The sequence below is a fragment of the Ascaphus truei genome, chromosome 20 (assembly GCF_040206685.1).
Source record: "Ascaphus truei isolate aAscTru1 chromosome 20, aAscTru1.hap1, whole genome shotgun sequence".
Classification (NCBI taxonomy): domain Eukaryota; kingdom Metazoa; phylum Chordata; class Amphibia; order Anura; family Ascaphidae; genus Ascaphus; species Ascaphus truei.
The window spans coordinates 29823613-29895701 of record NC_134502.1 but is presented as its reverse complement, the minus strand read 5'-3'; the positions used below and the strand labels follow the sequence as shown (position 1 = coordinate 29895701).

The following is a 72089-nucleotide window of genomic DNA, read 5'->3' as shown; positions in this document are numbered from 1 at the left end:
TAAGATGCAATATTATATAGTTGTTTCCACTCAAACTCTCGCCCTTCTCTGGCGGCTTCTAGCTGTTTCTCTGTACCGCTCAGTACCTGAGGACCATCTGATGTTCTCATCACACATGTCCATCCTCCACCTGAGGGCCTCCTCTCATCTCTGGGGGCTTGATACAGAGCCGGCTCTTATTAAGCTCTTTTTGCTAGCTCTGACGATTCCAACGTGTAACCCAATAATCACCAGAGTGGCAGCTAACGTATAAGGTACAGGAGGTTTTTGTAGGTTTTGGGATTATTTGACAGATCTTACAGTATCCACACGCTGTATTAAGGCTAGACCCTTTAACCCTTTGGAAAGTTATCGAGGTCTATGTGTGTGCGCCATTAAGGTAGTTGATACGTTACAAGTTTTCCAACCTCTGTGTCCTTTATCGGGTAACTTCTTGGCTGTATTGTAAAGTTATTTAGCTCACACACTGCTGCGTATACAAAAGAAATGTGCTCCAGGTTGTGTACTGTAGCTATGAACTATATGGAAGATACACAGCATTAAAAATCCCATCTCGGTCGCCAGGACAGAAGATAACGTTTCTTACCAATGTCAATGCCAGTCAGTGTCTATGGTGAGATTGTGTGCTGTACGTCTCTCCTGACACATCATCAATATATCCTGAACACATCCAACAATTCTGTATGCCAACCACAACTCCAAACCCTTAGATAATAGGGACATCTGAGTGCTCAAGGAAAGGACTCATTTCTATCATCTATCATACTACAAAGATTACTTCCATTAGGCAATCAGACAGGAGTACACAGGAACCCTTACCATGCACTTTCTGCAGTGGCTGTTACAGAGACTGCAAGGAGTTACAACATGACAAGTACCTAAAAAAAGACACTTCCCCACCGTGCTATCCACCCACCTTCTAATTTGTGCACTTTTAATATCACAACCGGGATACTGTATCCTGCTCCTAGTCCGTCTCCTATTCTTCAGATTGTCCTCCCTCCTTCCCATCCTTAATGCTACTTCCATGTGAATCTAACCCCAACAACTGCCTGACTTCTGCAACTTCCATGTGCAAATCCTAACACTGGTAACACATGCTGTATATGCTTCAAATAGAAGTATCAGGATCTCAGCTACTCAAATCTCCAAGACACTGCCCCTGTCTACATTTCCAATTTAATCCCCAAGTTCTCTCAGCTCATGACCTGTGCGTCTCCTCTTCCCTCTTTACTTTCTTTCGTTCTCACCTCCAAGACTTTTCCACAGCTTCACCCCAACAGTGAAACTCCTTACCTCGCACCAACAGACCCTCTCCCACCATTCTCACTTCCAAACATTCCCTCAAAACCCACCACTTTAACGGGACCTACAGTACCAAGAACCACCCCGATAAGACTACAGATAACACCAGACACATATTATAGAGAGAACCCTCACTCAGCCCTTAATAATTACATATATGTGAGATAGATTGGTGCTTGACTAGAGGATAAATTGTATGAACAGCTAAACCAAAGAAGGAAAACAAGTCATAGTGTTACAGAAAACAACAATAACCTATCCTTGTGTCATTACTCTCCCCTTTATTTTAGATTGTCAGCTTCTTGGATCAGGGATCTCACTACTACCTGTTTCAATTCATTATAAATTCAATGTTATTTACTTTGTATCCCTACCCCCATATTGTACTACGCTGATGTATATGTTAGCACCTGATCTGTTGTTTATCACCTGTCCGCCTAATACAATTACTCAATATTCCCCAAAAACTGGATTACTTCAAATGTATATGATGAATTTAAACAATGGAGTCACTAATGCACAAACAATTACTTACAATGAATCTTTATTGGGTGGTACCACAAACTCAGCTATCATTGTCCCATAAGATATGAACACAACGGTCAGAGGAGAAAGGCCGGGAGAGGAGAACGTCTGTGTCACAGAGGAGAAGGGAATCCTGGGGACGGTGAGAATAACTGTTAGATAACTTGCCACAATAAATATATATGAAAGGAGCCTCACAGGAACGTATGCCATTATAGTTTCTATCTCTACAACCCAAGTGTTTGGGAAAGAAAAGTTCAGAAGAGGTACAATATCATAGTAGTAACGATCAATTATCATGGATCCCCAAAACAGAGCCTGATACCTGTATATGAAAATCACTGCAATCCATGGTGCTAAAAATCCTAAAACCCATGCCCTGATTTCGCTAATGTCCACATATCGGTCATAGGACGTCACTGTAAGAAGAGAGCGCTATTCCCCACTTAGTGTTCTGTAGAGGTAAAACCGTGAGATGTTATCAATAACAGATTTAGAGCCTCCACCTCTCCCTGTGACATGTAGCATGTTAGGGACAATACTTCTGGTATGTATCATGTCAGATGTGGACAGACATTTAAGGAAGAAGTAGATGGGAGAGGTTAGCTGGTGCCCCGATGGCACTAATGCAATGATCAGGAGATGTCCATGTACTCTCACAAAGTGACTCACAAGGGACAGGCAGAAGAGAATGGTCTTCAGGCTGTGACGTCTCTGGGATCCCAGAAGCTGGAGCTCTGTGACTGTAGCCAGGTTCTCCCCATCACAAATCGCCTGATGGTATAAAGGGGATACATCCTTATAGTGCGTAATATACTGTTATTGTTACATCTCACATAGAAACACACAAAGTATATTACTACAGGTAGGTACAATGTAGGGGGGGAGGTGAGGGGGTATTTATCAAAGTCTCCAGGTGGCAAAACAGGTGAAGAAAGTGTCCCAAACAAACAGTCCCTTAGTAAATCCCATTAATTATAGTGATGCTGTTGCTTTGATGCATTTGAATTAGTCATTTGTATTTTTCATATTATATTTATCCAAACATTTGTGGTTACTGTATATTATTCTTTAAGACTAATATAAATATTTGGTTTCAGTGATAATCTAAGTGGGACCGTTCTAATAAGTACAAAGTGCAGAGAAATATATATTGTAATGTATTATACCATAAAGTGTATTACAGATCTATACATGTTCATCAAAGACGTTAAACTTTAGAAATGCAGATTTTAATAAACTGAGGTCTAATCCACAAGGAATACATTGGGATGATGTTTTTGCAGGGAAAAGTGTAGATGGGCAATATTTAAAACATTGTTAGAAAAGCACTCTTATCAGTGTATACCCTTGGGTAACAAGTATATAAGAAATAAGTCAAAACCAATGTGGCTAAATCAACAGGTAGGGAGGAAATGGACAAGAAGAGGAAGGCGTTTAGATTCTTTAAGTCAGAAGGGACGGAGAGATCGTATCAGAATTATAAGAAATGCAAAAGGGCAATCAAATGAGCAAAAATGGATAATGAAAAAAGGATTGCAATAGAAAGTAAGATCAACCCTAAAAAAAAATTATGTACCTTAATAACAAAAAAAAATAGAAAAGAACATATAGGACCTTTTCAGTGTGAGATGGGTAGGCAGATTATTGGAGATAAGGAAAAAGCAGAGGTATTAAACACATTCTTTGCCTCTGTGTTTACCAGGGAAGAATCATGGTCAATAGTAGTGCCGCAGGAGGAAGCCACAGCCTCCATATTAATGAACAATTGGTTAACTGAGGAAGAAGTTCATAAGCGACTTGAAAAAAATAAAGTAAATATGGCACCTGGCCCCGATGGCATACATCCAAGAGTTCTCAAGGAGTTAAGTTCAGTAAAGCTAAACCATTACATTTAAAATTCAAGGACTCCATTTCCACAGGTTCAGTACCACAAGATTGGCGTAAAGCAGATGTGGTGCCTAAATTTAAAAAGGGAGATAGATCACAACCAGGGAATTACAGACCTGTAAGCCTGACTTCAATAGTGGGGAAACTGCTTGAAGGTTTAATACAGGATAATATTCAGGAATACCTAATGGAGAACAAATTATTAGTGACAGTCAGCATGGATTTATGAAGGATAGATCATGCCAAACTAACCGTATTTGTGTCTTTGAGGAGATAAGTAGGAATTTAGACCAGGGTAATGCAGTTGATGTGGTCTACTTAGATTTTGCAAAGGTTTTTGATACGGTTCAACACAAGTGGTTGATGTACAAAAGAAAGCAAATTGGACTCAATAATAATATGTGCTCCTGGAAACTAGTTGAAGGTCAGACAACAGAGGGTTGTAATAAATTGAACTTTTTTCATTTTGGGCTAAAGTTTTGAGTGGAGTACCTCAGGGATCGGTACTGAGACCCCTGCTTTATAACTTGTTTATTAATGACCTTGATGTTGGCATCGAGAGCAAAGTCTCCATCTTTGCTGATGACACTAAATTGTGTAAGGTAGTAGAATCAGAGCAGGATGTAATATCTCTCCAGAAGAACTTGGAGAGACTGGAAACTTGGGCAGGTAAATGGCAGATGAGGTTTAATACAGATTACGGAAAATTACGCATTTGGGATGCAAGAATAAAAAGGCAAATTACAAATTAAATGGAGATTTTTGGGGGAATCCTTGATAGAGAAGGATTTAGGAGTGCTTGTAGACAGCAGGCTTAGCAATAGTGCCCAATGTCATGCAGTAGCTGCAAAGGCAAAAAATATCTTGCATTAAACAGGCAATGGATGGAAGGGAAGTAAACATAATTATGCCCCTTTACAAAGCATTAGTAAGACCACACCTTGAATATGGAGTACAATTCTGGGCACCACTCTTTAGAAAAGACATTAAGGAACTTGAGAGAGTGCAGAGAAGAGCCACCAAATTAATAAAGGGGATGGACAATCTAATTTATGAGGAGAGGCTACCTAAATTAGATTTATTTACATTAGAAAAAAGGCATCTAAGAGGGGATATGATAACTATATACAAATATTCAGGGACAGCACAGGGAGCTTTCAAAAGAACTATTCATCCCACGGGCAGTACAAAGGACTCGGGGTCATCCCTTAAGGTTGGAGGAAAGAAGATTTCACCAGAAACAAAGGAAAGTGTTCTTTACAGTAAGGCCAGTTACAGTGTGGGGTACATTACCCATGGAGTCTGTGATGGCAGATACAATAGATTTGTTCAAAAAAAGTTGGACATATTTTTAGAAAAGGAAATGTATATAGGGATATACCAAATAAGTATACATGGGAAGGATGTTGACCCAGGGAGTAATCTGATTGCCAAAGTAAGGAAATCATTTATTTTTCCCTTTATGAGATATCATTGGATGATATGACTCTGGGGTTTTTTGTTTGCCTTCCTCTGGATCATAAGTAAGTATAGATATAGGATAAAATATCTGTTGTCTAAATTTAGCATAGGTTGAACTTGATGGACGTACGTCTTTTTAAACTACTACTCATCTAAAACTCATCTACTATGTAACTATGTAACTATTTAACTATGTAACTATATAACTGTGTAACTATGTAACTATGTTATGACTTTATAGCATTGCATAATATACATTGTATCTAGCAAAAATTACATTACCTATTCATTTTATATACATGTATGATCAGAAATGATCATATCAAATGTATCATATATTTTAAACAATTAAAAAATGATATCATATACTTTAAACAAACTCAAGGACATACGGGAAACCCCACATAAATCTTAATATATCTTCCTAGAAATAATGTGCTACCCAGTGTTTTCCTACCCTCTATAAATAAAAAGTATAGCTAGATTAATTTTCACAACAATCTGTAGTGATACAGAATATGTATTATAGAGACTATTGTTAATATTAACATTTTTACTTGTAATATTTTCCAGATCTTTAGCCTGAAAAATCATTTCCTGAACCTACGCAGAACAACGTGCGCTGATCTTGGGAGCTTCCATATTATATGGTGTTTAATAAAATACAGTATACTGAGAATGGATTGTGCCATCATGGACTCAGGGGGACAGAGATAAAGCCAGCTGAGGCCATCTTCATCCCTCTAATAAGACTTCTGTATGTGGTGCTATATGCAACAAGGTATTGTCCTTTGAGCAACACAGTAATATGTGAAATTAATAGCATTATACCCCCACCTGCTGCATTACACACACGGAGATAACCTAGGAACGTCTGGCTGCCCATTTCCCATCTCACATATTGTTTAGAGAACTCGGGGGCATCAGGAAAAGCAATTCTGTTATGTAACCCTCACCTCTTATTAAATAAATCTCACACTCTTCCTATTCTTGTTAATTTATCTCAATCACAGCACGGTCACAGAGTCACCAAGCATCTCACTTAATGGTTGTAACTCCCATCCAGAGCAGGACATGGTGTTCTTCTGGGGAGGAGAAAATACTTGGCGTATCCATTGGCAAAACAGAGAATTGATGGTGAAAATATGGGATTTCTTAGAAACTTTTAGCCCTAAAAAGTTCTGCCAACTGGTTCTCTGGGAATGATAAATTTTGCTTAAAAAAACACGATAATGTATTTTGGAAAGTTTTGCACATGTGTATGTACAACCTCCAGCACTAAGTAGAATATCTTAACTTACCACAATTCCACGTCGGTGATACAGGACAGCAGAGGGTAACGTTCAAATGTTTCAACTTTCAGTCCTGATGTGTGGCAGATTTCTCCACAATGCTGGAACAATGTCCCCCGGGAAGAGCAGAGGAAATGAGACAAGGTTACAGGAAGCCTTTAGTTGGTCGGTGTAACGACCGGGTCTTTTGCTCCCATATGGAGAGTAGTGGAAATGCTCACAGGGCTCACGTATTTATATTCTCTTATTACAGTGTAGAGATACAGTATGGGACCACGTGGATCCCTGCACTGAATCCCATCATGGCCAATTACAGGTGAATCCATAGGTACGTTTGTACGGCGCTGTTATCCTCACGATGATTAACTCATATGAGATTTACACTTTGATTAACCCCCTGATAAAACTGGCAAACCAATTGTAATAATAATAAAAACATTTCATCATCTTTGTTGGAAAAGTTTTGTTATGTTAATATTAATTTAACCTTTATGGGGTATTGTGGCCATTCTGGGACATTCAAAGGAATGGGCCCAAATATGAATTACCGGTAATTGATCTGTAAAATATTTTACCAGGAAATACATTGGGAGTTTCCTCTCATCTTTTAGTATGTCCTAAGCAAAGAGTTATGATGACAAATACATGGTTACAAATACATGGTTACATTAAATGAACCGGGTTATACAGTACATTATACAGTCATGTGAAAAAGAAAGTACACCCTCTGTGAATTCCATGGTTTTACATATCAGGACATAATAACAATCATCTGTTCCTTAGCAGGTCTTAAAATTAAGTAAATACAACCTCAGATGAACAACAACACATGACATATTACACCGTGTCATGATTTATTTAACAAAAATAAAGACAAAATGGAGAAGCCATGTGTGAAAAACTAAGTACACCTTATGATTCAATAGCTTGTAGAACCACCTTTAGCAGCAATAACCTGAAGTAATCGTTTTTTGTATGACTTTATCAGTCTCTCACATCGTTGTGGAGGAATTTTGGCCCGCTCTTCTTTACAACGTTGCTTCAGTTCATTGAGGTTTGCGGGCATTTGTTTATGCACAGCTCTCTTAAGGTCCCCCCACAGCATTTCAATCGGGTTGAGGTCTGGACTTTGACTGGGCCATTGCAACACCTTGATTCTTTTCTTTTTCAGCCATTCTGTTGTAGATTTGCTGGTGTGCTTGGGATATTTGTCCTGTTGCATGACCCAATTTCATCCAAGCTTTAGCTGTCGGACAGATGGCCTCACATTTGACTCTAGAGTACTTTGGTATACAGAGGAGTTCAGTCGACTCAATGACTGCAAGGTTCCAAGGTCCTGTGGCTGCATATCAAGCCCAAATCATCACCCCTCCACCACCGTGCTTGACAGTTGGTATGAGGTGTTTGTGCTGATATGCTGTGTTTGGTTTTCGCCAAATGTGGTGCTGTGCATTATGGCCAAACATCTCCACTTTGGTCTCGTCTGTCTAAAGGACATTGTTCCAGAAGTCTTGTGGTTTGTTCAGATGCAACTTTGCAAACCTAAGCCGCGCTGCAATGTTCTTTTTAAAGAGAAGAGGCTTTCTCCTGGCAACCCTTCCAAACAAACCATACTTGTTCAGTCTTTTTCTAATTGTACTGTCATGAACTTTAACATTTAACATGCTAACTGAGGCCTGTAGAGTCGGAGATTAAACTCTTGGGTTTTCTGCAATTTCTCTGAGCATTGCACGGTCTGACCTTGGGGTGAATTTGCTGGGACGTCCACTCCTGTGAAGATTGGCAACTGTCTTGAATGTTTTCCACTTTTGAATAATCCTTCTCACTGTAGAATGATGGACTTTAAATTGTTTGTAAATGGCCGTATAACCCTTCCCAGATTGACGGGCAGCAACAATTGCTTCTCTAAGATCATTGCTGATGTCTTTCCTCCTTGGCATTGTGTTAACACACACCTGAATGCAAACTGCTAGAACTTTGGCTTTTATAGAGGTGGTCACACTTGCTGATCAATTAATCAAGGGCATTTGATTAGCAGCACCTGTCTGCTACTTAGCATCTTAATTCCTATGGAAGCAGTAAGGGTGTACTTAGTTTTTCACACATGGCTTCTCCATTTTGGCTTTATTTTTGTTAAATGAATCATGACACGTTGTAATATGTCTTGCGTTGTTGTTCATCTGGAGGTTGTATTTACCTAATTTTTAGACCTGCTAAGGAACAGATGATATTTATTATGTCCTGATATGTAAAACCATGGAATTCAAAGAGGGTGTACTTTCTTTTTCACATGACTGTATACTGTATAAACACATTTCACAAACAGTTACAGATAATATATATTATAGGCGAATGTAAGAGTTACAACCCAGATTACAATTTGAGACAGCTTTAGTTTGGAAAGAACTTAGACTGGTGGCTGTGAGAGTCTCCGGTAGACTGTTCCAGTTTTGGGGTGCACGGTAAGAGAAGGAGGAGCGGCCAGATACTTTGTTGAACCGTGGGACCGTTAGCAGTATTGGAGTCAGATGACAGGTGATAGGTGCTGCATTTGGTAGGGGTGAGGAGCTTGTTCAGATAGGCGGGTAGCTTGGACATAAAGAATTTGAAGGCAAGACAGGAAAGGTGAACTTTGCGCCTAGACGCAAATAATGGCCAACCTAGTTCTTTGAGCATTTCACAGTGATGTGTGTTGTAGTTGCAGTGGAGCACAAAGTGGCATATTGAGATGTATAGGGTGTCTAGTTTGCAACGGTGAGTTTGGGGAACTGAGCCATATACTATGTCCCCATAGTCTATAATTGGCATTAGCATCTGCTGTGCGGTGCACTTTCTGACTAGCAGGCTTAGGGAGGCTTTGTTCCTATATAATACACCTAGTTTGGCATAGGTTTTGGATGTCAGGGTATCAATGTTCAACACAAATGTTAAATGGCAGTCAAACCATATGCCCAGGTATTTAAATCTAGTGCCAGGGGCTGGGATGATATTAGAATTGGTCCTGTTCTGTAGCTCTGTCATTGGTATATTTAGAAATGTAGCCTTGGTCCCAAATACCATTGTTACAGTCTTGTCAATGTTTAAAAACAGCTTGTTTTTGGAAATTCAGTTTTAAAGTATCAAGAAATCAGATTGAAGTATGTGTTGAAGGTCGGAGAGGCTGTGGCTGTGTGCACATAGGATTGTGTCACCCGCATACATGTGTATTGAGGCTTCCTTACAAGCTGTAGGAAGATGATTGATGAACACTGAGAAGAGTAGGGGCCCCAGAACAGAGCCTTGCGGGACCCCACAGGTGATATACAGGGGGTTGGAGTTAGAGCCTGAGATGGACACATGTTGGGATCTTCCTGATAGGTAGGACTGAAACCAGTTTAAAGCATGCTGCCCTATTCCAGAGCACTGGAGTTTGTTTAACAAGATAAGATGATCCATGGTTCCATGGATTGATGCAACGGAGCTCAGCAAGCAGAAAAAAGAAGAGAAGGTGGGGGCTACGATAGCAAAAATTGGTTTAAAAATAATTTATTGAGACAGTGCACGCATGGTATAAAGCAGGTGAAACACCACTCTAACGTCTCAATCAATTATTTTTTAAACCAATTGGTGCTCCGTTGCATCAACCCATGGAACCATACACGACGTCTACAGCGTGAAGCAAGCACTCGAATTGAATCGGCGCCATAACTGTGACTTATTTGTATTCATTTCAGTTGTCACATATTGTGCACAGGCTTGTGTACTGTGCTCTAGGATGTGTTCCCACGCGACAGATGAGGGAGTCAGGGTGGTTCATACACGGACTCTGATCTCTCCATCTGCCAGAGAGGATTTCAATCGTTATACCACCCAATTTATGAGCTTAATTCCTTGTGACATATATTCTGTGTTAATGGGTAATCTGGTTGCATCCCTTGTGAAGAAGATCCCTCCAGTACATCTCCATGTTTCTCCGTGTCTGGGAGACTAACCCTCTCCCGCTGTTACAGGACGAGACCGCAAGCAGGTTCTCCCATATAATTATTATGCCTGTAACATTGTATGTGTTTCCCAGCATGCAAAGCGGCTTATTACAGTACATTACTACATTATATATATTTTTTTTATAACTTCCATTTTTATTTGGTTTTACAATTTATACACTGTGTCACTAACCATTGTCCAATACCAAAAAAACAGTAAAACTGAGTCTCAGTTCTTATTGGGGGAAACAAACAGACATGTAACTACACTAACATACTGCACCGACATATCTAACAAGACAGACGGGACCCACAGGACAGAGGGAAGACATAGGGAAGGAACGGGGGGGGTAGGGGTTGGAGTTTGGCCTTGTCGGCATTGTGTGGTACTTCTCACGCCTCCATTTACTCGTTTTCCTTGTTCGGCTGCTGCCTTCGGCCTGGGTAAGGGGGGGTATAGGGGGACACAAAAGGGGTACTGGGTGGGAGCATACATACAGCCACACAAATAAAACAAAAATAATGTCCTCGGAACTTCGGCACAACCACCACGGTTCCGAGTCCATCGCCTTTGGGTGTTGGAAGGCGAAGGTGGATCTCAAACTCCTGCCTCCCCTCCACCCTTCCCCTCCTTCTTGACCCAAACGACTTCGCCAGAGCCCTGAGAAAGTTCCTCTCCAGACTCCAGCTGTAGGCTCATGTGGACTGCAGAGCAGGGTCCTCCACCGCCATCCCTGCCCCACTTTCAAAACCTCTTGTTTTGTACAAACCCTCACTAACGAAGATTCTAACTACTCTTGCTTCCTCCTTATCTACCCTATACACTCTAACTTAACTAAACTGTTGAGACTTACCTCCCAATAACTTCTTGTCCTAGGCTCCTGCAACCTTTTCCCCCCACTCCCGCTTGCCCTGTCTGGCTGAGTATAATGTGCAGTTGTTGCTCAGTCTAATGTTGCCCGTGGTTCCCTACTTACATTATTATGTCGGCTGCCACGACCGTGCTGCCCAGTCTATGTTCGACCTTCATGGTAGTCTTTCCTTCCTCTCTCCGTTTACCTAGTCATGATGCCTGTCTCCTTCCTTTCTATCCTTTATGCCATTATTCTCCCTTTTCTTTGGTATCCACTTTTCTTCTCCTTCCTTCCCCGCTAAACTCACGCCTTTCTCCTCTACACCCTGCCTCTCCTTCCCTTACTGCCCCCTCTTTATCTCATCCTCTCCCTTTCTAGTTCCTCTACTCCCTTCCCATCCTTTCTGGCTCCTAACCCTCTTTCTCATTCCTCTGACCTCCTTCCCACCCCCCTCTACTGTGTACCATTCTTTTCCCAACCTGCTACCAACCTTACGTCCTTCTCCTCCTCTCTTCCTTCTCTCACTCTATTCCACTTTCTCCCCTTCCCTCTTTTGTAACATACCAATTTCTCTACTTACTTCCCCCCCCCCCCTAACATTCTGGCTCATTCTTTGCATCCCTTGCTGTCTCTCTACCTCCCTCACTATCCCTTTCCTACTTTCCTCTCCCCTCCTCATGATCACATCCCCCTCGTCTATCTTCTACATCTCGGAATTCCCTCTGCTCTACTTACCTTCGCCTCCTTTTCTTGCTTATCCTCTATACTTCCTCTCTTAAAACCGTTCTCTTGCTCCTCCTCTCGCTTAATTCCCTTCTACTATTCCGATCCTATCTGTTGTCTTCACTTCCCCCTACGTACTATCCACTTACTTGTTGCTCTCTAATTTCTCTCTTCTTACCCCTTCATATTCCTGTAACTTCCGCCTTACTTTCATCACTTCCACCGTCTCTCATTTATTCTATGCATCCCGCCTATCCAACCTCCTCTCTACCACCTCCCTGCCTTCTGCCTCTATTTAATTGTTCCGTGTTTTGTCGGTTTCACTTCCCCCTACTGTCTTATTAAGCACCTTGCTACCATCTCCTCTGCTTCCCTCTTCTGCCTCTCAACCTCTCTTCCCTCATCTTTCCCTCCTCCCCCTCCATTTCTTGTCCTTTATTCCCCCCTCCCTCAACATAGGTCCTCTTCCTGCTCACTTCTCCGCTGCCCTCTTATCTTTTGCCCTCCCACTGAGCGTCCCCTTGCTGCTACTTCCTCTGCATTTCTGCATCGCTGCCCTTTATAAGTTTCTTCCTCGCGTTCTACTCTGACACGGGGGAGGATCCGCTGCTGTCCCTTCTCGGCCGTCACTTCCGGTTATGTCCCGCTCCCGGGCTCCGGCGCTCTTGTCCGTCGACTCATTGGTGGTGTAATATCACTTACGCCCCCTCCAAGATGGCCGCCGCTGCTCCTCCTCTTAGGCGTGACGTACATCCGGACTCCGCCATTATGGATTCTGCTTCGCGCCATATCAGAGGTTGGCGCGCTCTCTCATCCCGCCCGACCTTGTCTTCCTGGTTCTGCGTGTCACCTTGGATCCATGGCCTCCTCGTGGCCGCCGCCATCTTTCTGCGGATGCCAGAAGTGGAACCCCAGGTAAGGGAACCGTCTCTAGGAAAGTCATTGGGGGTATCTCTCGATCAACTTGCAATCAGCCCTTGCCTCCTCTGCCTCCAATACGACCCTCAATCAGCAACTTAGCTTCAACTTTATTAAACATTTGTGGACCCTTTAAACTGTAAAACTGGTCCAACTTGTAACTTTGTCGACTTGTAGAATTTCCGGTCTCGCTGTCTTCAGCCTTTATCGCCCGTGCCTTGGGGGAGCATCCGACGGTCGACCAAGATTGCTCTGGGGCCTCTACTTCCCCTGCTACTCCATGTGGGGCTTCCCTGAGGCCCAGCTTGTGCACAAACGCGGCCCCTTCTTCTGGGTCTCTCATAGTGACCAGCCTCCCGTTTCGGATCACCAATTGCCGAAACGGAAAGGTCCAACGGTATCGTATAGCTTTGTCCCTGAGTGCCTTAGTTATTGGCATTAGGTTTCGCCTTCTCAATAGGGTGGTGGGGGACAGATCCTGGAAGATGAGCAACCGAGCTCCCTCGAATTCCGTTACTGGTATGGATCTCGTTTTCTGGAGCACCGCCTCTCTGGTACTATAAAAGTGCAGCCGCACTATTATATCTCTGGGTTGCTCAGTTTGCAGCGGCCTTGATCGTAGCGCCCTGTGGCATCTGTCCATTTCCAACTTCTCTTTGGGGTTTTCTGGGAACAGACTCTCTAGCCATCTGGACACAAAATCTTCACAGTCTCCCACAGTCTTCAGTACCCCCCTGATCCTAAAATTATTTCTCCGGTCCCGGTTCTCTGCATCTTCCTGTCTATCCCCCAGTTCATTTATTTGATGTTGCAGGTCTGTAGTCTTTTTTTCATTTTCCTTGGCTGTCTTGGTGGTTAGATCCAGCTGGATCTCCAGGTCCCCCGTCCTCTCTCCCAGATTACCCACCTCCTTTCTTAATTCTTTAATTTCTGCCTGTAATAATGTTTTCAGGTCTTTATGAAGGCGGTTAAAGTTACACCGTCTCACCGGTAGCATCTCCTGGTTATCTCTCTCCTCCTCCTCTCCCTCATGCTCTGTTTCAGAGCCCGGGTTTGAAACCGACGCCACTACTGGGGCTGCTTTATTCCTCCTGGATCCGCCAAAATAATCTGGTAACCCCTTCTTCCCCTGGGTTTTTGTGACTCGTTTTGAGTCTTATTTGCCGAGTTATTGACAATTGCGTGTAGAATTGCTGATTTTTATAGGTATTTTCTTGCGTTATCTATAAGTGGGACACGGAGCCCTCAGGTTATACAACCTTGCTCCTTGCCGTCACGCATGCGCCTCTACTACATTACATATTAATGAGTTCATGCGTACTTAGAATTAACAATACCAGGTACGACACGGGCAAATACGTGTTGTTAAGGGAAGGGGAGGGGTGGGGTGGTGCATCCAGCCCAATCAAAGGGGACAGGAAGCTACCCTCACTTCCTGTGTCTGGGGTATAATTGCATCTCTGAGCGATCACGGGATGAGGAAGTGTGTGTGTATGTTCATGCGTGTGTGTGTGTGTGTGTGTGTGGAGGGGTCCGGCGGGGTGTCTGGTGCAGCCCCTACACCTGGCTCTGTAAAAGGTAATACACTCTTCTTCAGAGAGGCAAATTATTTAATATTATTAATATTGTTGTTATTAGTAAAGAAGCCCATGCAATTTAGCAGAATTGTGATAGTAAAAACTCACAGAGACTATTGTACTATATGAAATGATAAATAATATTTATTTACATACAGTATTTACACAGGGCTGCAGAAGAGGTTGAAAAAAATACACGTCCATCAAGTGTAACCTTTATTACATTATAAATGTCTGAGACAATCATTATTTATAGTTATATTGTTACATATTAAGGGAAATATAAAACATCTCTGGAAATATATTGTATTGTATGTCTTTATTTATATAGCGCCATAAATGTACATAGCGCGTCACAGCAGTATTACATGTTGTAATCATATAAATAACAGATAATATAAATATCAGATCATGGGAATAAGTGCTTCAGACATAAAAGTAACATTAAGGAAGAAGAGTCCCTGCTCCGAGGAGCTTACAATCTAATTGGTAGGTAGGGAACATAGAGAGACAGTAGGAGGGAGTTCTGGTTAGTGTGTCTGCAGGGGGCCAAGCTTTATGTATCGTGTGTCCAGGATTATCCAATGTCAATCATAAGGAAAAACATTTCCTTCTTAACCCTAGTATCGCCAATCAGATTTCTCTCTGGATTAGCTCTGAGTAATAATATATGTACACAGATAAATCAAATATATTCAGCCATATGGGTATAGGAGGTTAAAATACAAAACAAAAAATATTTATTAATTGATACTTATTAATATTTTTTGTTTTGTATTTTAACCTCCTATACCCATATGGCTTAATATATTTGATTTATCTGTGTACATATATTATCACTCAGAGTTATATATTTACTTGAGTGCAATACCTATGGGAACGCTTTCTTTTGGTCACCTCTGACCACATCCTATTCATTAGTCTATAGTTCCATGCACCACTTTTTACTTTGACATAGATTATTAAGGTGAGCAGTGTTTTTCCATTCCCCATTTTTTTTTCTCTCTGGATTAACATGCTTCCTATGTTTAATTTATTTGATATACCCTGTATATATTTGATATATTGTACCCTGTATCCCTGCACATATTTCCTTTCTAGAAATATGTCTAACCTTTCCTTAAAGATATTTACTGTACATATCAGTCATCACAGTCTCCATGGGTAGGATATTAAGTAGACTTATATTTACTCTTTGAGTCAATAAGACCCGTTTAGCTCTGTTATGCTTCTCACCTTGTCTTGCTAACTAGTTTCCAGAAGGCTGCCCTAATCTCCTGGCTCCTCAGGCTGTATATTATGGGATTAAACAATGGGGTCACCATAAGGTACAGCAAAGACAGGACTTTATTGAAATTTACTGAGTGTCCTCTGGATGGGACCACATATATGGTGATCAACGTTCCATAGAATAAGGACACAACTGTCAGATGGGAACTGCAGGTGGAGAAGGCTTTTTGTCTCCCACTGGTGGAAGGGATCCTGAGGATGGTGAGGAAGATACTGACGTAAGTTACAATGATTAAGATAAATGAGGAGAAGGCTAAAGGAATAGAGAGAACAAGATCTTCTAATTTCAAAAAGGAGGTGTCCGTGCAGGACAAATAAAGAAGGGGATCAAAATCACAGAATACGTGGTCAATTACATTGGGGCCACAGAATTGCAACATACCTAGTTGGGTGGTTATAATTAGGGACATTGTGAAACCCAAGAACCAAGACCAGAAAACTAGATGAAACTGGAGCTTGGTGTCCATAATGGAGGTATAACGCAAAGGGTGACAGATGGCCAAGTATCGGTCATAAGACATCACTGCAAGAAGGAAGCTCTCTGTAGTTACTGAGACAGCAAAGAAATAAAATTGAGTAATGCAGACATTAAAAGAAATGGTGGCTCCTTCTCCCAATACACCATGGAGCATGTTGGGGACAATATTTGTTGTAATCAAGATGTCAGTTAGAGATAGATGTCTGAGGAAGAAGTACATGGGAGAGTGGAGTTTGTGACTGGTTGACACCAACACGATGATCAGGAGGTTTCCAGTTAATGTAATCATGCAAATCCCGAGAAACACAAAGAAGACGGGAATCCTGAGGCTCTGAAGATCCTTAAATCCCAGCAGGAGGAATTCTGTAACTCTTGTCTGGTTCTCCACACGCATTGTGATCAGATCCTTCCCCCTTCCTGCAATATGCCAAAGGGAAAGAAGTTATAGGGAGTCTGCCCAGTAACGGGTAATAGTCATTATAATGGGAACGTAGGAGATACGGTAACAGGACCATGGAAAGGGTAATGTTAGGATCACTGACTGGTTAGAACAAGTAAGATAAATATTATATCACAATATACAGAGTATGGCAAACATCTACTAAAACTATTAAATATTAATATAATACAATATTGATTGAGGTCACATTTGAAGGAAACCCCTTTGTGGGATACAAATTTCATGCATAAAAATACCACCACAAATAATGTAACATTTTCTAAGATAAATACAGTTTCTATAACAATTAACTATTTAACGAAAATAAAATAAAAGCTTTCATTAAGGAGACATAGGTTTCAATGCTGTGTTGGAGCAAAGTTTGTGCAAAGAGAGATATTTTCCATGTGTGTGTGTTGGCATCTGCAGGAAACCAGGAGACCCCAGTAATGTAAGGACACTTTATTGGAACGTGTTATACAGAATACAAAGCGCTAATACAAGTACAGGAGCAACTTCACAATGTCCTGTGTGCCTGACATGTAATAAGGATAATATGCAAGATTATATAATTTATTTCCACTCAAACTGTCAGTCATACTCAGTACTTCCCAGGAGGTCTGAGTGCTCAAGGAACAGACTCATATCTTCCACCTACAATACTACAAAGAATACTTCCACCTATCATACTACAAAGAATACTTCCACCTATCATACTAGAAAGAATATTTCCACCTATCATACTACAAAGAATACTTCCACCTATCATACTACAAAGAATACTTCCACCTATCATACTACAAAGAATACTTCCACCTATCATGCTACAAAGAATACTTCCACCTATCATACTATAAAGAATACTTCCATCTATCATACTACAAAGAATTCTTCCACCTATCATACTACAAAGAATTCTTCCACCTATCATACTACAAAGAATACTTCCATTATGTACATTGTTGATTCCATAAAGATACAGTTTTACAAAATATCCCCCTTCCCCTTCTTCTCAATCTTGGGTCCCAGAGTATATTGACGTATTTAAGTGTTTCCAAATAAGGGACAAGATGGAAATTCTGCTATATTACATTTGCTTTTGTATATCACACACAAGATGGCGGCACACAGGTTTATGTGCAAGAAAAGTTTGATGAGACGTGACTCCATGCTTGTAGCAGACCAAATAACGTTTTGGGGACACAGCCCCTTCCTCAGATAATGGGGAGAAACTCAATGAGGAAGGGGCTGTGTCCCTGAAACTTTATTTGGTCTGCTACGAGCATGGAGTCACGTCTCAGCAATCTTTTTGCACCTAAACCTGTGTGCCTCCATCTTGTGTGTGACATACTTGGTGTGCGCCCTCAGTTGGAACATTGGGGCTTGGGTGGGTTAGCCAGCACCAGGACTTGTACATGGTTTCCCTTTTATGGCAATGATTGTGCCTGTACCTATCTATATACGGCTACTTCCTTTGCTTTGTTTTGGGAGAATGTGATAAAATACTGAATATTCTATTTGCTGTATATCTTACAGTTGAAGCATTAAATGAAACTTCATGTGAAGGTGACAATCTGCCCGAGGAGACAATGCCTCCCTGTGACCTCTCCTACAGAGCCGGATATATCTCAGGAGCATTGGAAGTTACTGAAGAAGAGGAAATGTATTTGTTGAATACCATTGATGTACCAAACAAACTCAAATATTAACAATATAATCCATATTTACAAAGCGATGTCACTCCATAAGATAGCACTGCTTAGATAATATGCCCATTTATAACCCATTCAAGGAATTAGGCTGTAAGAGGTCTTCCAGCTGCTAATGTGTAATGGAGTAGCATGTCTTAGTAGACATGGCCATACATGTGTACAGTACGCAGACTAATAAGTGTGTTATAAAGGTTCTCACTGCCATCCTGATAATTACAGGGCTTCTTATAAACAGGGTCCCCCTGAAGGTAAGATATCCCCCCAAGAAGAAAGATAAATGATCGCACCAAACAAGTAGGGGCTGGTGCTATAGTTACATTAAGGGGCAGAAGGAGGGAGATAAGGAAGAATATACACGGTATAAAGAGATAATCCGGAGAAGCGCAAAGTAACACCTTATCTGTGTAAGTGTCTGTTTCTCACCTGTCTGCCTAATACAATGTATTTACAGTTAATAACACGCTGAGTGGCCCCCACATCATGTACCTACCACATATTGTACTACGCTGATGTATTTGTTAGCACCTGATCTGTTTAAGTGTCTGTTTCTCACCTGTCCGCCTAATACAATTACTCAAACTTCCCATAACCACTGGATTATCCCAAATGGTTATGATGAAGTTAAACAATGGAGTCCCCACAGCACAAACGGTTACTTACAATAAATCTTTATTGGGTGGTACCACAAACTCAGCTATCATTGTCCCGTAAAATATGGACACAATGGTGAGAGGAGAAAGGCCGGGAGAGGAGAACGTCTGTGTCACAGAGGAGAAGGGAATCCTGGGGACGGTGAGAATAACTGGTAGATAACTTGCCACAATGACTATATATTAAAGGAGCATCACAGGAACGTATGCCATTATAGTTTCCATCTCTACCACCCAAGTGTTTGGGATAGAAAAGTTCAGAAGAGGTACAATATCACAGTAGTAACGATCAATTATCATGGATCCCCAAAACAGAGCCTGATACCAGTATATGAAAATCACTGCAATCCATGGTGCTAAAAATCCTAAAACCCATGGCCTGATATCACTAATGTCCACATATCGGTCATAGGACATCACTGTAAGAAGAGAGCGTTCTTCACCACTTAATGTTCTGTAGAGGTAAAACCGTGAGATGTTATCAATAACAGAAATGGAGCCTCCACCTCTCCCTGTGACATGTAGCATGTTAGGGACAATACTTGTGGTAAGTATCATGTCAGATATGGACAGACTTCTAAGGAAGACGTAGATGGGAGAGTGTAGCCGGTGCCCCGATGGCACTAATGCAGTGATCAGGAGATGTCCGCGTACTGTCACAAAGTGACTCACAAGGGACAGGCAGAAGAGAATGGTCTTCCGGTTGTGACGTCTCTGGAGCTCTGGGACTGTAGCCAGGTTCTCCTCATCACACATCGCCTGATGGTATAAAGTGGATACGTCCTTATAGTGCATAATATACTGTTATTGTTACATCTCACATAGAAACACACAAAGTATATTACTACAGGTAGGGACAATGTAGGGGGGTGAGGGGGAGGGGGAGGATATTACTTATCTAAGTTTCCAAGTGGAAAAACTGGTGAAGAAAATATAGTGATGCTGTTTCTTTGATGCACTTGAATTAGTCATTTGTATTTTTAATATTATATTTATCCAAACATACGTGTTATTGTACATTTTACTTTAATACTGATTTTAACATTTGGTTTCAGTGATTATCTAGGTGGGACCGTTCTAATAAGTACAAAGCGCAGAGAAATATATATTGTAATGTATTATACCATAAAGTGTATTACAGATCTATACATGTTCATCAAAGACCATAAACTTTAGAAAGGCAGATTTTAATAAACTGAAGTCTAATCTACAATGAATACAATGGGATGATGTTTTTGCAGGGAAAAATGTAGAAGATAAATGGGCAGTCTTTAAAACATTGTTAGAAAAGCACACTTATCATTGTATACCCTTGGGTAACAAGTATAAAAGAAACAAGTCAAAACCAATGTGGTTAAATAAATAGGAATGGGAGGAAAAGGACAGAGACATCGTATCAGAATTATAAGTTATGTAATAAAAATTGCAAAAGGGCAATCAAATTAGCAAAAATGGATAGTGAAAAAAGGATTGCAATAGAAAGTAAGGTCAACACTATAATGTTCTTTAATAACCTTAATAACAAAAAAAATCAGAAAAGAAAATATAGGACCTTTTCAGTGTGAGATGGAGATTATTGGAGATAAGGGAAAAGCTGAGGTATTAAACAAATTATTTGCCTCTGTGTTTACCAGGAAAGAATCATGTTCAATAGTAGTGCCGCAGGAGGAAGCCACAGCCTCCATATTAATGAACAATTGGTTAATTGAGGAAGAAGTTCATAGGCGGCTTGAAAAAATAAGGCACCTGGCCCCTATGGCATACATTGTATTGTATTGTATTGTATGTCTTTATTTATATAGCGCCATTAATGTACATAGCGCTTCACAGTAGTAATACATGGGGTTATCAAATAAATAACAGATAATATAAATAACAGATCATGGGAATAAGTGCTTCAGACATAAAAGTAACATTAAGGAAGAGGAGTCCCTGCCCCGAGGAGCTTACAGTCTAATTGGTAGGTAGGGAGAATGTACAGAGACAGTAGGAGGGAGTTCTGGTAAGTGCGTCTGCAGGGGGCCAAGCTTTATGTATCGTGTTCAGAATATCCACAGTGCTATTCATATGCTTCTTTAAGCAAGTGTGTCTTAAGGTGGGTCTTAAAGGTGGATAGAGAGGGTGCTAGTCGGGTACTGAGGGGAAGGGCATTCCAGAGGTGTGGGGCAGAAAGTGAGAAAGGTTTAAGGCGGGAGAGGGCTTTAGATACAAAGGGGGTAGAAAGAAGACATCCTTGAGAAGAACGCAAGAGTCTGGATGGTGCATAACGAGAAATTCATCCAAAAGTTCTCAAGGAGTTAAGCTCAGTAATATCCAAACCATTATATTTAGTATTCAAGGACTCTATTTCCACAGGCTCAGTACCACAAGATTGGCGTAAAGAAAATGTGGTGCCTATATTTAAAAAGGGAGCTAGATCACCACCGGGGAATTACAGACCTGTAAGCCTGACTTCAATAGTGGGGAAACTACTTGAAGGTTTAATACGGGATAAAATTCAGGAATACCTAATGGATGACAAAATTATTAGAAATCGTCAGCATGGATTTATGAAGGATAGATCATGCCAAAAGAACCTTCTTTGTTTCTTTGAGGAGGTAAGTAGGGCAGGTTGATGGCAGATGAGGTTTAATACAGATAAATGTAAGGTTATGCATTTGGGAAGCAAGAGAAAAGGCGACTTACAAATTAAATGGGGATAAATTGGGGGAATCCTTGATGGAGAAGGAATTAGGAGTGCTTGTAGACAGCAGGCTTAGCAATAGTGCACAGACTCAGGCAGTAGCTGCAAAGGCAAATAAGATCTTATCTTGCATTAAACAGGCAATGGATGAAAGGGAAATAACCTCTTAATAAAGCATTGGTAAAACCACACCTTGAATATGGAGTACAATTTTGGGCACCACTCCTTAGAAAAAATATTATGGAACTATTTATCCCAAAGACAGTACAAAGGACTCGGGGACATCCTTTAAGGTTGGAGGAAAGGAGATTTCACTAGCAACAAAGGAAAGGGTTCTTTACAGTAAGGGCAGTTACAATGTGGGATTCATTACCCATGGAGACTGTGATGGCAGATACAATAGATTTGTTCAAAAAAAGGTTGGACATCTTTTTAGTAAGGAAAGGTATAGAGGGATATACCAAATAAGTATACATGGGAAGGATGGTGATCCAGGGAGAAATCTGATTGCCAAAGTAAGCAAATCATTTATTTTCCCCCTTATGAGATATCATTGGATGATATTTCACTTGGGGTATTTTGTTTGCCTTCCTTTGGATCAATATACTGTAAGTATGGATATAGAATAACGTATCAGTAGTCTAAACTTAGCAAAGGTTGCACTTGATGGACGTATGTCTTTTTCAACCTCATCTACTATGTAACTATGTAACTATGTATGTAACTATGTAACTATGTAACTGTGTAACTATGTATGTAACTATGTAACTATGTTATGACTTTGTAGCATTGCACAATACACATTATATCTAGCAAAAACTACAGTACCTATTTATTTTATATTCATGTATGATCAATAATGATCATATCAAATGTATCATATATTTTAAACAATTAAAAAATGATATCATATACTTTAAACAAACTCAAGGACATACGGGAAACCCCACATAAATCTTAATATATCTTTCTAGAAATAATGTGCTACCCAGTGTTTTCCTACCCTCTATAAATAAAAAGTATAGCTAGATTAATTTTCACAACAATCTGTAGTGATACAGAATATGTATTATAGAGACTATTGTTAATATTAACATTTTTACTTGTAATATTTTCCAGATCTTTAGCCTGAAAAATCATTTCCTGAACCTGCGCAGAACAATGTGCGCTGATCTTGGAAGCCCCCATATTATATGGTGTTTAATACAATATACTGAGAATGGATTGTGCCATCATGGACTCAGGGGGACAGGGATAAAGCCAGCTGAGGCCATCTTCATCCCTCTAATAAGACTTCTGTACACTGGCGACACACTTTATTCGAGCTTGGCTAGTCCCACGAATTCGGGTATACCCGGGTGTATTGAGGTTTGTGACTGTTTTCTGCCCGAGTGCATTGAGTTATTTTCCAAGCAGTGATTGAAGCATTTTATTCCCGCTGGCTGCAATACTGCACAGTATATATATATATACTGCATTAAAATTCATGAATTTATGCCATCTGGTAGACATGCGAAGCATTGCAGCCTATTAAATCCTAATCATTAGCATTTAACAGATCAGCCGCCCATCAGCCAGGCATGAACCCAGGCTGGGAAGGCAAATGCAACGGGGCTTGTTAGAGGTGAGGAGTGGCGCATTCCAGGTATCTGCCAGGTACATACCGGGTATTTGCTCGAATAAAGTGTGTCGGTGCAGTATGTGATGCTATATGCAACAAGGTATTGTCCTTTGAACAACACAGTAATATGTGAAATTAATAGCATTATACACCCACCTGCTGCATTACAAACACGGAGATAACCTAGGAACGTCTGGCTGCCCATTTCCCATCTCACATATTGTTTAGAGAACTCGGGGGCACCAGGATACGTCGACGTTGGTTTACGTACAGTAAAATTGTCCTAGATATCTGACCCTCAATGTCTGCAATTCTGTTATGTAACCCTCCCATCTTATTCAATAAATCTGAAACCCTAATAAGCATGTTCTTGTTAATTTACCTCAATCACAGCACGGTCACAGAGTCACCAAGCATCTTACTTAATGGTACTAACTCCCATCCAGAGCCAGGACATGGTGTTCTTCTGGGGATGAGATAACGTCTGGTGAATTCCTGGCAAAATCATTGTCAAAACATGAATTGATGTTGGAAATGTGGGATTTCTTAGATACTTTTAGCCCTTAAAAGTTCTGCCAACTGCTTCTCTGGGAATATACATTTTGGTAAAAAAAAATAAAAACGGTAATGTATTTTGGAAAGTTTTGCACATGTATATGTACAACCTCCAGCACTAAGTAGAATATTTTAACTTACCACAATTCCACGTCGGTGGTACAGGACAGCAGAGGGTAACGTTCCAAAGTTTCACATTTCAGTCCTAATGTGTGGCAGATTTCCCCACAATGCTGGAACAATGTCCCCCGGGAAGAGTAGAGGAAATGAGACAATGTTACAGGAAGCCTTTAGTTGGTCGGTGTAACGGCCGAGTCTTCTGCTCCCATATGAAGAGTGGTGGAACTGCTCACAGGTCTCGCGTATTTATATTCTCTTATTACAGTGTAGAGATACAGTATGGGACCACGTGGATCTCTGCACTGAATCCCATCGTGGCCAATTACAGGTGAATCCATAAGTACGTTTGTACGGAGTTATTATCCTCACGATGATTAACTCATATGAGATTTACACTTTGATTAACCCCCTGATAAAACTGACAAACCAATTGTAATAATAATAAAAACATTTCATCATCTGTGTTGGAAAAGTTTTGTTATGTTAATATTAATTTAACCCTTATGGGGTATTGTGGCCATTCTGGGACATTCAAAGGGATCAGTCCAAATATTGTAATTCCAATAATCCTTTATACTATTATACTGTAAACAGGCAGCACTGTATAGTGGTGGTAAGTATCAATAAACTGATAATGAATATGTCAGGCTTTATATGTATGATGAGTATTTGTCCACTAATTAATAACATGCTGACGTATATTGCTATATAGTTATAGAGAGTATCTCTACCCAGTGCTAATGAACATGCTGTGTTATATAACGATTATTTCCCTATCTTGGGGCTGAGTACATAACTCATTAAGCATGTCCATGTCACCCGGCCAAAAACCCTCAAATTCACTGCTATTCTCGTATCTCCGGTATGCAAACCGCGTCTAGAAACTCGCCTTTACTTAACACGTCCTGAAGGCCGGTGAGATCGGTATCGCGAGTTACATCCGAGCCGGAAATCTGGGATTGGTGAGAGAGCAAAACCCATAAGTCAGACCGGGGATGGAGTTACCACCTCAGGTCGTTCCGCTTCTAAAGCAAGCACACTCCGGGCAGCTTAGCTGTTACACCGGGCAGTTTTGCTGTTACACCGCTTGTTATGTTAATATTAATTTAACCCTTATGGGGTATTGTGGCAATTCTTGGACATTCAAAGGGATCGGCCCAAACATAGTAATTCCAATAATCCTTTATACTATTATAAACAGGCAGCACTGTATAGTGGTGGTAAGTATCTATAAACTGATAATGAATATGTCAGGCTTTATATGTATGATGAGTATTTGTCCACTAATTAAGAACTTGCGGACGTATATAGCTATATAGTTATAGAGAGTATCTCTACTCAGTGCTAATGAACATGCTGTGTTATATAACGATTATTTCCCTATCTTGGGGCTGAGTACATAACTCATTAAGCATGTCCATGTCACTCGGCCAAAAACCCTCAAATTCACTGCTATTCTCGTATCTCCGGTATGCAAACCGCGTCTAGAAACTCGCCTTTACTTAACACCTCCTGAAGGCCGGTAAAATCGGTATCGCGAGTTACATCCAGAGCTGGAAATCTGGGATTGGTGAGAGAGCAAAACCCATAAATCAGACCGGGGATGGAGTTAGCGCCAACTCAGGTCATTCCTCTTCTAAAGCAAGCACACTCCGGGCAGCTTAACTGTTACACCGGGCGGTTTGGCTGTTACATACGGGCGGTTTGGCTGTTACTCCGGGCAGCTTAGCTGTTACACCGAGCGGTTTGGCTGTTACACCGAGCGGTTTGGCTGTTACTCCGGGCAGCTTAGCTGTTACACCGAGCGGTTTGGCTGTTACACCGGGCGGCTTAGCTGTTACACCGGGCGGTTTTTCTGTTACACCGGGCGGTTTGGCTGTTAATCCAGGCAGTTTGGCTGTTACACCGGGTGGTTTGGCTGTTACACCGGGTGGTTTGGCTGTTACACCGGGTGGTTTGGCTGTTACACCGGGCGGTTTGGCTGTTACTCCAGGCGGTTTTTCTGTTACACCGGGTGGTTATTCTGTTACACCGGGCGGTTTGGCTGTTACACCGGGTGGTTTTTCTGTTACACCGGGTGGTTTGGCTGTTACACCGGATGGTTTGGCTGTTACACCGGGTGGTTTGGCTGTTTCACCGGGTGGTTTGGCTGTTACACCGGGTGGTTTGGCTGTTACACTGGGAGGTTTGGCTGTTACACCGGGCTGTTTGGGTGTTATACCGGATGGTTTGGCTGTTGCCCCGGGCGGTTTGGCTGTTACACCGGATGGTTTGGCTGTTACACCGGGTGGTTTGGCTGTTAGACTGGGTGGTTTTTCTGTTACACCGGGTGTTTGGCTGTTACACCGGGAGGTTTGGCTGTTACACTGGGTGGTTTTTCTGTTACACCGGGAGGTTTGACTGTTACACCGGGCGGTTTGGCTGTTACACCGCGCGGCTTGGCTGTTACACCGGGCGGTTTTTCTGTTACACCGAGCGGTTTGGCTGTTACACCGGGTGGTTTAGCTGTTATTCCGGGCGGTTTGGCTGTTACTCCGGGCGGTTTGGCTGTTACTCCGGGCAGTTTGGCTATTACACCTGGTGGTTTGGCTGTTACTCCGGGCGGTTTGGCTGTTACACCGGGCGGTTTGGCTGTTACACCGGGCGGTTTGGCTGTTGCACCGGGCGGTTTGGCTGTTACACCGGGTGGTTTGGCTGTTACACCGGGTGGTTTAACTGTTATTCCGGGCGGTTTGGCTGTTACTTCGGGCGGTTTGGCTGTTACACCGGGCGGTTTGGCTGTTACACCGGGCGGTTTGGCTGTTACACCGGGTGGTTTAACTGTTATTCCGGGCGGTTTGGCTGTTACTTCGGGCGGTTTGGCTGTTACACCGGGCGGTTTGGCTGTTACACCGGGCGGTTTGGCTGTTACTCCGGGCAGTTTGGCTGTTACACCGGGCGGTTTGGCTGTTACACCGGGTGGTTTGGCTGTTACACCGGGTGGTTTGGCTGTTACTCCGGGCAGTTTGGCTGTTACTCCGGGCAGTTTGGCTGTTACTCCGGGCAGTTTGGCTGTTACTCCGGGCGGTATGTCACTTTTTCTGGAAGCCGTTTAGACTAAGTGATTTGCAATAGAGGATATGGGGTTTTTTTTTCTCACAATTTATTCCGCTTTTTGGGACCATGTCAAATCGCGCCGACAACTTCTAGGGTACAAGACCCGTCATCATATGTATCAATGGCAAAGAAGATGAACTCTGAGAAAAATAATATAGAAATTCTTTTTTATCTTGTATAGAGCGAGCAGTGTAGACAGCACTGTACTGTATATAGTATTACTGCAGGCAGGAGCCCCTGCCCTGCAGAGCTTACAATCTATCTTTTGGTGCCTGTGGCCCTGGGAGATAAAGTGATAAAGCGGTATTGACCTGCCCACGGTCACACCCAAGGTCACACCCAAGGACACACCAAAGGTCATACCCAAGGTTACGCCCAAGGCCATACCCAAGGGCACAACCAAGGCCATACCCAAGGCCACAACCAAGGTCATACCCAAGGTTACGCCCAAGGCCATGCCCAAGGGCATACCCAAGGGCACAACCAAGGCCATACCCAAGGCCACAACCAAGGTCATACCCAAGGTTACGCCCAAGGCCATGCCCAAGGGCATACCCAAGGTTACGCCCAAGGCCATACCCAAGGGCACAACCAAGGCCATACCCAAGGCCACAACCAAGGTCATACCCAAGGTTACGCCCAAGGCCATGCCCAAGGGCATACCCAAGGGCACAACCAAGGCCATACCCAAGGCCACAACCAAGGTCATACCCAAGGTTAAGCCCAAGGCCATGCCCAAGGGCATACCCAAGGACACATCCAAGGTCATACCTAAGGTCACATCCACGGTCATACCCAGGGTCCCCCCCCCAAGGTCATACCGAAGGTCACACCCAAGGTCACAGAGCAGACACGGGGAATTGAACCAGGTTCCACTGATTCAAAGTCAGTGCCATGGTTGGTCAGAGTTAGAGGCTTTCTTCATTGAGACGCTGCTTTAAATCTATTATATTGTGAAACGACCACTGAGAGCCTGTATAACCAAAACACCTGCATTCATTCTGCTTAGAAACACAACAAGAAATCTCTTACTGTTATATGACCAAGTTACTATATTACTAAGACCACTTTCTATGCACATATGTCTAAAATAAGCTAATAAGTTGAGGTCTTTAGAATGAAGGAACTGGGTGAAAACTGCGGTAGAATGAAAAAGTTATTACTAGTCTCATAGCACGTTCGAGCATATCGTATGACATGGCTGGAGGGGCCAGGAAACTGGCTGATCTTAGAAGACATCTCATTTAATAGCGTTGCCCCACCCACGAAAGGGACAGTAGTAAAAAGACAAATATTTACGCTATGCTGAGAAACACGTCCTCCAAGTTCTTTCAGTGAAAATAAACTTCTGAGTTTGGTTTCTCATTCGGCTGCCTTTTCCAGGATGGCGTCGGCTTCTCTGAGAGTGGAATTAAATTATTAACCTACTATAAACAAACACTTACCGCAGTGTTTTTCAAGCAGGGTTCCTAGGAACGCTTGGGTTCCCCCGGCTTCCCTAATGGGTTGGTAGGAAGATACAGGGGCGCACCGATGAGGCTCGCTCTGGAATATGGCGTGTATAATGATGCGTGTAGGATATACAGATGCACGTGGGGAGGCCGATTATAATAAAAACAATAATAAAAACAATACTGGCCCAGTGTGGATACTGCAGCTCAGCCCGAGGAGGATCGTCCCAGCGATCCTCAAATGGTATTTGAAGAAGAATAGGGGAGCGCAGAGAGAAAAGCAGTGTTAATATTACACAACTTACAACAGTAATGCATAGTGCAAACCATTATGCATTCCATAATGCATAGTGCAAACCATAATGCATTCCATAATGCAGAGTGCAAACCATAATGCATTCCATAATGCATAGTGCAACCCATAATGCATTCCATAATGCATAGTGCAACCCATAATGCATTCCATAATGGATAGTGTAAACCTTAATGCATTCCATAATGCATAGTGCAAACCAAAATGCATTACACAATGCATAGTGCAGACCATAATGCATTCCATAATGCATAGAGCAAACCATAATGCATTCCATAATGAATAGTGCAAACCAATGTATTAGTGTTTTTCATTATATAACTGGTTGTGTTGTTATCATTGTCCAAGCGGGGTCGTTGGAATCCACAGGGGGGAGGATGTAGCCTGACCCCTGATTCACCCCAAAGAGCGGGAGGTTGCGCTTGCAAATAGTAGTGGCAAAAGCCCGCAAAGGAGGAGAGTGCATTTGGTGGGAGAAAGCAGTTCCTTGACCCAGCAGCCCTGCGGGGAGGGTCAGGTGAGAGAGTCTAGCCAATGGGCAGGGGAGGTGCCAGAGATATAGGCAGTGGTTTCGCGCATGTGGAGCTAGAGCTGATTGGAGAGGAGAGGAGACGGAGAGTCTGTGAGGGGAGGTTGAACCGCCCTGGCGCAGGCCAGGTGCCCCAGGCCCAGTTAGCCCTGAGTCACCTTAGAGACAAGCTGAGCTAGGGATCGCCTTAGTAAGGTTCCTGTCCCCCCTAGTAACTGTAAGTTTTGACCGGGACTATACTGTCGAGAGGGAGGTCTGGGCTCAGACCCCCCTGGAGTTGCCGGAGTCTGGGTGGGAACGCCCCGGACCCTAGAGAGGGAGAGAGAGAGAGATAGAGTGGTGTCGATGTACAGAGACCCTTTTTGAAGATCGTGGCAGTTCCGAGCACCGCAGTGCTCGGCAGGTATTTCATCAAGTGCACCACCGGTACCATTAATTCACCCGAGACATAGTGGCTGCGCAGTCACCCATACACACACATAGGGCCTGCTGTGAGTGGGAGGACTAATCCGTAAGGATCGGACACGGGGTGGGCTCACCCGGTGGTGGGTGTGGGGATTATTGTTGGCATCCGCCGTGGCGCAGGTTGTGGGGCTTCCGCCGTGGCGCTAGGTAATGTTGATGTCCGCCGTGGCGTATTATATAACATATACACCTATATAGGAATGTTATGGCATGTAATGTACTGTGAGTTTGGTCTGCAAGTCAAAGAGATTGGTTTTAGAACTTGGCTGTGTACTGCACCGACACACTTTATTCGAGCAAATACCCAGTATGTACCTGGCAGATACCTGGAATGCGCCGCTCCTCACCTCTGACAAGCCCCGTTGCATTTGCCTTCCCAGCCTGGGTTCATGCCTGGCTGACGGACGGCTGATCTGTTAAATGATAATGATTAGGATTTAATAGGCTGCAATGCTTCGCGTGTCTACCAGATGGCATAAATTCATGAATTGTAATGCAGTATATATATATATACTGTGCAGTATTGCAGCCAGCGGGAATAAAATGCTTCAATCCCTGCCTGGAAAATACCTCAATGCACTCGGGCAGAAAACAGTCACAAACCTCAATACACCCGGGTATACCCGAATTCGTGGGACTAGCCAAGCTCGAATAAAGTGTGTCGCCAGTGTAAGTGTAATTCTTGCATATACGTCCTGCGAAGACCCACTCCCCCTTTGGCGGGAGCTGTCGCAGGTGGAGGCGCTGCACCCGTTATAAATATTGCGTGCACCACAGGCTCAACGTGGCAGAGACTCAGGCCCTGTGAGCCAGCAGGTAATAATGGAATATTGCACTCCAGTAATTTATTCATTGTCTCAACATAGATACATCGATGACGTTCCACCTGTGTTTTTAAATATATTCTGTTTTTTATTCAATCCTTTCCAAAATATGCATATATATACATTTACATTCATTATCAGACTAGTAAGGGGAACATTTGTTTTTCATTGCAGATCAGCTAAACCAAAACCTGAAATGGAGCCTGAGAAACATTGGATTAGAAAGATATATATTTTTAAAACCACCAGCAGTATTAACTTTAAACATTTATGTCTACCTGTCTGTCTCTCTGTCTCTCTCTGTCTGTCTTTGTGGGAACGCATTAACCTTTGGAAAAGGGAACGTCTGTTCGTGTTTAGGTAACGTCACTTTATGAGCTCTTTGGATCAAACCCGGACTGTGTATCGCTCAACTGTTAATTTAGTATAGGGCATTGTAAAAGTATACTTTTAGAGCTCTATGAATACATTCATAATAATACAAATGAAAACAAAAAGAAGAGAAACATGTTGCCTCACTAATGCGTTTAATGTCCCCTTTGCTGCGTTGATAAATAGTTACTGTTATTTGGGGGGATTTACCATAGTTTTATCACACTTTCAGTCCGGAGCTAAAAATGGCTTTCTATTTGTATTTGCTTTCCTGGTTCAGTTTTACTGGGCATGTCAGTAACAACTTACTGTATCAGAATAGGGTTAACGTTATATGTTATTGAGAGAGAGAGTAAGAGAGAGAGTGTCAGAGGGAGAGAGAGAGTCAGAGGAAGAGAGAGAGTGTCAGAGGGCAGTGACGTCATTACGTCAAGGGGGCGGGACTAACGCTCGTGATCGGAGCGTGTCCTGTACCTAAACTAACTCCCATACAGAGAGTTAGCATGAAATACTATATCTCAAACTAATCTACACGAGCAGAGACTGTGTGTTTATTGAGCAACGGAGCATTAGCCTATGTATGCACAGCCACTGAGCATTACCACGATCTCTGTCCGTTTTTATGTGACTAGTTTCTCACGTTTTTATGGTTCTGAGTGTATGTACTGTAGACACTACTTGTGTACTACAATTTTTATTTTTTCCACCCATTGGATGAACGACCTCCTTTTTGTTGCAGATACACCCTCTATGACATCTGCAAAATGGTAGTGGTTAGAGAGTATGTGTGAGTGCTCTTAATATTGCTGCACCACTTAGACTTGCAGCATTACACAGGCAACACAGCAGCGATCTGCTGATCAGGAACACAGAGGGTTAAACACTCACCTGACGTGCCCATTTGTGCATACTGCAGAAATATATATCTTGTGTTATTACCTGCACATATATTGTGTGACCAATATATAATTTAACATCCATGACCACCTTGAGCTCCTAACTTGAATGGTCTACTCCTGTGTGAGCACAGAAGCAGATATACTTACCTGCCATACTCCACTGTGTATACTATATGTACACCCACCTGGTGTACCTACCTGTGTATATCGTGTGACTAAGACTATTATCACACTTACCACTACCCGGAACGTGTATATATATATAGCCACTAGTGGCTGTGTCTGTGTTTGAACACTACACTCACAGATTCCAATGGGGTTCTGAAACCACCTAACTGTACCCCGCACATATCATCAGGGATATTAGCTTACACTCCACACGTGAGACCTGGTATATATATTTTACTTTCGCTGCGCTTTTTTGGCTCATATGAGTCTCACTCATTTTGGTATTTAGCGTCTGTATTTTAACATTGAGTTAAGACTCTAATAAAGTGTTTTAACGTGCACAATTCACTCATCATTGTATACACCCCTATTCCTGTCCTCTGTATATTGTGCATCTGCAGAGTGCTCTCCATTGGGGTTCTATTCTACCCACAGTATCAGTTCATTATTCACCCCAGATAGCAGCACCTCAGAGAATAAATATTTAGCAGTTGCGAGGGTACCTTCTTTCCCTTCCCCTCCCCCCACTCTACCCTAGTGTTTACATGTCAGTAACAACTTACTGTATCAGAATAGGGTTAACGTTATATGTTATTGAGAGAGAGAGTAAGAGAGAGAGTGTCAGAGGGAGAGAGAGAGTCAGAGAGAGAGAGTCAGAGGAAGAGAGAGAGTGTCAGAGGAAGAGAGAGAGAGTCAGAGAGAGAGAGACAGAAAGAGAGAAAGCGAGATAGTGGAAGGGAGAGAGAGTCATAGGGAGAGAGCGTCAGAAAGAAAAAGAGGGATAGTGGGAGAGAGGGAAAGACAGAGAGAGGGAGAGAGAGTCGGTGAGAGTGAGAGTGTGAGAGAGAGAGAGAGAGAGAGAGAGAGAGAGAGAGAGAGAGAGAGAGAGAGAGAGAGAGAGAGAGAGAGAGAAGAATAGCTGGAGGGAGAGAGAGTGTGGAATATGGGAAGAGATAGGGAGAGATGGTAGGTGGGAGAAGAGAGGGAAAGAGGGAGGGAGTCAGAGAGAGAGAGGGTCAGAAAAAGGGAGAGAGAGATGGATAGTGGAAGGGAGAGAGTGTGGGAAAGGTAGAGGCAGAGAGAGAGAGAGGGAAAGAGGGAGAGAGAATTAGAGAGGGGTCAGAAGGAGGGTGAGAGAGATAGTGGAAAGGAGAAAGAGTGGGCGAGAGGGAGAGCATCATAAAGAGCGAGAGAGTCAGAGACAGGGAGAGAGAGAGATAAAGAGAGAAAGGGGGGAATAGAAGGTCATAAAGAGAAAGAGAGAGAGAGAGAGAGATAGAAAGAAAGAGGTTATTTAGTTAACTGAGATAGTGCCGATTGGGACACTATCACATTGGAACTCCCATTAAAATGCACAGTGCCCTCATGACATACTAGGTGCTCATTTTTTTAGGGACTGACCATAGTGACTGATCGGACGGAGCGGACGACCCGATCGTAATGGAAGTGGTTCTCTGTCCACTTCTGTTTCAAACATCGGGAGCCTAGTCGACTCATGTGAGAGGTCATGTGATCAGTCCCAATAGTGGTCGTGCGATCGGTCACGATAGCTGTCACATGGTGCGGAAGCGCTAGAGGTCCGGTGGCCCTCAGATTTCCATGTAAAGTCAAGGTTGGGATAGAGTTCCTTTTGGTTTTATTCTACTTTTTTTGTGGTCACTTCCTTATTCTCACCCATCCGATATGATCTACGTGAAAGGCCGCATGAAGAGGCTCTGTGAACATTAAACGTATACAGGTGTCTGACAAAGTCAGACACCTGGTAAAAGGACAACACTCTAGCCTCGTAGTCCAGGTATATTCCCAGGGCTTTCACCGGAGGACTTGCTCGCACTGATATTGCTTTAGAATTGGGTGTTGTGTTGGGGCCTTTGACATCAGACAAGTAGAGAAACCAGGAACTGGAATGATGCCCCAGCACACAATCTTCATCTCTTGGTATCTGGCGGTAGGCCACTCCTACCTTCCAACATGGCATCTCACTGGTTTCCACCTCCCAATAATGTTGTCCCGAAGAAAAGGCTTTGGTGCTTAAAGCTCAAGATAATCTAAACCTCTCCAGTTCAGTCAAACTTGGGTTCATGGAGTGCCAAACTGAGATATGAGTTAGCTCATCGGATATGACCATCTGATCGGATGCTGTATTTACATCCAATGTAATATTTGAGATGTGATGAATGTTGAATCCTCTCTCTTTCTGCAATCCAGGGATATGTTTTAGCAACCCACATAGCCCAGACTGTAAATTTACCATGATAAGTAACTCGTCCAGTCCTTCAACAGTGGTGGTGTCTACTTCAACATTATCCTCACTGCTGATTGGGTTAGAAGTCTTCTCCAAAAGAGATATGGGATCTGTGATATTGCGAAGCTTCTCAACCTCAATGATCATCAATCTTATCTTGGTCGCCTTTATTTCCAACTGCCGGATTAAATTAGAGACTCGAAGTGACTCCTGATCTTCCTGCCTCGAGATCTGACTCAGAGCCCGGTGTTCGAGGGTTTGCATTTCCCTCTTAATATCCCCAAACAGACCAATGACTCTGTCTCTTATACGAGCTGCTTTTCTTTGAACTCCTTTCTGATGTCCTTCCATTTGTTGCACTCTTTTCTCAGTCTCCTTTCCCGTCGCAGTCAGTATCTCTACGATACGTTGTAGTTCAGCCTTTTGTGTTTTAGAGACCTCCTTCAGCAATTCTACCAGGTGTCCCTCGTGCGGTCCAAAAAGAACACAAGATGCACAGACGTAAGTATCATCCACATGGCAGTAGTACTTCAGGAGCTCTTGGTGGAGAGAACATGTCCTGCTCTCCAGAGAAGTGGTAAGCTCAGTGAAGACATGCTCCACTGACTTACTGTGTGACTTCAGGTGGTGCTCACACAGAGAGACTTCACAATTCAGGCACTGGTTAGAAGCGGTAGCAAGACACTGTACACAGTAGGTACACACATTCTTACCATCCTTCTGTTGGGGTTGAGTAGAAAGGAAAAGCTCTACTATGCCACACATCTTGGTGTTGGCCTGAAGGTTAGCCATCGCCCCAAAACGTGTTCTGCACTCCGGACACATGCAAGATTGATTGAACTCCCGTCTCGCCCACGTATTCCCGATACATTCCTTGCAGAAGGTATGTCCACAGGGTAAGGTGACAGGGTTGGTGTAGGTGCTCAGGCATATTGAGCAGTTTAATTCCTCTCTCAGAGAAGCAGACGCCATCCAGGAAAAAAGCAGCAGAATGAGAAAACGGAGCTCAAAGGTTTCTTTTTTACTTAAGGAACAAGGCGTGGGCTCGTTCGTCAACATAATGTCAACATTTTTCTTGTAACTACTTGGTTACTTTCATGGGTGGGGCTACATTACTAAACGAGATGACTTTTAAGATTAGGCCGTTTCCGTTCGCCTCCAGTCATGTTATAGTCCGAGCAGAATGTATTCAGATCTCTCGGTTATAAGGGCTCCCTCAGTGGGCTTTTGGCAAAATAATAGATTTAATAAGCTTAACACTTGCGGGACTATTTCCTTTAAAAAATAGTGCATAAAAAAGTCCAGTAGAGTATTTGATAGTGATCCTCCTACGTTATTGGGAGTTGGGTGAGAGTGTATTTCTGTTTTGAAATTTGCTGTATTTCTGAAACAAGCTCTTAAAACAAACTTAATATTGGAAATTTACAGCCAGAACACATTGTATAGTTAAAATAAAATAATATATAATATATATATATATTAATATATATTAATGATGTATAATCTATATATAATAATATATAATATATATATAATATATATATATGGGAGAAGGAGCGGCTCAGTGAGTAACGACACTGACTGGCACTGAGTGTGAAGCAGGGGAACCTGGTGCAATTCCCGGTGTCGGCTCCTTGTGACCTTGGGCAAGTCACTTTATCTCCCTGTGCCTCAGGCACCAAATACATAGATTGTAAACCTACGGAGGGACCTGTGCCTGCAAAATGTCTCTGTAAAGCGCTGCGTACAATTAGCAGCGCTATACAAGAACATGCTATTATTATTATTATTATTATTATTATTATTATTTATATAAATATCACTTGTGAGCACATTCACATGTCTTAGACAGGTCTTCATCCCCGCCTTTAAACCATTATCACCTAGCATACAGTGCTCCCACTGCAGCAAGGGATTCTGTGTCACAATGTGTCACATTTTGCCTGGAATATCCATTCACATGGAGCCCATTTAAGCTGACGCATCGCCGTTCACACAGCTTTTAAACACAACATGGGACTAGCAAAGCCAGTCAAACCACTCACAGACATGTTTCAACCTTGATGGTCCGGCCTGCGACTCACTAGGAACGTTGCCGAACCTGTCGAGGTATCGCGAGATACGAAACGCGTAGCTCGGGAAACGTTTACTTTCCTGGCTCCTGCTGACCACCGTAGCGCTCCGTCATCACTACCCTCCAGCTCTGCCGACCAGACGCGGTCCACAGAGGAGTTCCTAGCGCGTCGCAGCCCGGTCAGGAGCACGGCTGATTTTATTCATGCAAGTGCATTGTTACTTGTGTGCGATACGTTATTAAACACTGTATTTTAACCGCATCATCCGGGCATTTTCTACCCTATTGGCCTCTGGTGCACTACGAGGGTTCATCCCCCCCACACCTCAAGCCCCGCGTACGCAGAGGGACGTCACGCCAGAGACACAGTGTTCAAGATACCCTGTGTAGTGCAGACTCACACATGGCCGTGTGAGTCCTTATTCTATTGATATATCACCTTTCTTCCATTTCCCCCGGGCATTCCCCTTTTGGGGTTGATAGCATTGGGGCTTGCACTGTTGTGTATGTGTTCTCCCCTGCACACCCCCTGCTTGCTACTTTTGGATTGCATGCTGATGTTAGTCTATTAGCTACTGTTGTAAGTTATGTAATATTGAAGCTGCTTTTCTCTCTGCGCTCCCCTACTCTTCTTCAAATACCATTTGAGGATCGCTGGGACGAACCTCCTCGGGCTGAGCTGCAGTATCCACACTGGGCCAGTGTTGTTTTTTTTGTTGTTTTTATTATAATCGGCCTCCCCACGTGCGTCTGTATATCCTACACACATCATTATACACGCCATATTCCAGAGCGTGCCTCATTGGTGCACCCCTGTATCTTTCTACCAACCCATTAGGGAAGCCGGGGGAACCCAAGTGTTCCTAGGAACCCTGCTTGAAAAACACTGCGGTAAGTGTTTGTTTATAGTAGGTTAATAATTTAATTCCACTCTCAGAGAAGCCGACGCCATCGGGTTTGGGCGGGGGTGGGAATGGGAAGGGAGGGTGAGGAGCGGGTGATGGTATTAATATAATAATAAAGAAACAATAAACATCAGTTTCAATGACTCACACGGCCTAATGTGAGACTATTCCCTCAGAGAAGAGTGGATATGGTGTTACATATATCCTCTAAATGGAGGAGTAATGGAGAAAAAACTCACACGGCCTTGTGTGAGCCCCTTCCCTCAGTGACTGGTGTTTTCAATCTTTGGGGAATCAGTCTCATCTTCCTTTCAAATTCTCCCAATGGAAGCAATGCATGAATGGCTCCTCTCCCAGGTGCCCATATACCAAGAGATGGGCAAAGCCTGGATTAGTGACGAATAAAAGTTTATTACAAAAAAAACAAATAAAAACTTTGTAGCACTCACACATAATGAGCGAACAGCCCGGTGTAACAGCCAAATCGCTCGGTGTAACAGCCAAACCGCCCGGTGTAACAGCCAAACCGCCCGGTGTAACAGCTAAGCTGCCCGGAGTGTGCTTGCTTTAGAAGCGGAACGACTTGAGGTGGTAACTCCATCCCCGGTCTGACTTATGGATTTTGCTTTCTCACCAAACCCAGATTTCCAGCTCTGGATGTAACTCGCGATACCGATCTCACCGGCCTTCAGGAGGTGTTAAGTAAAGGCGAGTTTCTAGACGCGGTTTGCATACCGGAGATACGAGAATAGCATTGAATTTGAGGGTTTTTGGCCGAGTGACATGGACATGTTTAATGAGTTATGTACTCAGTCCCAAGATAGGGAAATAATCGTTATATAACACAGCATGTTCATTAGCACTGGGTAGAGATACTCTCTATAACTATATAGCTATATATGTCAGCATGTTCTAAATTAGTGGACAAATACTCATCATACATATAAAGCCTGACATATTCAATATCAGTTTATAGATACTTACCACCACTATACAATGCTGCCTGTTTATAATAGTATAAAGGATTATTGGAATTACTATGTTTGAGGCCAATACCTTTGAATGTCCCAGAATGGCCACAATACCCCATAAGGGTTAAATTAATATTAACATAACAAAACTTTTCCAACACAGATGATGAAATGTTTTTATTATTATTACAATTGGTTTGTCAGTTTTATCAGGGGGTTAATCAAAGTGCAAATCTCATATGAGTTAATCATCGTGAGGATAACAGCTCCGTACAAACGTACCTATGGATTCCCCTGTAATTGGCCATGATGGGATTCAGTGCAGGGATCCACGTGGTCCCATACTGTATCTCTACACTGTAATAAGAGAATATAAATACGTGAGCCCTGTGAGCATTTCCACCACTCTCCATATGGGAGCAGAAGACCCGGCCGTTACACCGACCAACTAAAGGCTTCCTGTAGCATTGTCTCATTTCCTCTACTCTTCCCGGGGGACATTGTTCCAGCATTGTGGGGAAATCTGCCACACATCAGGACTGAAATGTGAAACTTTTGAACGTTACCCTCTGCTGTCCTGTATCACCGACGTGGAATTGTGGTAAGTTAAGATATTCTACTTAGTGCTGGAGGTTGTACATATACATGTGCAAAACTTTCCAAAATACATTACCGGTTTTGTTTTTTTTTACCAAAATGTATTATTCCCAGAGAACCAGTTGGCAGAACTTTAAAGGGCTAAAAGTTACTAAAAAATCCCACATTTTCACCATCAATTCTCTGTTTTGCCAATTGAAACGCCAAGCATTTTCTCCTCCCCAGAAGAACACCATGTCCTGGCTCTGGATATGAGTTAGTGCCATTAAGTGAGATGCTTGGTGACTCTGTGACCGTGCGGTGATTGAGGTAAATTAACAAGAATAGGAAATTCCCCAAATTATTTAATAAGAGGTGAGAGTTACATAACAGAATTGCTTTTCCTGATGCTTCCGAGTTCTCTAAACAATATGTGAGATGGGAAATGGGCAGCAAGTCGTTCATAGGTTATCTCCGTGTGTGTAATGCAGCAGGTGGGGGTATAATGCTATTAATTTCACATATTACTGTGTTGTTCAAAGGACAATACCTTATTGCATATAGCACCACATACAGAAGCCTTATTAGAGGGATGAAGATGGCCTCAGCTGGCTTTATCCCTGTCCCCCGGAGTCCATGATGGCATAATCCATTTCCAGTATATTGTATTAAAAACCATATAATATGGGGGGCTCCCAAGATCAGCGCACATAGTTCTGCGCAGGTTAGATATGATACATTTGATATGATCATTTTTGATCATACATGTATCTAAAATGAACATGTTATGTAGTGTTTGCTAGATACAATGTATCTTATGCTGCAACACTACATAAACTCATAACATGTATAGATCTGTAATGCACTTTATGGTATAATACATTACAAAATATATTTCTCTGAGCTTTGTACTTATTAGAACGGTCCCACCTAGATTATCACTGAAGCCAAATGTTTATATTAGTATTAAAGTAAATTGTACAGTAAACATACATAGTTACATAGTTACATAGTTACATAGTTACATAGTAGATGAGGTTGAAAAAAGACGTAGGTCCATCAAGTTCAACCTATACTAAATTTAGACAACAGATACTTTATCCTATAGCTATACTTACTTATTGATCCAGAGGAAGGCAAACAAAAAACCCCAGTGTCACATCATCCAATGATATCTCATAAGAGGAAAATAAATTCCTTCCTGACTCCAAGAATAAGCAATCGGATTAATCCCTGGATCAACATCCTTCCAATGTATACTTATTTGGTATATCCCTGTATACCTTTCCCATCTAAAAAGATGTCCAACCTTTTTTTGAACAAATCTATTGTATCTGCCATCACAGTCTCCATGGGTAATGAGTTCCACATTTTAACTGCCCTTACTGTAAAGAACACTTTCCTTTGTTGCTGGTGAAATCTCCTTTCCTCCAACCTTAAGGGATGGCCCTGAGTCCTTTGTACTGCCCGTGGGATGAATAGTTCTTATGAAAGGTTCTTGTATTGTCCCCGAATATATTTATATATAGTTATCATATCCCACCTTAGACGCCTCTTTTCTAATGTAAATAAATCTAATTTAGCTAGTCTCTCCTCATAAGTTAGATTGTCCATCCCCTTTATTAATTTGGTGGCTCTTCTCTGCACTCTCTCTAGTTCCATAATGTATTTTCTTAGGATTGGTGCCCAAACTTGTACTCCATATTTAAGGTGTGGTCTTACTAATGCTTTGTAAAGGGGCATAATTATGTTTACTTCCCTTCCATCCATTGCCCGTTTGATGCAAGATAAGATCCTGTTTGCCTTTGCAGCTACTGCCTGACTTTGGGCACTATTGCTAAGCCTGCTGTCTACAAGCACTCCTAAATCCTTCTCCATCAAGGATTCCCCCAATATATCTCCATTTAATTTGTAAGTCGCCTTTTTATTCTTGCATCCCAAATGCATAACCATACATTTATCTGTATTAAACCTCATCTGCCATTTACCTGCCCACGTTTCAAGTCTCTCCAAGTCCTTCTGAAGAGAAATTACATCCTGCTCTGATTCTAATACCTTACACAATTTAGTATAATCCGAAAAGATGGAGACTTTGCTCTCGATCCCAACCTCAAGGTCATTAATAAACAAGTTAAAAAGCAGGGGTCCCAGTACCGATCCCTGAGGTACTCCACTCACGACTTTAGCCCAACCTGAATAAGTTCCATTTATGACAACCCTCTGTTGTCTGTCCTTTAATCAGTTTCAAATCCAGGTGCATATATTATTACTGAGTCCAATTTGCTTTATTTTGTACACCAACCTCTTGTGTGGGTACGTATCAAAAGCCTTTGCAAAATCTAATTAGACCACATCAACTGCATTACCCTGGTCTAACTTCCTACTTATCTCCAAAAAGAAACAAATAAGGTTAGTTTGGCAAGATCTATCCTTCATAAATCCATGCTGACTATTAGTAATAATTTTGTTTAACATTAGGTATTCCTGAACATTATCCCGTATTAAATCTTCAAGTAGCTTCCCCACTATTGAAGTCAGGCTTACAGGTCTGTAATTCCCCAGTTGTGATCTAGCTTTCTTTTAAATATTGGCACCACATCTGCTTTACGCCAATCTTGTGGTACTGAGCCTGTGGAAATGGCGTGAATTAATATTAAATATAATGGTTTGGCTATTACTGAGCTTAACTCCTTGAGAACTCTTAGATGTATTCTATCGGGGCCAGGTGCCTTATTTACTTTCATTTGATAAAGCCGCCTATGATCTTCTTCCTCAGTTAACCAATTGTTCATTAATATGGAGGTTGTGGCTTCCTCCTGTGGCACTACTATTGAAATGTATTCTTCCCTGGTAAATAAAAAGGCAAAATATTTGTTTAATATCTCTGCTTTTTCATTATCTCAAATAATCTGCCTACCCATCTCACACTGAAAATGTCCTATATATTCTTTTCTCATTTTTTTTGTTATTAAGGTACTTAAAGAACTTTTTAGGGTTGACCTTACTTTCTATTGCAATCCTTTTTTCATTATCCATTTTTGCTAATTTAATTGCCCTTTTGCAATTTGTGTTACATTCCTTATAATTCTGATAAGATGTCTCCGTCTCTTCTGACTTAAAGAATCTAAATGCCTTCCTCTTCTTGTCCATTTTCTCCCCTACCTGTTTATTTAACCACATTGGTTTTGACTTATTTCTTTTTTTTTTACTTGTTATTAAGGGTATACACTGATAAGTGTGCTTTTCTAACAATGGTTTAAATATTGCCCATCTACATTTTTCCCGACAAAAACATCATCCCAATGTATTCCTTGTAGATTAGTCCTCAGTTTATTAAAATCTGCCTTTCTAAAGTTTAAGGTCTTTGATGAACATATACAGATCTGTAATACACTTTATGGTATAATACATTACAATATATATTTCTCTGCGCTTTGTACTTATTAGAACGGTCCCACATAGAGTATCACTGAAGCCAAATATTTATATTAGTATTAAAGAATAATATACAGTAACCACGTATGTTTGGATAAATATAATATGAAAACTACAAATTACTAATTCAAATGCTTCAAAGCTACAGCATCACTATATTTAATGGGATTTACTAAGGGACTGTTTGTTTAGGACACTTTCTTCACCAGTTTTGCCACCTGGAGACTTTGATTAATACCCCCTCACCCCCCCCCCCCCTACATTGTACCTACCTGTAGTAATATACTTTGTTTGTTTCTATGTGAGATGTAACAATAACAGTATATTACGCACTATAAGGACGTATCCCCTTTATACCATCAGGCGATGTGTGATGGGGAGAACCTGGCTACAGTCACAGAGCTCCAGCTTCTGGGATCCCAGAGACGTCACTGCCTGAAGACCATTCTCTTCTGCCTGTCCCTTGTGAGTTACTATGTGACAGTACATGGACATCTCCTGATCACTGCATTAGTGCCATCGGGGCACCGGCTACACTCTCCCATCTACGTCTTCCTTAGAAGTCTGTCCACATCTGACATGATACTTACCCCAAGTATTGTCCCTAACATGCTACATGTCATAGGGAGAGGTGGAGGCTCCATTTCTGTTATTGATAACATCTCACGGTTTTACCTCTACAGAACATTAAGTGGTGAAGAGCGCTCTCTTCTTACAGTGACGTCCTATGACCGATATGTGGACATTAGCGATATCAGGCCATGGATTTTAGGATTTTTAACACCATGGATTGCAGTGATTTTCATATACCGGTATCAGGCTCTGTTTTGGGGATCCATGATAATTGATCATTACTACTGTGATATTGTACATCTTCTGAACTTTTCTTTCCCAAACACTTGGGTTGTAGAGATGGAAACTATAATGGCATACGCTCCTGTGATGCTCCTTTAATATATAGTCATTGTGGCAAGTTATCTACCAGTTATTCTCACCGTCCCCAGGATTCCCTTCTCCTCTGTGACACAGACGTTCTCCTCTCTCGGCCTTTCTCCTCTCACCGTTGTGTTAATTTCTTACGGGACAATGATAGCTGAGTTTGTGGTACCACCCAATAAAGATTCATTGTAAGTAACCGTTTGTGCTTTGGTGACTCCATTGTTTAACTTCATCACATACATTTGGGGTAATCCAGTGGTTTGGGGAAGTTTGAGTAATTGTATTAGGCGGACAGGTGAGAAACAGACACTTACAGTAAACAGATCAGGTGCTAACATATACAACAGCGTAGTACAATATGTGGGTAGGGACATGAGGTGGGGGCCACTCAGCGTGGTATTAACCATAAATACATTGTATTAGGCGGACAGGTGAGAAACAGACACTTACACAGATACGGTGTTACTTTGCGCTTCTCCTGATTATCTCTTTATACCGTGTATATTGTTCCTTATCTCCCTCCTTCTGCCCCTTAATGTAACTGTAGCACCAGCCCCTACATGTTTGGTGCGATCATTTATTTTTCTTCTTGGGGGGATATCTTACCTTCAGGGGGACCCTGTTTATAAGAAGCCCTGTAATTATCAGGATGGCAGTGAGACCCTCTATAAAACTCTTATTAGGCTGCGCACTGTACACACGTATGGCCATGTCTACTAAGACATGCTACTCCATTACACATTAGCAGCTGGAAGACCCCTTACAGCCTAATTCCCTGAATGGGTTATAAAGGGGAATATTACTAAGCAGTGCTATCTTATGGAGTGACATCGCTCAGTAAATATGGATTATAATGTTTATATTTGAGCTTGTTTGGTATATCAATGGTATTTAACAAATACATTTCTTCTTCTTCAGGTAACTTTCAATGCTCCTGAGATATATCCGGCTCCGTAGGAAAGGTCACAGGGAGACATTGTATCCTCGGGCAGATTGTCGCCTTCACATGAAGTTTCATTTAATGCTTTAACTGAAAGATATACAGAAAATAGAATATTCAGTGTTTTATCACATTCTCCCAAAACACAGCAAATTAAGTAGCCGTATATAGATAGGTACAGGCACACCAATTGCCAAAAAAGGGAGACAGTGTAGAAGTCCTGGTGCTGGCTAACCCACCCAAGCCCCAATGTTCTAACTGAGGGCACACACCCAGTATGTCACACACAAGATGGCGGCACACAGGTTTAGGAGCGTAAAAGCTTGCTGAGACATGACTCCATGCTTGAAGCAGAGCAAATAACGTTTCAGGGACACAGCCCCTTCCTCAGATAATTGCTCCCCCAACCTGAGGAAGGGGCTGTGCCCCCAAAACTTGGTCTGCTACAAGCATGGAGTCAAGTCTCAGCAATCTTTTTTTGCACCTAAACCTGTGTCTCCATCTTGTATGTGACATACTAAAGAAAATGAAATATAGCAGAATTTCCATCATGTATTTTATTTGGAAACACTTAAACACGTCAATATACTCTGGGATCAAAGATTGAGAAGAAGGGGAAGGGGGACATTTTGGAAAACTGCATCTTGATGGTATCAACAAAGTATATAATGGTAGTATTCTTTGTAGCATGATAGGTGGAAGTATTCTTTGTAGTATGATAGGTGGAAGTATTCTTTGTAGTATGAGAGGTGGAAGTATTCTTTGTAATATGAGGTGGAAGTATTCTTTGTAGTATGATAGGTGGAAGTATTCTTTGTAGTATGATAGGTGGAAGTATTCTTTGTAGTATGATAGATGGAAGTATTTTTTGTAGTATGATAGGTGAAGTATTCTTTGTAGTATGATAGGTGGAAGTATTCTTTGTAGTATGATAGGTTGAAGTATTCTTTGTAGTATGATAGGTGAAAGTATTCTTTGTAGTATGATAGATGGAAGTATTATTTGTAGTATGATACTGTAGGTGTAAGTATTCTTTGTAGTATGAAAGATGGAAGTATTCTTTGTAGTATGAGAGGTGGAAGTATTCTTTGTAGTATGATAGGTGGAAGTATTCTTTGTAGTATGATAGATGGAAGTATTCTTTGTAGTATAATAGATGGAAGTATTCTTTGTAGTATTATAGGTGGAAGTAATCTTTGTAGTATGATAGATGGAAGTATTCTTTGTAGTATGATAGGTTGAAGTATTCTTTGTAGTATGATAGGTGAAAGTATTCTTTGTAGTATGATAGATGGAAGTATTATTTGTAGTATGATAGGTGGAAGTATTCTTTGTAGTATGATAGATGGAAGTATTCTTTGTAGTATGATAGGTGGAAGTATTCTTTGTAGTATGATAGATGGAAGTATTCTTTGTAGTATGATAGGTGGAAGAATTCTTTGTAGTATGATAGATGGAAGTATTCTTTGTAGTATGATAGGTGGAAGTATTCTTTGTAGTATGATAGATGGAAGTATTCTTTGTAGTATGATAGGTGGAAGTATTCTTTGTAGTATGATAGGTGGAAGTATTCTTTGTAGTATGAGAGGTGGAAGTATTCTTTGTAAAATGAGGTGGAAGAATTCTTTGTAGTATGATAGGTGGAAGTATTCTTTGTAGTATGATAGATGGAAGTATTCTTTGTAGTATGATAGATGGAAGTATTTTTTGTAGTATGATAGGTGAAGTATTCTTTGTAGTATGATAGGTGGAAGTATTCTTTGTTGTATGATAGATGGAAGTATTCTTTGTAGTATGATAGGTGGAAGTATTATTTGTAGTATGATAAGTGGAAGAATTCTTTGTAGTATGATAGGTGGAAGTATTCTTTGTAGTATGATAGATGGAAGTATTCTTTGTAGTATGATAGGTGGAAGTATTCTTTGTAGTATGATAGGTGGAAATATTCTTTGTAGTATGATAGATGGAAGTATTCTTTGCAGTATGATAGATGGAAGTATTCTTTGTAGTATGATAGGTGGAAGTATTCTTTGTAGTATGATAGGTGGAAATAATCTTTGTAGTATGATAGGTGGAAGTATTCTTTGTAGTATGATAGATGGAAGTATTATTTGTAGTATGATAGATGGAAGTTTTCTTTGTAGTATGAGAGGTGGAAGTATTCTTTGTAGTATGATAGTTGGAAGTATTCTTTGTAGTATGATAGATGGAAGTATTCTTTGCAGTATGATAGATGGAAGTATTCTTTGTAGTATGATAGGTGGAAGTATTCTTTGTAGTATGATAGATGGAAGTATTCTTTGTAGTATGATAGATGGAAGTATTCTTTGTAGTATGATAGATAGAAGTATTCTTTGTAGTATGAGAGGTGGAAGTATTCTTTGTAGTATGATAGTTGGAAGTATTCTTTGTAGTATGATAGATGGAAGTATTCTTTGTAGTATGATAGGTGGAAGTATTATTTGTAGTATGATAGGTGGAAGTATTCTTTGTAGTATGAGAGGTGGAAGTATTCTTTGTAGTATGATAGTTGGAAGTATTCTTTGTAGTATGATAGATGGAAGTATTCTTTGTAGTATGATACTGTAGGTGTAAGTATTCTTTGTAGTATGAAAGATGGAAGTATTCTTTGTAGTATGAGAGGTGGAAGTATTCTTTGTAGTATGATAGGTGGAAGTATTCTTTGTAGTATGATAGATGGAAGTATTCTTTGTAGTATAATAGATGGAAGTATTCTTTGTAGTATTATAGGTGGAAGTAATCTTTGTAGTATGATAGATGGAAGTATTCTTTGTAGTATGATAGGTTGAAGTATTCTTTGTAGTATGATAGGTGAAAGTATTCTTTGTAGTATGATAGATGGAAGTATTATTTGTAGTATGATAGGTGGAAGTATTCTTTGTAGTATGATAGATGGAAGTATTCTTTGTAGTATGATAGGTGGAAGTATTCTTTGTAGTATGATAGATGGAAGTATTCTTTGTAGTATGATAGGTGGAAGAATTCTTTGTAGTATGATAGATGGAAGTATTCTTTGTAGTATGATAGGTGGAAGTATTCTTTGTAGTATGATAGATGGAAGTATTCTTTGTAGTATGATAGGTGGAAGTATTCTTTGTAGTATGATAGGTGGAAGTATTCTTTGTAGTATGAGAGGTGGAAGTATTCTTTGTAAAATGAGGTGGAAGAATTCTTTGTAGTATGATAGGTGGAAGTATTCTTTGTAGTATGATAGATGGAAGTATTCTTTGTAGTATGATAGATGGAAGTATTTTTTGTAGTATGATAGGTGAAGTATTCTTTGTAGTATGATAGGTGGAAGTATTCTTTGTTGTATGATAGATGGAAGTATTCTTTGTAGTATGATAGGTGGAAGTATTATTTGTAGTATGATAAGTGGAAGAATTCTTTGTAGTATGATAGGTGGAAGTATTCTTTGTAGTATGATAGATGGAAGTATTCTTTGTAGTATGATAGGTGGAAGTATTCTTTGTAGTATGATAGGTGGAAATATTCTTTGTAGTATGATAGATGGAAGTATTCTTTGCAGTATGATAGATGGAAGTATTCTTTGTAGTATGATAGGTGGAAGTATTCTTTGTAGTATGATAGGTGGAAATAATCTTTGTAGTATGATAGGTGGAAGTATTCTTTGTAGTATGATAGATGGAAGTATTATTTGTAGTATGATAGATGGAAGTTTTCTTTGTAGTATGAGAGGTGGAAGTATTCTTTGTAGTATGATAGTTGGAAGTATTCTTTGTAGTATGATAGATGGAAGTATTCTTTGCAGTATGATAGATGGAAGTATTCTTTGTAGTATGATAGGTGGAAGTATTCTTTGTAGTATGATAGATGGAAGTATTCTTTGTAGTATGATAGATGGAAGTATTCTTTGTAGTATGATAGATAGAAGTATTCTTTGTAGTATGAGAGGTGGAAGTATTCTTTGTAGTATGATAGTTGGAAGTATTCTTTGTAGTATGATAGATGGAAGTATTCTTTGTAGTATGATAGGTGGAAGTATTATTTGTAGTATGATAGGTGGAAGTATTCTTTGTAGTATGAGAGGTGGAAGTATTCTTTGTAGTATGATAGTTGGAAGTATTCTTTGTAGTATGATAGATGGAAGTATTCTTTGTAGTATGATAGGTGGAAGTATTATTTGTTGTATGATAGGTGGAAGTATTCTTTGTAGTATGATAGGTGAAAGATATGAGTCCGCTCCTTGAGCACTCAGACCTCCTGGGAAGTACTGAGTATGACTGACAGATTGAGTGGAAATAAATGATATAATCTTGCATCTTATCCTTATTACATGTCAGGCACACAGGGCATTGTGAAGTTGAACCTGTACTTGTATTAGCGCATTGTATTCTGTATAACACGTTCCAATAACGTGTCCTTACATTACTGGGGTCTCCTGGTTTCCTGCAGATGCCAACACACACACGTGGAAAATATCTATCTCTGCACAATTTTTGCTCCAAATCAGCATTGAAACCTATGTCTCCTTAATGAAAGCTTTCCTTTCTGTTAAATAGTTAAGTGTTATAGAAACTGTATTGATCTTAGAAAATGTTACATTATTTGTGGTGGTATTTTTATGCATGAAATTTGTATCCCACAAAGGGGTTTCCTTCAAATGTGACCTCTATCAATATTTGATATATTAATATTTAATTGTTTTAGTAGATTTTTGCCATACTCTGTATTTTGTGATATAATATTTACCTTACTTGTTCTAACCAGTCAGTGATCCTAACATTACCCTTTTCGTGGTCCTGTTACCGTATCTCCTGCATTCCCATTATAATAACTATTACCCGTTACTGGGCAGACTCCCTATAACTTCTTTCCCTTTGGCATATTGCAGGAAGGGGGAAGGATCTGATCACAATGCGTGTGGAGAACCAGACGAGAGTTACAGAATTCCTCCTCCTGGGATTTAAGGATCTTCAGAGCCTCAGGATTCCCGTCTTCTTTCTGTTTCTCGGGATCCACATAATGACATTAACTGGAAACCTCCTGATCATCGTGATGGTGTCAACCAGTCACAAACTCCACTTTCCCATGTACTTCTTCCTCAGACATCTGTCTGTAACTGACATCTTCATTACTGCAACTATTGTCCCCAACATGCTCCATGGTATATTGAAAGAAGGAGCCACCATTTCTTTTAATGTCTGCATCACTCAATTTTATTTCTTTGGTGTCTCAGCAACTACAGAATGTTTCCTTCTTGCAGTGATGTCCTATGACCGATACTTGGCCATCTGTCAGCCTTTGCGTTATACCTCCATTATGGACATCAGGCTCCAGTATCATCTAGTTTTCTGGTCTTGGTTCTTGGGATTCACAATATCCATAATTTTAACTACCCAGCTAGGTATGTTGCAATTCTGTGGCCCCAATGTAATTGACCACGTATTTTGTGATTTAGCTCCCCTTCAAGAGTTGTCCTGCAGCGACACATCCTTTCTTAATTTGGAAGAAGTTGTTCTCTCTGTTCCTATAACCGCTTTCTCATTTATCTTTATCATTGTAACTTATATCAGTATCTTCCTCGCCATTCTCAGGATCCCTTCCACCAGTGGGAGACAGAAAGCCTTCTCCACCTGCAGTTCCCACCTGACAGTTGTGTCCTTATTCTATGGAACGTTGATCACCGTATATCAGGTCCCATCAAGAGGACACTCGGTCAATCTCAATAAAGTCCTGTCTTTGCTGTACCTCGTGGTGACCCCATTGTTTAATCCCATAATATACAGCCTGAGGAGCCAGGAGATTAGGGCAGCCTTCTGGAAACTGGTTAGCAAGAAAGGTAGAGAAACATAACAGAGCTAAACAGGTCTCATGGCCTTGGACGGTTAATATGAAATTCCTTAACTTACCACCCATGGCAGATACGTAAAGTAAACATCTTTAAGAAAAGGTTAGACATATTTTTAGAAAGGAAAGGTGTACAGGGATATGTTATGTAGCCCCGGACCCCCATTACCTCCATATGCCGGGGGTGATGGTGAGTGCCGCCGGAGCCAAGCAGCGAACCCGCCGGGGTGTCAGAAGGGTGGGGGCCGAGCAGGGAGAATTCCGGTGCTCCGGAGACCCCGCGGAGGCCCGACAGTACATGGTGTCGCCATCTTCTTTTGCTTTGCGCATGCACAGTGACAAGTAGTTGCGGAGGCCGTCGGCTAGCTCGCGCATGCGCAGTTATAGCGTGCGATTCCCCCCCCCCACCACTCAGAGGAGGCTATTAGACGGGACTACATGTCCCATGAGCCTCGGGCGCACCACATGACACCAGGGATCCAATAGGGCTGGAGTATCTCCCTGCTCTGAGGGATAGATACATTTCGCACGCTGAGCCCACGCTAGCAGTCAGGACTAGGAAGAGCTAGGGGTAGGAGGTGAGTGCAGGGGTCTGTGACCCACTGCATTAGGCCAGCAGCCCCTTAGGACCCAGTTAGGTCCTGAGCCACCTGATAGCTTGTGGTGCTGCAGGGACAGGCCCTAGGTTAGAGACCCTGCCCCATTAGTGATATTGTCAGTTAGGGACACAGCGGACACTGCGCTTCCATCCAAGAGGCTTGGGCTCAAGCCTACACCATTGAGAGCAGGACTATCTCCAGGGTGGGATCGCCCCTGACGGATCACCACGCGGGTGAAACCAGGACGTCGTGCAGGAGATCGGCGGATCCTTTGTGAAGATTTTTTAAAGCCCAGGTGCCGTCGCACTGGGCAGGTATCGTTATAAAGTGCACCAACAGAGTACTCACACATAGTGGCAGCGCTGACCACGGGACAAGGGTTATACTGTGGATACGGTGTTGGGGTACACGGTGGTGGGCGCAGGGTATACACTCCTAAGTGGGAGTGAATGACATTTGGGACTTTGGTACAGAATGATACAGTTGTTGATGCTGATGCATGGGTTATGTTATATTCGTCATATAGTAAACGGTTATATTTATACTCCAGTGTATGTGGTTACTATATGTGGGTCCTGTGTGGGGTACATTCTACATTCCTAGAATCCTAAATAGGTGGAGGCGCTGTATGGAAGATCGTTACAGAGAAGCACCCCAGTTTCCCATCAGCAGAGGCTCAGGCCTCCTGTGAACCTGCAGGTATACGCACCACACCTGGTAACGTATAGGTTCCCCCTCACATGCACGCTACATGCGATTGGGGTAGGGGGAAAGCCTGTTACAGCTAGATAAGTTCAACACAGGAAGGGTGTTGATACAGAGAGAAATCTGGAGTTAAGGAAATGTTTGAGATCAAATTGCCAAATAGCTCACTGACCGCCTGGATCATTATAAGTATAAACATAGAATTGTTATCTCAGCCAATTAAAATGTAACAGGTTAAACTTGATGGATATGTGCCTCTTTTTTCAACCTCGCCTACAATGTAACTAGAGAGAGTAAGTTAAATAGAGAAACTTTTTAATGGAAGATACAAATGTAACAGCCGTTATTGTTTCAGTCGGCGCGTTGCCGCAACACACACTAGCTAGAGCAGACACCGTACCAACGCACGTCGCCGCGTGTTAAAAGGGGGCGGGGCTAGCATGGTACTGCTCCGCTTGTTAAGATACTGTATGTTAGCATCTGATCATATATTCAACATTTTTACTCATAATAGTGCACATTTATATGTTTATGATAATTGTAATCATCAATGAATGTCAGATATATTGTGTGTTCATATGGGTATACATGAACAATGATTAATCTTATAATATACTAGCTTTTGTACCCGGCTTCGCCCGGGGATTGTAATATTGAATAAATGTCCCCGTCACCCATTCGTTGGTGGATCATCTCCCCGTCACCCCCCCCCCAACCCCTCCTCCCTGGCAACACATCTCCCTGCCCCCCACCCCCCTGCTGCTGGATGTAGTGCGGTGAGATTTGTCTCTGTCTGTATATATCTGTGTGTCTGTCTGTGTGTGTTGTATATATGTGTGTTTGTGTCTGTCTCCCCCCACTGCCGGAAAATGTCTCCAGCCCCACAACCCCCCCTACCCCGCTGGCGGCACATCTCCCCCGCGCTGCTGTGGCATGTCCCCTCGCTGCCAAATCCGCAGCAGAATGTCCAGTGAAAGTTTTGTTGTGCTCTGTGGTGCCGCTTCTGAGATTTTGATGCTTTGGACATACAAACAAACAGACTGAATCCAACTTAGAATTATAGTATATATATATATATATATATATATATATACTGTGTATATGTGTATATATATGTATATATATATATAAATATATCTGAAAAAACAAAAGAAAAACAGGTGCACTCCTAGTGTATTAAAGTACAAAAAATATTTTATAGGACTATAACATATAAAAAGCGCACTCATAAACAGAGCATAGAATCAAGCATTTATGAGATATACTCAATCGCCATAGACTGCAGGGTTCCACGCCAGCTGTTCCTTTGGTGCCTCCTCTGCTGTACCAGATCACTCAGCAAGATGTATTGGGTACTACTGGCACCGTATGATGTCATCGCTCAGCGTCCCGTTAAAAGTATCCTCCGGTAACAGCACCTTCAGCTGGCACTATCCAACACGAAACACTGCATACACCGCAGTCAGGGGGGGAATCGGCAGCCCAAAAGCAGTCCTCAATAGCCACAAGTATAGTCTCTCTGCCCGTGAGTAATAGCTAGCGTGCTCGCTACTTTAGGAAACACCCTACGCGTTTCGTCACTAATGACTTTGTCAGGGGATAGTTCTATTGGTCACAATGATACATTTATATCCAGACAGACGTTGTGATTAACCAATGAAAATGATGGGAAGATACCTTACATCACACACAGTTTAACCCTATTGCAGTACTGGACAGCAGTGTTAACCATTCTAAAAACATAACGGAAAATCGTTTACTATATATAGATAAGATGTTGCAGCACTGTGAACAATGTGTACAATATAAACACTATAGACTTTGTATATAGAGGGATACAATATACATCAGCATACTAAAGACCAACTTACTAAGGTAAACAAAAGATATATATATATATATATATATATACAATCATATTAATAATAATAATCACACATATCAGATAATCATAGAATCTTCAAAAGAGATAACAATTAACACGATAGCTTGTCTAATAAGGAAAAGATACGTTTCATTATCAAAAATACTTTCATAAACAATAAAATCCCAATAACAATAGAGTCATGAACGAGAGGAGGAGAAAGGAAGAAACAAGGACAGAAGAGATGGACGGGGCCACAACCCTTGTAATAATATTGGTATTTATATAACAAATGCATATATATATATATATTTATATATATATATATATATATATATATATATATATATATATATATATATATGTATATATGTATATATGTATGTATGTATGTATGTATGTATGTATGTATGTATGTATGTATGTATGTATATATATATATATATATATATATATATATATATATATATATATATGTATATATATATATATATATATATATATATATATATATATATATATATATATATATATATGCACATACAGTATATGTTTATACACTACCATAAATGTATTTATAATGTGTATAAAAAAAAACATATATATATATATATATATAAAATATAAAAAATATATATATAAATATTTATTTATATACTTACTATTTTAATTTGTGTGTTAAATTATTCATTCATTATGTCTATATGGGCAAAAGGAGCACCAGCAGCAAAACCAACCTTCTTAGAAGAGACACTAAACCAGGAGGGGACAGGACTTTGGCCCATCATAACCAGACCTCAAAGATGTACAGTATCTCATTCTCGTTGATACCATAACTCTAAACCACAATACTGATATCAATACAATCCCTTTGGATATAAAGTACCTAGGACATAAATCCAGTATAATAGTTTTTAATGATCTAGCTTTTTTAAAAACAAGGTCCACACGGTTCGATGCTTCAGATTTTTTGAAGGCTTGATCAACCATATCATAGCCTTTTTCTTGAAATGTATCCTTCAAAACATGACCTTGGTATCTAAAATCCACATCTCTCGAGCAGTTGCGCCTAATCCTATAAAATTGACTCTTAGGCACATTATCTAGCCATTTGTTATAGTGATTACTACTATATTGGAGAAAGCTGTTTGTCGACACTGGTTTGAAATGAGTTGTACTTTGGATTGTCATATCATTCCTGTCGACAAAATAAATCAAGTTCCAAAAATGTGACCGTATCCTGGTTGATGATATGCGTGAATTTAAGTCCCATCAGATTATCATTAAAGGAAGTGAGTATGTGATCTAATACGTGACTCTCCCCATCCCAAATAATAAGGATGTCGTCAATGAAGCGACCATAGAATACCAGGCTCGCGCCCAGATGTGCGTTCCCCCATACATGGAGGTCCTCCCACAACCCCATGAAGAGGTTGGCAAAGCTGGGGGCAAACCTGGTACCCATGGCCGTTCCACACACCTGTAGAAAAAAATGTGTAATTGAAAAGAAAATAATTGTAACATAAAATGAATTTTATACGGGATTGAATAAAATTACGTTGTGCCAAATGTAGGGAAGTATCTAATATTAAAAAGTGCTCAACAGCCTTAATCCCCTTATCGTGATCTATAGAAGTGTATTGTGAACTCACATCACACGTGGCCCAACAGAATGTGTCCTTCCAGGCAATGCTTGAGGTGGACTCAATGACATGCAAGGTGTCTCTAATGTATGATGTTAACTGTTGTACATACGGTTGCAAATAGAAGTCCACATTCTGAGACACACTTGAAGTCATTGAACCCACCCCCCGATATAATAGGCCTGCCTGGAGGATTGACGGCATCCTTGTGCAATTTAGGTTAATGATAAATAAAAAACTGGTGTTCTAGGGTGTTTAATAAAAAGAAAATCTCTTTCAGCTTTAGGGATAATACCTTCACCCTGTGCTTCCCGAAGAAGAGAAATATACTCTAACTGATAAACTTTCACTGGATCATCAACCAGGATACGGTAGGACAAACTGTCCTGCAGAAGACGTCCTGCCTCCAAAAGGTAATCTTGGCGATCCTGCAGGACAATTGCACCCCCCTTGTCAGCTTGTCTCACAATGAGTTCAGAATTTGTCCTGATGTTATCTAATGCCAATTCTTCCTCCCTTGTAAGATTTGTATGAATATGTCTGGTTGTATTCTGGCACAACTGCTCAAGATCTTTTAGAACCAGCGTGTGGAATGTATCGATAAAATTACCCTTCGATTGGTATGGAAAATACTGTATGTAGATTTTGACACAAATGGTGAATGTTTAAATTCCAAAGTCAGATCAACGGTCAAACCCTCACTCTCAACTAATCTACTTGACCCATCTATATAATCTGAGTGAAGCGTAAAATTTAACAACGGATCATTCCCCATAGAGTTCAAAGTGATATTATCTAATTCACTTAGAGGTTTGGCTAGATTTTACTGTATATATATATATATATATATATATATATATATATATATATATATATATATATATATTTATATACATGTAGAGGTATCAGTACCGTGTTAGCCGAGCTTCAATAATCAAAAAAATAAAAAAATAAATAGATGATACCGTTCTGTGGCTAACGAAATGCTTTTATTTGTGCGAGCTTTCGAGATACACTGATCTCTTCTTCCGGCGATGTTACAATGAATGAAGCAAAAGGTAAACTTAAAAACAGTGTCTCTTGGAATGTTATCTGTGCTGTTCCTTCCCCCGGTGTGGATGTGTTTTATGGCTGGAGGTGTTAAATGGTTACTGAAAGCAAGTGAAGAAAGAGTGTGTATGTGTATCAGTGTGAATAAAAATGAATGGAGAGCCCACAGTATATACAGTGCTTTACACAAGGTGTGTGTGGAGTGGGACTGGATATAAATGGTGTGGGTGGGTGTGGAAATGTGAGAGTTAGTAGCACAACTAAAAGTGTGTGTGGATACTTAGTGGTCCCTATTGGTGTATAGGGATGGAAAAACAAGGAGTATTAGTATGTGTGAGAGACAGCTGTGTGTGCATACATATAGCATAGTATGTACAGACATAGCCGTTAGCGCTCATGGGAAGAGAGTTCACTAGTGTCAGTAATGACTCATAAAATTTCGATCTCTGTTTAGGCCACTGCTAAGTATATATATATATACACACACACAAACATAAACACACTTTTCCAGGGGAAGCAAGTCTCGTGTACATGTGTATGTATATGAATCAAACACTCAGGGATATATCTATATATATCTATATATAGATATATCCGGTGTAACAGCAAAACAGCCCGGTGTAACAGCCAAACCACCCGGTGTAACAGCCAAACCGCCCGGTGTAACAGCCAAACCGCCCGGTGTAACAGCCAAACCGCCCAGTGTAACAGCCAAACCGCCCAAGATAACAGCCAAACCGCCCAAGATAACAGCCAAACCGCCCGGTGTAACAGCCAAACCATCTGCTGTAACAGACAAACAGCCCGGTGTAACAGCCAAGCCGCCCGGTATAACAGCCAAACCACCCAGAGTAACAGCCAAACCACCCGCTGTAACAGCCAAACTGCCCGGTATAACAGCCAAACTGCCCGGTGTAACAGAAAAACCACCCGGTGTAACAGAATAACCACCCGGTGTAACAGCCAAACTGCCCGGTGTAACAGCCAAACCACCCGGTGTAACAGCCAAACTACCCGGTGTAACAGAAAAACCAACCGGTATAACAGCCAAACTGCCCAGTGTAACAGCCAACCTCCCGGTGTAACAGAAAAACCTCCCGGTGTAACAGCCAAACCGCCCGGTGTAACAGCCAAACCGCCCGGTCTAACAGCAAAACCGCCCGGTGTAACAGCCAAACCGTCCAAGATAACAGCCAAGCTGCCTGGTGTAACAGCCAAACCATCCGGTGTCACAGCCAAACTGCCCGGTGTAACAGCCAAGCCGCCCGGTATAACAGCCAAACCGCCCAAGATAACAGCCAAACCGCCCAAGATAACAGCCAAACCGCCCGGTGTAACAGCCAAACCATCCAGGGTAACAGACAAACAGCCCGGTGTAACAGCCAAGCCGCCCGGTATAACAGCCAAACCACCCAGAGTAACAGCCAAACCACCCGGTGTAACAGCCAAACTGCCCGGTATAACAGCCAAACTGCCCGGTGTAACAGAAAAACCTCCCGGTGTAACAGAAAAACCACCCGGTATAACAGACAAACCTCCCGGTGTAACAGAAAAACCACGCGATATAACAGTCAAACCTCCCGGTGTAACAGCCAAACCTCCCGGTGTAACAGAAAAACCACACAGTGTAAAAGTCAAAACACCCGGTGTAACAGCCAAACCACCCCGTGTAACAGATTAACCACCCGGTGTAACATAAAAACCACCCGGTATAACAGACAAACCTCCCGGTGTAACAGCCAAACCACCCGGTGTAACAGAAAAACCACCCGGTGTAACAGCCAAACCACCCTGTGTAACAGATTAACCACCCGGTGTAACAGAAAAACCACCCGGTATAACAGACAAACCTCCCGGTGTAACAGCCAAACCACCCGGTGTAACAGAAAAACCACCCGGTGTAACAGCCAAACCACCCAGTGGATCAGCCAAACTGCCCGGTGTAACAGCCAAACCGCCCGGTGTAACAGCCAAACCACCCAGTGTAACAGCCAAACCACCCGCTGTAACAGCCAAACCACCCGGTGGATCAGCCAAGCCACCCGGTGTAACAGCCAAACAACCCGGTGTAACAGCCAAACCATCCGGTGTAACAGCCAAACCATCCGGTGTAACAAAATAAACACCCAGTGTAACAGAAAAACCACCCAGGGAACAGCCAAACCACCTGGTGTAACAGAAAAACCGCCCGGTGTAACAACCAAACCACCCGGTGTAAAAGCCAAACCACTCGGTGTAACAGCCAAACCACTTGGTGTAACAGCCAAACCGCTCAGTGTAACAGCCAAACCGCCCAGTGTAACAGCCAATCTGCCCGGGTGTAACAGCCAAACCATCCGTTGTAACAGCCAAACCGCCCGGTGTAACAGCCAAACTGCCCGTTGTAACAGCCAAACGACCCGGTGTAACAGCCAAACCGCCCAGTGTAAGAGCCAAACCCCCCGGTGTAACAGCCAAACTGCCCGGTGTAACAGCTAAGCTGCCCGGTGTAACAGCTAAGCTGCCCGGAGTGTGCTTGCTTTAGAAGAGGAACGACCTGAGTTGGTGCTAACTCCATCCCCGGTCAGCCTTATGGATTTTGCTCTCTCACCAAACCCAGATTTCCGGCTCTGGATGTAACTCGCGATACCGATCTCACCGGCCTTCAGGAGGTGTTAAGTAAAGGTGAGTTTCTAGACGCAGTTTGCATACCCGAGATACGAGAATAGCAGTGAATTTGAGGGTTTCTGGCCGAGTGACATGGACATGCTTAATGAGTTATGTGCTAAGCCCCAAGATAGGGAAATAATCATTATATAACACAGCATGTTCATTAGCACTGGGTAGAGATACTCTCTATAACTATATAGCTATATACGTCAGCAAGTTCCTAATTCGTGGACAAATACTCATCATACATATAAAGCCTGACATATTCATTATCAGTTTATAGATACTTACCACCACTATACAGTGCTGCCTGTTTATAATAGTATATAGGATTATTGGAATTACAATATTTGGACCGATCCCTTTGAATGTCCCAGAATGGCCACAATACCCCATAAGGGTTAAATTAATATTAACATAGCAAGCGGTGTAACAGCCAAACCGCTGGGTGTAACAGCCAAACCGCCCGGTGTAACAGCCAAACTGCCCGGTGTAACAGCAAACTGCCCGGTGTAACAGCCAAACCGCTCGGTGTAACAACCAAACCACCCAGTATAACAGCCAAAACGCTCGGAGTAAAAGCCAAACCGCCCGATGTAACAGGCTAACCACCCGGTATAACAGCCAAACCGCCCGGTGTAACAGCCAAACCACCCGGTGTAACAGCCAAACCGCCCGGTGTAACATCCAAACCACCCGGTGTAACAGCCAAACCGCTCGGTGTAACAGCCAAACCACCCGGTGTAACAGCCAAACCGCCCGGTGTAACAGCTGAGCTGCTCGGAGTAACAGCCAAACCATCCGGAGTAACAGCCAAACTGCCCGGTATAACAGCCAAACTGCCCGGTGTAACAGCTAAGCCGCCCGGTGTAACAGCCAAACCTCCCGGTGGAACAGAAAAACCGCTCGGAGTAACAGCAAAACCATCCGGTGTAACAGCCAAACCACCCGGTGTAACAGCCAAACTGCCCGGTGTAACAGCTAAGCTGCTCGGAGTAACAGCCAAACCATCCGGTGTAACAGCCAAACCATCCGGTGTAACAGCCAAACCGCCCGGTATAACAGCCAAACCGCACAGTGTAACAGCCAAACCGCCCGGTGTAACAGCCAAACCGCCCGGTGTAACAGCCAAACCGCCCGGTGTAACAGCCAAACCGCCCGGTGTAACAGCCAAACCACCCGGTATAACAGCCAAACCGCTCGGTGTATCAGCCAAACCGCTCGGTATAACAGCCAAACCGCCCAGTGTAACAGCCAAACCGCCCAGTGTAACAGCCAAACCGCTCGGTATAACAGCCAAACCGCCCGGTGTAACAGCCAAACCGCTCGGTGTAACAGCCAAACCGCCCCCCCGGTGTAAAAGCCAAACCACCCGGTATAACAGCCAAACCGCCCGGAGTAACAGCTAAGCTGCCCGGAGTAACAGCCAAACCGCTCGGAGTAACAGTTAAGCTGCCCGGAGTAACAGCCAAACCGCTCGGTGTAACAGCCAAACCGCCCCCCGGTGTAAAAGCCAAACCACCCGGTATAACAGCCAAACCGCCCGGAGTAACAGCTAAGCTGCCCGGAGTAACAGCCAAACCGCTCGGTGTAACAGTTAAGATGCCCGGTGTAACAGTTAAGATGCCCGGTGTAACAGCTAAGCTGCCCGGTGTAACAGCCAAACCGCTCGGTGTAACAGTTAAGCTGCCCGGTGTAACAGCCAAACCGCTCGGTGTAACAGTTAAGCTGCCCGGTGTAACAGTTAAGCTGCCCGGAGTAACAGCCAAACCGCCCGGTGTAACAGTTAAGCTGCCCGGTGTAACAGCTAAGCTGCCCGGAGTAACAGCCAAACCACTCGGTGTAACAGTTAAGCTGCCCGGAGTAACAGTTAAGCTGCCCGGAGTAACAGTTAAGCTGCCCGGTGTAACAGTTAAGCTGCCCGGAGTGTGCTTGCTTTAGAAGCGGAATGACCTGAGTTGGCGCTAACTCCATCCCCGGTCTGACTTATGGGTTTTGCTCTCTCACCAAACCCAGATTTCCAGCTCTGGATGTAACTCGCGATACCGATCTCACCGGCCTTCAGGAGGTGTTAAGTTAAGGCGAGTTTCTACACGCGGTTTGCGTACCGGAGATACGAGAATAGCATTGAATTTGAGGGTTTTGGGCCGGGTGACATGGACATGTTTAATGAGTTATGTACTCAGCCCCAAGAGAGGGAAATAATCGTTATATAACACAGGATGTTCATTAGCACTGGGTAGAGATACTCTCTATAACTATATAGCTATATACGTCAGCATGTTCCTAATTCGTGTACAAATATTCATCATACATATAAAGCCTGACATATTCATTATCAGTTTATTGATACTTACCACCACTATACAGTGCTGCCTGTTTATAATAGTATAAAGGATTATTGGAATTACAATATTTGGACCGATCCCTTTGAATGTCCCAGAATGGCCACAATACCCCATAAGGGTTAAATTAATATTAACATAACAAAACTTTTCCAACACAGATGATGAAATGTTTTTATTATTATTACAATTGGTTTGTCAGTTTTATCAGGGGGTTTAATCAAAGTGTAAATCTCATATGAGTTAATCATCATGAGGATAACAACTCCGTACAGACGTACCTATGGATTCCCCTGTAATTGGCCATGATGGGATTCAGTGCAGGGATCCACGTGGTCCCATACTGTATCTCTACACTGTAATAAGAGAATATAAATACGTGAGCCCTGTGAGCATTTCCACCACTCTCCATATGGGAGCAGAAACCCGGCCGTTACACCGACCAACTGAAGGCTCCTGTAACCTTGTCTCATTTCCTCTACTCTTCCCGGGGGACATTGTTCCAGCATTGTGGGGAAATAAGCCACACATCAGGACTGAAATTTGAAACTTTTGAACGTTACCCTCTGCTGTCCTGTATCACCGACGTGGGATTGCGGTAAGTTAAGATATTCTACTTAGTGCTGGGAGTTGTACACACATGTGCAAAACTTTCCAAAATACATTATCCTTTATGTTTTTTTTACCAAAATGTATTATTCCCAGAGAACCAGTTGGCACAACTTTAAAGGGCTAAAAGTTACTAAAAAATCCCACATTTTCCCAACATCAATTCTCTGTTTTGCCAATTACAATATTTGCAATGGATACGCCAAGCATTTTCTCCTCCCCAGAAGAACACCATGTCCTGGCTCTGGATGGGAGTTAGTGCCATTAAGTGAGATGCTTGGTGACTCTGTGACCGTGCTGTGATTGAGGTAAATTAACAAGAATAGGAAGAGTGTGAGATTTATTTAATAAGAGGTGAGGGTTACATAACAGAATTGCTTTTCCTGGTGCCCCCGAGTTCTCTAAACAATATGTGAGATGGGAAATGGGCAGCAAGACGTTCCTAGGTTATCTCCGTGTGTGTAATGCAGCAGGTGGGGGTATAATGCTATTAATTTCACATATTACTGTGTTGTTCAAAGGACAATAGCTTGTTGCATATAGCATCACATACAGAAGTCTTATTAGAGGGATGAAGATGGCCTCAGCTGGCTTTATCCCTGTCCCCCGGAGTCCATGATGGCACAATCCATTCTCAGTATATTGTATTAAAAACCATATAATATGGGGGGCTCCCAAGATCAGCGCACATTGTTCTGCGCAGGTTCAGGAAATGATTTTTCAGGCTAAAGATCTGGAAAATGTTAAAAGTACAAAAGTTAATATTAACAATAGTCTCTAATACATATTCTGTATCACTACAGATTGGTGTGAAAATACATCTAGCTATACTTTTTACATAGAAGGTAGGAAAACACTCGGTAACACATTATTTCTAGAGAAGATATATTAATATTTATCTGGGGTTTCAAGCACATCCTTGGGTTTGTTTAAATTGTTAGATATGATACATTTGATATGATCATTTTTGATCATACATGTATCTAAAATGAACATGTTATGTAGTGTTTGCTAGATACAATGTATCTTATGCTGCAAGAGTACATAAACTCATAACATGTATAGATCTGTAATGCACTTTATGGTATAATACATTACAATATATATTTCTCTGAGCTTTGTACTTATTACAACGGTCCCACCTAGATTTTCACTGAAGCCAAATGTTTATATTAGTATTAAAGTAAATTGTACAGTAACATACATAGTTACATAGTTACATAGTTACATAGTAGATGAGGTTGAAAAAAGACGTAGGTCCATCAAGTTCAACCTTTGCTAAATTTAGACAACAGATACCTGATCCTATATCTATACTTACTTATTGATCCAGAGGAAGGCAAACAAAAAACCCCAGTGTCATATCATCCAATGATATCTCATAAGAGGAAAATAAATTCCTTCCTGACTCCAAGAATAAGCAATCGGATTAATCCCTGGATCAACATCCTTCCAATGTATACTTATTTGGTATATCCCTGAATACCTTTCCCATCTAAAAAGATGTCCAACCTTTTTTTGAACAAATCTTTTGTATCTGCCATCACAGTCTCCATGGGTAATGAGTTCCACATTTTAACTGCCCTTACTGTAAAGAACACTTTCCTTTGTTGCTGGTGAAATTGAAATCTCCTTTCCTCCAACCTTAAGGGATGGCTCGAGTCCTTTGTACTGCCCGTGGGATGAATAGTTCTTATGAAAGGTGCTTGTATTTTCCCCGAATATATTTATATATAGTTATCATATCCCACCTTAGACGCCTCTTTTCTAATGTAAATAAATCTAATTTAGCTAGGCTCTCCTCATATGTTAGATTGTCCATCCCCTTTATTAATGTGGTGGCTCTTCTCTGCACTCTCTCTAGTTCCATAATGTATTTTCTTAGGATTGGTGCCCAAACTTGTACTCCATATTTAAGGTGTGGTCTTACTAATGCTTTGTAAAGGGGCATAATTATGTTTACTTCCCTTCCATCCATTGCCCGTTTGATGCAAGATAAGATCCTGTTTGCCTTTGCAGCTACTGCCTGACTTTGGGCACTATTGCTAAGCCTGCTGTCTACAAGCACTCCTAAATCCTTCTCCATCAAGGATTCCCCCAATATATCTCCATTTAATTTGTAAGTCGCCTTTTTATTCTTGCATCCCAAATGCATAACCATACATTTATCTGTATTAAACCTCATCTGCCATTTACCTGCCCACGTTTCAAGTCTCTCCAAGTCCTTCTGAAGAGAAATTACATCCTGCTCTGATTCTATTACCTTACACAATTTAGTATAATCCGCAAAGATGGAGACTTTGCTCTCGATCCCAACCTTTGCTCTCGATCCCAACCCTGTCATTAATAAACAAGTTAAAAAGCAGGGGTCCCAGTACCGATCCCTGAGGTACTCCACTCACAACTTTAGCCCAACCTGAAAAAGTTTCATTTATGACAACCCTCTGTTGTCTGTCCTTTAATCAGTTTCAAATCCAGGTGCATATATTATTACTGAGTCCAATTTGCTTTATTTTGTACACCAACCTCTTGTGTGAAGCCGTATCAAAAGCCTTTGCAAAATCTAATTAGACCACATCAACTGCATTACCCTGGTCTAACTTCCTACTTATCTCCAAAAAGAAACACATAAGGTTAGTTTGGCATGATCTAACCTTCATAAATCCATGCTGAATATTACTAATAATTTTGTTTTCCATTAGGTATTCCTGAACATTATCCTGTATTAAATCTTCAAGTAGCTTCCCCACTATTGAAGTCAGGCTTACAGGTCTGTAATTCCCCGGTTGTGATCTAGCTTTCTTTTAAATATTGGCACCACATCTGCTTTACGCCAATCTTGTGGTACTGAGCCTGTGGAAATGGCGTGAACTAATATTAAATGTAATGGTTTGGCTATTACTGAGCTTAACTCCTTGAGAAGTCTTGGGTGTATGCCATCGGGGCCAGGTGCCTTATTTACTTTCATTTGATAAAGCCGCCTATAAACCTCTTCCTCAGTTAACAAATTGTTCATTAATATGGAGGTTGTGGCTTCCTCCTGTGGCGCTACTATTGAAATGTATTCTTCCCTGGTAAATAAAAAGGCAAAATATTTGTTTAATATCTCTGCTTTTTCATTATCTCAAATAATCTGCCTACCCATCTCATACTGAAAGGGTCCTATATATTCTTTTCTCATTTTTTTTGTTATTAAGGTACTTAAAGAACTTTTTAGGATTGATCTTACTTTCTATTGCAATCCTTTTTTTCATTATCCATTTTTGCTAATTTAATTGCCCTTTTGCAATTTTTGTTACATTCCTTATAATTCTGATACAATGTATCTGTCCCTTCTGACTTAAAGAATCTAAATGCCTTCCTCTTCTTGTCCATTTCCTCCCCTACCTGTTTATTTAACCACATTGGTTTTGACTTATTTCTTTTTTTTTTTACTTGTTATTAAGGGTTTACACTGATATGTGTGCTTTTCTAACAATGTTTTAAATATTGCCCATCTACATTTTTCCCGACAAAAACATCATCCCAATGTATTCCTTGTAGATTAGACCTCAGTTTATTAAAATCTGCATTTCTAAAGTTTAAGGTCTTTGATGAACATGTATAAATCTGTAATACACTTTATGGTATAATACATTACAATATATATTTCTCTGCGCTTTGTACTTATTAGAACGGTCCCACCTAGAGTATCACTGAAGCCAAATATTTATATTTGTATTAAAGAATAATATACAGTAACCACGTATGTTTGGATAGATTTAATATGAAAAATACAAATGACTAATTCAAATGCTTCAAAGCAACAGCATCACTATATTTAATGGGATTTACTAAGGGACTGTGTGTTTGGGACACTTTCTTCACCTGTTTTGCCACCTGGAGACTTTGATAAATACCCCCTCCCCTTCCCCCTTACATTGTACCTACCTGTAATAATATACTTTCTGTGTTTCTATTTGAGATGTAACAATAACAGTATGTTACGCACTATAAGGACGTATCCCCTTTATACCATCAGGCGATGTGTGATGGGGAGAACCTGGCTACAATCACAGCGCTCCAGCTTCTGGGATCCCAGAGACGTCACAGCCTGAAGACCATTTTCTTCTGCCTGTCCCTTGTGAGTTACTATGTGACAGTACATGGACATCTCCTGATCACTGCATTAGTGCCATCGGGGCACCAGCTACACTCTCCCATCTACGTCTTCCTTAGAAGTCTGTCCACATCTGACATGATACATACCCCAAGTATTGTCCCTAACATGCTACATGTCACAGGGAGAGGTGGAGGCTCCATATCTGTTATTGATAACATCTCACGGTTTTACCTCTACAGAACATTAAGTGGTGAAGAGCGCTCTCTTCTTACAGTGATGTCCTATGACCGATATGTGGACATTAGCGATATCAGGCCATGGGTTTTAGGATTTTTAACACCATGGATTGCAGTGATTTTCATATACAAGTATCAGGCTCTGTTTTGGGGATCCATGATAATTCATTACTACTGTGATATTGTACCTCTTCTGAACTTTTCTTTCCCAAACACTTGGGTGGTAGAGATGGAAACTATAATGGCATACGTTCCTTGGATGCTCCTTTCATATATATTCATTGTGGCATGTTATCTACCAGTTATTCTCACCGTCCCCAGGATTCCCTTCTCCTCTGTGACACAGACGTTCTCCTCTCCCGGCCTTTCTCCTCTTACCGTTGTGTCCATATTTTATGGGACAATGATAGCTGAGTTTGTGGTACCACCCAATAAAGATTCATTGTAAGTAACCGTTTGTGCTTTGGTGACTCCATTGTTTAACTTCATCACATACATTTGGGGTAATCCAGTGGTTTGGGGAAGTTTGAGTAATTGTATTAGGTGGACAGGTGAGAAACAGACACTTACAGTAAACAGATCAGGTGCTAACATATACAACAGCGTAGTACAATATGGAGGTACGGACATGAGGTGAGGGCAACTCGGCGTGGTATTAACCATAAATACATTGTATTAGGCGGACAGGTGAGAAACAAACACTTACACAGATACCGTGTTACTTTGCGCTTCTCCTGATTATCTCTTTATACCGTGTATATTCTTCCTTATCTCCCTCCTTCTGCCCCTTAATGTAACTGTAGCACTAGCCCCTACATGTTTGCTGCAATCATTTATCTTTCTCCTTGGGGGGATATCTTACCTTCAGGGGGACCCTGTTTATAAGAAGCCCTGTAATTATCAGGATGGCAGTGAGACCCTCTATAAAACCCTTATTAGGCTGCGCACTGTACACACGTATGGCCATGTCTACTAAGACATGCTACCCATTACACATTAGCAGCTGGAAGACCCCTTACAGCCTAATTCCCTGAATGGGTTTTAAAGGGGCATATTATCTAAGCAGTGCTATCTTATGGAGTGACATTGCCTTGTAAATATGGATTATATTGTTTATATTTGAGCTTGTTTCAACAAACACATTTCCTCTTCTTCAGGTAACTCCCAATGCTCCTGAGATATATCCGGCTCTGTAGGAGAGGTCACAGGGAAGCATTGTCTCCTCGGGCAGATTGTCACCTTCACATGAAGTTTCATTTAATGCTTCAACTGTGAGATATAAAGCAAATATAATATTCAGTATTTTATCACATTCTCCCAAAACACAGCAAATGAAGTAGCCGTATATAGATAGGTACAGGCACACCAATTGACAAAAAGGTAAACAGTGTAGAAGTCCTGGTGCTGGCTAACCCACCCAAGCCCCAATGTTCTAACTGCGGGCGCACACCCAGTATATCACACACAAGATGGCGGCACACGGGTTTAGGTTCATAAAAGCTTGTGGAGACGTGACTCCATGCTTGTAGCAGAGCAAATAATATTTCAGGGACACAGCCCCTTCCTCAGAGAGTTGCTCCCCATTATCTGAGGAAGGGGCTGTGTCCCCAAAACGTGATTTGTTCTGCTACAAGCATGGAGTCACGTCTGAGCAATCTTTTCTTGCACCTAAACCTGTGTGCCGCCATCTTGTGTGTGATATACAAAAGCAAATGAAATATAGCAGAATTTCCATCATGTATTTTATTTGGAAACACTTAAACACGTCAATATACTCTGGGACCCAAGATCGAGAAGAAGGGGAATGGGGGACGTTTTGGAAAACTGCATCTTGATGGTATCAACAAAGTACATAATGGAAGTATTCTTTGTAGTCTGATAGGTGGAAGTATTCTTTGTAGTATGATAGGTGGAAGTATTCTTTGTAGCATGATAGGTGGAAGTATTCTTTGTAGTATGATAGGTGGAAGTATTCTTTGGAGTATGATAGATGGAAGTATTCTTTGTAGTATCATAGGTGGAAGTATTCTTTGTAGTATGATAGGTGGAAGTATTCTTTCTAGTATGATATGTGGAAGTATTCTTTGTAGTATGATAGGTGGAAGTATTCTTTGTAGTATGATAGGTGGAAGTATTCTTTATAGTATGAGAGGTGGAAGTATTCTTTCTAGTATGATATGTGGAAGTATTCTTTGAAGTATGATAGGTGGAAGTATTCTTTGTAGTATGATAGGTGGAAGTATTCTTTATAGTATGAGAGGTGGAAGTATTCTTTGTAGTATGATAGGTGGAAGTATTCTTTGTAGTATGATAGGTGGAAGTATTCTTTGTAGTATGATAGGTGGAAGTATTCTTTGTAGTATGAGAGGTGGAAGTATTTTTTGTAGTATGATAGGTGGAAGTATTCTTTGTAGTATGACAGGTGGAAGTATTCTTTGTAGTATGATAGGTGGAAGATATGAGTCCGTTCCTTGAGCACTCAGACCTCCTGGGAAGTACTGAGTATGACTGACAGTTTGTGTGGAAATAAATGATATAATCTTGCATCTTATCCTTATTACATGTCTGTCACACAGGGCATTGTGAAGTTGATCCTGTACTTGTATTAGCGCTTTGTATTCTGTATAACACATTCCAATAAAATGTCCTTACATTACTGAGGTCTCCTGGTTTCCTGCAGATGCCAACACACACACACGTGGAAAATATCTCTCTCTGCACAATCTTTGCTCTAACACAGCATTGAAACCTATGTCTGCTTAATGAAAGCTTTTATTTTATTTCTGTTAAATAGTTAATTGTTATAGAAACTGTATTTATCTTAGAAAATGTTACATTATTTGTGGTGGTATTTTTATGCATGAAATTTGTATCCCACAAAGGGGTTTCCTTCAAATGTGACCTCAAGCAAATATTTGATTATATTAATATTTAATAGTTTTAGTAGATTTCTGCCATATTCTGTATTTTGTGATATACTGTAATATTTACCTTACTTGTTCTAACCAGTCAGTGATCCTAACATTACCCTTTTCGTGGTCCTGTTATCGTTTCTCCTGCGTTCCCATTATAATGACTATTATCCGTTACTGGACAGACTCCCTATAATGTCTTTCCCTTTGGCATATTACAGGAAGGGGGAAGGATCTGATCACAATGCGTGTGGAGAACCAGACAAGAGTTACAGAATTCCTCCTCCTGGGATTTAAGGATCTTCAGAGCCTCAGGATTCCCGTCTTCTTTGTGTTTCTCGGGATTTGCATGATGACATTAACTGGAAACCTCCTGATCATCGTGTTGGTGTCAACCAGTCACAAACTCCACTCTCCTATGTACTTCTTCCTCAGCCATCTATCTCTAACTGACATCTTGATTACAGCAACTATTGTCCCAAACATGCTCCATGGTATATTGGGAGAAGGAGCCACCATTTCTTTTATTGGCTGCATTACTCAATTTTATTTCTTTGCTGTCTCAGTAATTACAGAGATCTTCCTTCTTGCAGTGATGTCCTATGACCGATACTTGGCCATCTGTCACCCTTTGCGTTATACCTCCATTATGGAAATCCGGCTCCAGTATCATCTAGTTTTCTGGTCTTGGTTCTTGGGATTCATATTATCCATAATTATAACTACGCAGCTAGGTATGTTGCAATTCTGTGGCCCCAATGTCATTGACCACGTATTCTGTGATTTAGCTCCCCTTCTAGAGTTGTCCTGCATGGACACCTCCTTTTTGAAATTAGAAGATCTTATTTTCTCTGTTCCTATAACCTTCTCCTCATTTATCTTCATCATTGTAACTTATGTCAATATCTTCCTCACCATCCTCAGGATCCCTTCCACCAGTGGGAGACAGAAAGCTTTCTCCACCTGCAGTTCCCACCTGACAGTTGTGTCCTTATTCTATGGAACGTTGATCACCATATATCAGGTCCCATCAAGAGGACACTCGGTCAATGTCAATAAAGTCCTGTCTTTGCTGTACCTTGTGTTGACCCCACTGTTTAATCCCATAATATACAGCCTGAGGAGCCAGGAGATTAGGGCAGCCTTCGGGAAACTGGTTAGCAAGACAGGATGAGAAGTGTAACAGAGAAAAACTGGTCTCAGTTCCTTGGAGAGTAAATATGAATTTATTTAACTTACCACGCATGGCAGATACGTACAGTAAACATCTTTAAGAAAAGGTTAGACATATTGTTAGAAAGGAAAAGTGCACAGGGATGTGTTAGATAAGTTAAACACAGGAAGGGTGTTGATACAGAGAGAAATCTGGAGTTAAGGAAATGTTTGAGACCAAATTGCCAAATAGCTCACTGACCGCCTGGATCATTATAACTATAAACATAGGATCTTTATCTCAGCCAATTAAAATGTAACAGGTTAAACTTGATGGATATGTGCCTCTTTTTTCAACCTCGCCTACAATGTAACTAGAGAGAGTAAGTTAAATAGAGAAACTTTTTAATGGAAGATACAAATGTAGCAGCCGTTATTGTTTCAGTGGGCACGTTGCAGCGACACACCAGCTAGAGCAGACACCGTACCAACGCACTTCGCCGTGCATGAAAAGGGGGCTGGGCTAACATGTTACTGCACCCACTGGTTAAGTTATTATATGTTAGCATCTGATTAATAATATATTTTAAAAATTTACTCACAATAGTGCACATTTATATGTTTATGATTATTGAAATCATCAATGAATGTCAGATTTATTGAGTGTTCATATGGGTATACATGAACAATGATTAATCTTATAATATACTAGCTTTTGTACCCAGTTTATTCCTTAGAGAAGGAGAACACACAAGATGATACAAATAACAGACAAGAAATAGCACTTACACTGGCGACACACTTTATTCGAGCTCGGCTAGTCCCGCGAATTCGGGTATACTCGGGTGTATTCAGGTTTCTGATCGTTTTCTGCCAGAGTGCATTGCGTTCTTTTCCGGCAGGGATTTAAGCTTTTTATTCCGGCTTGCTGAAATACTGCAATGCCGTGAAAATACACATGGTGGCGCTTGCGAGCTGTTCTCTGTGAAGCCGTCACCTATAATGAATTGTAATGCAGTATACAGTATATACTGTACAGTATATATATATATACTGTATAACAACAACCCCTATAAGCCCTAACATACAGTACTGTACACATACAGTACTGTATACTGTATGCAAATACATAAATGATACTACTGTATGGGCGGCGGGGGCGTGATGTTTTTGCAGCAGAGAGAGATCCGCTGCTCTCTCTCTGCGCAAACATCGGCACAATAAAAATTATTTGAAATACATTTTTATTGATAGTGTAGATGTGCAGGGGTTCTCCGGAGCTGAATCGCGTTGGTTTTAGGTCTGGGGACCCCGTGCCCCCCGATATACAGGCCCCTTTAGGGGGTGCCGGTATCCCTCTCCGTTTAAAGGCCCCGATCACGTGATCGCGGCCTGTAAACCAAGCAGAGCAGAGGGATACCGGCACCCCCTAAAGGGGACTGTATCTCGGGGGGCACGGGGTCCCCAGACCTGAAACCTGTGCGCTTCTGCTCTGGAGACCCTCTGCACATGTACAGTATCAATAAAACACATACAATATACAGTATAAATAAACACTCGTTCTTTACCTTAGCGTCTATGCGCTATGGTAAAGAAGCATCATTTCTGTATTTTAATAATATTGTACAGTGAGCGAGCAGGGTGTTCCCTGAGCCAGAAATTAATGCTCAGGGACCCCCCCCTGCTCCTGATCAATATTATTAAAAATACGGAAAATGCTGCGTCATTACCATAGCGGATAGCCGCTAAGGCAATGAAGGGGTTAACCCACCGTGCCCGCTTTATTGTGTGTAGTGGGGATGGGTGAGGGGGGTATTTGGCCCTTGGTGTGAGTTTAGGACTTGCGGGAGGGGGGGGGGTTGCGGGTGCACTTAACCCCTTCACGACCGTAGCAGTTAATACCGCTACGGTCATGAAGGGGTTAAGCCCTCCCGCTACCCCCCCCCCACCGCAAGCCCTCCCCAACCATCGTTGGGGCTAATACCCCATTCACCCACCCTCCCGCTACCCACAATAAAAAAATACACACACACACAGCAGCCGCCAAAAAATAAATAAATAAATATAAATAAATAAATGACAATAAATACATTTGAAATACATTTTTATTGATAGTGTAGATGTGCAGGGGGTC

General features: G+C 41.6%; 4 protein-coding genes across 4 annotated transcripts; 3 read left to right on the top strand and 1 right to left on the bottom strand.

The window, feature by feature from the left end:
* Positions 1 to 15516: 15516 nt before the first annotated feature.
* On the bottom strand, positions 15517 to 16683 carry LOC142471405 (olfactory receptor 5P55-like). The gene has a single exon (XM_075578211.1). The coding sequence runs from the start codon at positions 16667 to 16669 to the stop codon at positions 15740 to 15742; it is 930 nt and encodes a 309-aa protein (XP_075434326.1). The 5' UTR covers positions 16670 to 16683; the 3' UTR covers positions 15517 to 15739.
* Positions 16684 to 49142: 32459 nt separating this feature from the next.
* LOC142471127 (olfactory receptor 11A1-like) lies at positions 49143 to 50095 on the top strand. The gene has a single exon (XM_075577919.1). It carries the CDS (start codon positions 49157 to 49159, stop codon positions 50093 to 50095), a length of 939 nt encoding a protein of 312 aa, XP_075434034.1. The 5' UTR covers positions 49143 to 49156.
* Positions 50096 to 65577: 15482 nt separating this feature from the next.
* On the top strand, positions 65578 to 66339 carry LOC142471125 (olfactory receptor 11L1-like). The gene has a single exon (XM_075577918.1). It carries the CDS (start codon positions 65578 to 65580, stop codon positions 66337 to 66339), a length of 762 nt encoding a protein of 253 aa, XP_075434033.1.
* A 2708-nt stretch (positions 66340 to 69047) lies between these two features.
* Positions 69048 to 69977, top strand: LOC142471124 (olfactory receptor 5G9-like). The gene has a single exon (XM_075577917.1). The coding sequence runs from the start codon at positions 69048 to 69050 to the stop codon at positions 69975 to 69977; it is 930 nt and encodes a 309-aa protein (XP_075434032.1).
* Positions 69978 to 72089: the final 2112 nt, after the last annotated feature.

Coding starts and splice junctions, on each gene's coding strand:
- LOC142471405 (XM_075578211.1), bottom strand. CDS start 16,669: ATGCGTGTGGAGAACCAGACAAGAGTTACAGAATTCCTCCTGCTGGGA.
- LOC142471127 (XM_075577919.1), top strand. CDS start 49,157: ATGCGTGTGGAGAACCAGACGAGAGTTACAGAATTCCTCCTCCTGGGA.
- LOC142471125 (XM_075577918.1), top strand. CDS start 65,578: ATGTGTGATGGGGAGAACCTGGCTACAATCACAGCGCTCCAGCTTCTG.
- LOC142471124 (XM_075577917.1), top strand. CDS start 69,048: ATGCGTGTGGAGAACCAGACAAGAGTTACAGAATTCCTCCTCCTGGGA.